This window comes from Lucilia sericata, unplaced genomic scaffold, assembly GCF_015586225.1.
Source record: "Lucilia sericata isolate MDLA Ls3-8-SP2 unplaced genomic scaffold, ASM1558622v1 Contig000009F_arrow, whole genome shotgun sequence".
In the NCBI taxonomy this organism is placed as follows: Eukaryota; Metazoa; Arthropoda; class Insecta; order Diptera; family Calliphoridae; genus Lucilia; species Lucilia sericata.
The window spans coordinates 1552243-1624331 of NW_023994049.1; the positions used below are offsets into that span (position 1 = coordinate 1552243).

Below are 72089 nucleotides of genomic sequence, written 5' to 3' on the forward strand. Positions count from 1 at the left end.
TACAGAAAAACTCTACTAAAATTTATTAAAATGAGTTCTTTACAACAATTTCAAGAAGCGCTGAACCGAATAAACAGCTATAACTTTTTGTATTTCTAAATATATACAGATGAATCTTTCATTCATAAAAACTTAAAAACCATTTCTACTATTTCCAGCCCAATGTCACTATAGTGCAGTGATGCCAGGAGATTTTTTTCAGAAATCCCTACGCTTATGAGAAAAAATCCCTTTTTTCCCTACACCCACTTTTTATTTTCCCTACATTTTTCCCTACACTACATTTTTCCAAGTTTATCTTAAAAAAATACAAAAATAACATAAAAAACTTAAATATTAGCTCCGTTTTATAATATACATATAAATATATGTATTTTTTTTTTAATTTTTAGGAATGAAATTTTTAGAATTTAAATTTTTTTTCTTTTAATTTTACATAATACAAATCTTCCAAGCCTGACTCTTCAGTTAAGATTAAAAAAACAAGACAATTGATAGATTTATGGCAGTATCACGATTCGATGTTAAAAATTTATTTTATGTTTTTTAAGGTTTACTTTCGCGTTTACTTTTGCGTTTTCTTTTTGCGGTTTACTTTTATAAATTTTCAGAACATTAAATCTATATGAAATATTTTAGTATGTCGCATGTTTTGTAGACCTCAGTTCAAGAAACCCGAATTTTGGATTATGCCAGTCTTGTAGCGATATGTAGGTACATATATTGTAGAAATTACAAGCGGAATTTTTACTAACGATACACTTAAAACTGATTTCATTTTTAATTTTAAAGTTTAATACATGAAAGGGTATATTTTTAGTTGTTAAAAACTATGAAATTGAAAAATCCCTACAATTTGACAATAGTAAGAAATCTTTCCCTTTTTCCCTACACGTGAAATTTTTGAAAAAAATCCCTACAAAAAGGGAAAAATCCCTACACTTGGCATCACTGCTATAGTGTAACTTTTATTTTTATTGAAGACTAAACATGTTAAATGGCCCTAAATGGTTTAAGGTTTGTTTCGACGTTTTTTACAGATTTGTTTTTAAATTTAAGAATTTTGTTGGCGCCTTTGTAATCATGAAGAAGAGAAATAAAATGAACAAGAAAATAAAGAAAATATGTAGACTGGAATATCATCATTTATATGTACACTTACATTTTAGTATGTTTCAGTGTTTTAGTTTTTGTTTTTGTTTTTATGGTAGATATTCATTTATATGTTGTATGTTATGTTATGTAGATGGAGTAGTAGAGTAAAATTTATCTTAAGCGCATAAACGCCGGCTCTAATGTGGCTAATTGACTGAAACGTGGAAATGAAATTAAGAAATAAAAGCCAGCTGAAAGATACATGTACAATTACACATACATACATACACTCGTTCAATTATTCATGTAGCAAGTAGAAGAAGAGAAATAAAGAAAATGTAGCAAAGTTTATGAAAAGGTTACATACAAAACAAAAGACTTAAGACACAAGCATAGTTTTAAATGCAAACAAAATTTAAATTTTATCACATTTTCTAAAACTCAAAAAGAAATTGGGGCATATTGATGAGAAATCCTTGCTTACTTACTTATTTAGCAAAAATTGTTAATAAAAATCAAATTATTTTAAATTTTCTTTTGTGAATATCACAAAACATTTTATTTATTTATTGTATAAATAAAGTCTTTGATATTGCATTCTATAATTTTCCATGAAAAAATGACAAATAATTAAAAATTAATTAAATTGAAATGAGAAAAATAAAATATACTAATGCATTAAAGGGAAATTAGTTAAATTATATTTTGTTTGTTTGTATATAATGTCTATGACTATTAAGTAATATTGATTACATATTTGTAGTGTACACATACATACATACATACATACATACATACATACATACATACATATATGTAAGTATGTGTATAGTTTAATTTAATAGTTTTAATGAACTATTTCCACAATAATAAATTTTAAATTAATTACACACTATCTAAGTAATAAGACTAACTAATAAATATGCATAAATTATTTCATCTACTCGCACACTCACACATGTCAGTACGTTTGTATAAATAGATAATTATTATTTAAATTTTTCCCTAGTTATCAGATCTAGAGATGATTGAAAATCGTATACTTTATTTAATTACAATAATTACAATATAATTAACATTTAAAATTAATTTAATTCATTAGTTTACTCCCATTATTAAAATATAGAAAATATTGTTGAATAACTATTGTTAGATTTTTCTTTTACTTTTAGCAATAACTTATTGACATCGATTATAAAGAAGGAATTATATATTGATTAATGAATAATTAAGTACATAAAAGTGGGAAGTCATTAAACAATTAATTTATTTTAAATAAATTAATTATTTTAGTTACACAGCAATTGCCAAAAAAAATTTAGGCTGAATTTTATATGAAGATTTTTATTAGCTGAGAACATCACTGTGGCCATTTTGACGCAGCATTTCCAGTTTAAGTTCATGTTCACGAGCCTTTAGCCGCAATGCAGCAATCGAGGAGGAGCGACGATCTTCAGGTGGCGTTGAGGAACGTATGGCATTTGTGTTTTGAGCGCCTGTCTGATGTTGGGGAGAATGATGGCTCATCGAAGATTGTGGTACGTTAGGTGGTGGTGGTGCTGCCACGGCTGGTGGTATTGATTGATGAGCTGACATTGGTGACATGCCCAGACCAGGAGAATGTTGTGATTGCGGTGGTACTGTTGGTCCTGTTTGTGAGGTTACCGAAGAAGGGGAAGTGGGTGGTGATGCTATCAAATGATTCGGCGAGTGCAAATCGGGTGATCCAATATGCATGGGAGGTTTAACTTGCATCGGTGGTGGTCTTGGTACTGCGGTCATATTGGCCAATAGCGATTGGAATGAAGTCGAAGGTGAATACATGGAAGCCATTCCCGGTGGCAGCATATGTGGTGGTGCTCTATAAGGAGTAAAATTTATCTTTTTATGTTAGTAACAATATTCCAATTGTATTTCGTTAGTGTTAAATCTTACCTTTGAAATTGATTAAAATAACCCGTCGGCAACATGGGTGCTCCCGCCAAGTGGGGATAACGAAATGCTGCTATGTTTGGACCATCGAAGGGTTTGCGTAGATTTGCGAAACCCAAATGTGTAAAAGGATTTGGGGGCAATGTTGAACCAACAACCGTTTGCATAGAACCTGGTCCACTAGGTAAATATGGGTTATAGGGATGCGACTGGGGTCCTACTTTTTCCTGTTTACGCCATTTGGCACGACGATTTTGAAACCACACCTTGAAGAAATTAAAATTCATTTATAAATATTATGAAAAAATAGTTTTTCTATCTGTTACTGTTAATTACGAATTAAAAATTGATTATGGAAAAACAACCACAAACATTTTTGTTCATTAAAACTAAACAAAAAACTAATTTAATTTGTTATTAAATTGTAATTTAATTATTTTCCATGAATTTAATTAACTTTATTCATGTATTGCGGTCTGGCGTTGTTTGTTTGGTTGCCTTTATAAATTTTTTCGTTTTTCATTTCATGTTGTTGCAAAAAAAGGGTTTGCAATTTTGAAATTTGTTCATGAATGAAATTTTTTGTTATCTAATAATGTTACAATTAACTTTACAAAAACGAATATACATATCAGCAAATCTTTTAGAAAATAAACTTTTTATGTTAATGCTCAAATGTATTTATCTTAAAGATAAGAAGAAATTAAATGGTCGTATTCCTTTAAGAGGGTTAAGAACTAGTTTTAACTTGTGGGGAAAATTTTCCAATTTCTTGTTCAATCATGACAAACTGTGTTATAGGAAACCCTAATCAATTATATTTTATATTTTCTTTATTTTAGTTCTTGTGTTCATTCGTTTGTTAAATATTGTAAATTGTTATTGTTGGAATTTTTTATACTTTATATGTACTTCAGGTTTTAACTAATTAATGTTGAATTTGATTTAAAACCGTATCAAATGTTAATAAATGCATTGATTAAGTTAATTATTTCAAATAAATGATTGCTTTTGTTGATTTTTTAATGTTGAAAACGACAGATGTAAGTGTTAAATTTAGTGTTATGTTTTTTTTTTAACGATTTCAATCAATACAAAATTATACATATTAAAGGTCAATATACATATCATCACCTGAAACGCAAACGGCCCTAACTAATCAAAAATTCAAAATCGATTTTATTGCTGATTCTAATAATTGGACTCCTACGACCAACATTATCGATTTTATTGACAAAAAACAAAAGGCCCTGTCTACAAAAACATTTGAATATTGAAGGTAAAAAGTCTAATACGCGTTGATAGAAACAAACTTTTCAATTTAAATAGTTTTTTGCTTCTCCTGTAAAATTTTAAAAATGTTAGATAGGGCCGTTTGCGTTTTAGGTGACGATATATAAAATAAATACCCCAGAATTTTGAGCAATTTTTGTTCTTTACCACCCTCGCAAATGAACTGCATAAAATTATGTAGAAATTTATTTGAACAGCACTGAAATGTTTATCCGATACTGTTTTATTTTGCTAGCAAAAAGTCTAAGACTTGAAATATAATAATAATTTAAAACTTCGAAAAATTTTGATTACAATTAACCAATCTGCAATATAATTACGGAATATTAAAAAAAATACTGTGGTTTAGTTTTCTATACCCTACACCACCATAGTGGGGACGTTTGTGCTGATGTTGAAATGCCTAAAAATATTGATCCTAAAATCACCTTAAAGTATGTATACCAGAATCGTTTTCTGAGTCGATAGATGTCCGTCCGTCTTTGTATCCATGTAAGCCTTGTGCGCACTTTACAACATAATTTTAAGAAATTTGGAACATACTCTTCTCTTGACGCAACGCCTACTAAAAATGGTTGAAATTGACTAATTATTTGACATAGTCCCCATTCAACCATATCCCCGAGTATATTAATTTGTTAAGATATTCTTCTCGCAAATATGGAAATGTTTTTTATGCAAAGAATTAATTGTAGTTGATCCGGAAAGAAATCTAATTCAAAAATGTATATAAATGTAATTTAAGAGGAAGTTTGCATGAGTGCTTCGATAATCTGTAGTATTTTAATATTATAGGAGGACACGCCCACTACTGCCCATTTACGTTCTAAATATGTAGTTAAATGTATAGTAGTGTTACTCATTTTAAGATAATATTTCTTAAAGTTTTTCATTTATACAAAATTATATTTTTTCTTTATGTGGCACACCCATTAATCTTGGTCGTCCCGTATTTTTCGAAATATTTGTGTTGATAGTATTGTTATTCGTAGATTGAAGGATTATAATTTTCCAAATACACGAAATTTCATTTTTACTTGATATGGGAGGTATCACGACAACAATTGTTGGTCCGCCCACTTTTCCATACGAATGTCAGAGTTTTTCTTACAATATTTAAGAACTCTGGGCATTATGCCAAAATAATTAACAATTTTTGTGTAACTGTGTGCTATGGACACTTGTCAATATACTATCATGAAAAAAATTGCTTTGGAAATATAAAAAAAAAAAAACTTTTTTCCAACTAGATTGAGATTTTGGACCACAGTGGGATATATTCCCTCTTAGTCCGAATAAAACTTAAACTTTAATACGCACACAGTTAGCGCTTTTATAAATAAATATAATAATCAGTTTTGCGATAAGTTAAAATCGGTAATTACCGCCATTGTATAAAATATCATCTTATTATCTCTAATAGTTTACGAGATGCCAAATTATATTCATAAATAATCTTGCATTAACATTAAGCAATGTTATAGACAAAATCCTTTCAAACGTTTCATTTTAGAATTAAAATTAAAAATAGACTAATATTAACAGAGACTTACCTGTATTCGTGCTTCAGTTAATCCAATTTTCATGGCCAGTTCCTCTCTGTAATTGAGAAGAAAAAAAGAACAAAATACTATAATTAACATACACCGCTATAATTAATTAATTTATTATTAACTTTATTTATTTTGTTTGTTCATTTGTATTGTATTTGTAATTGCAATCAAAGTTAATTAAATCTAATGGTTTTTTGAACACCATCATTTATTAATGCAACTTCCCCTCTAGCTATAACACTGTTCGTAAGTCTGTCTTTCTAAACAACCACAATAACCCAACCAACATTCACATCTTCCAATACACCACTTTAAAAGTCGTTACAAAAACAAAAATTTAAGTGAAGAGCGTTTGAAATAAAAATGAGAGTGGAATCTGGTTTTAATTTAATTTGTGGCAGCCGGCTAAAATACAGTTATTTATTATTTTATTGTTTTTTTCGCTGTTTAATTTGTTTTTTTTTTTTTTTTTGTTTTCTTCAGAAATAAATTATTTAGTTTGTTTGCATTAAACGTGTTTTATTTATTGTTCAATTCATGGAGATTTGTACGTAATGAAAAAAATAATTGAACAATTGTATGTTTTATTAATTGAACATTAATTAAATCAATAAATCTTTTCACTTCTTGATTCGAGTTTTTTTTTCGAAAATAATTATTTTATCTTTTCTTAGGAAATTCTTTTATATAAAGACAAGGAAATTATTTATTGTTATTAAGATATAAAAGTCAATAAAGGCTGATATTGTTAGTGGGAAAGACTGTGGAAATAGTACAACTAAAGCCTGTTGAGAACTTTGCTAGTTTAAAGTGGTCTTGCGACGACTAGTGTTCTTCAAGGACCAATATTTTTGTTGTGCAACAAATGTATTTATGTATTACACTCACTCTATTATAGTATTTAATGAAAACTAATCAATTTAACTCCAGCTACTAATGCCTTTAGTCCACAAAATACTCCACATATAGAGCGGCAGACAGAAAATTTATTTGGCACGTAATTAAGACTTTAAAAGTTTAAAGGTTTTATTTGTTTTATCCACGTAACGTTAATTGGTACAAATTAACAACGGCCAAACAAATTGTTAGAAAATTGCAAATTTCTTTATTTTATGTGGGAATTAGTTGAGTGCTGTTGTTGCTCTTGTTAATATTGTACGTATTGCAACGACAACAACAAAGACAAAAACAACAACAAACTTGTTTCAAATGACGACGAATGGCGCAAAATAAAAAGGGAAAGTATGTTTGTGTCTTAAGTCTTTTGATTTTCTACAGGCATGAAACCAAAATACAAAAAAAAAAAACAAAGTTATAGTATATGTGAAGAAACTAGTGGTGATAATGGCGATCGTTAAAAACTTGTTAACTTTGAAAATCATTTACGATTTTCTATTAGTTTAAATTGCAATATAAATTTATTTAAAAAATCATAAACTTTTTTTACGATCTTCTACGACAACTAGAGCTAGATTTCAATATTGTCATTGATGACTGACTGACAGACTAAGTGTGCACGTGTGTGTATATGTATTTTTAATTTGTTATTATCGTCTTGATGAAATGAAAATATTATTATGTGATAAAATCAATATCTGTTTCTAATGATGTTTTTATCAACTTTAATCTATTGTTATCGATTTGAAAACTTGTTAACATAAAATCAGTTTAAAACCGTATAAAACACTAAATTAAAACAGACCAAAAACAGAAAACCAAAAACAACAAAACATAAAAATCAAAGAGCATAAAATATTTAAAAACATATTAAAATATTTCAATTTCATGCCATCCAGCCAGTAAAGCTAGCCAGACAGCCAACCTACACACAAAATAAAATTAAAAACACCACCAACAACAACAACAGCAAGATCAACAAGAAGAATTCATTTAAAATAGTCTTTAAAACACCAACAACATCGTAAAAATAACTAAAACAAAGTATTTTTCTTTAATTAATTAAACAAATTCAACGCACCAGCAGGAAGCCAATTTATGTGCTTTTATGTAAATTAACACAATTATCGTTTGTATCTTTGAAAGCAGCACCAGCACCAACAGCAGTCTTCTCTCTTTCACCTCTCACAGTCAATGCAAGATGTGGCTTGGCAATGCCACTCACTACTGATCTCAACATGATGATACTGGGACAAGAGAAATGTAAAGAAAGGGTGGAAAGCAGACCATTTTGTGTTTGGATAAACGAGTGAATGAATTGTAAATTAAAAATGCATATCAAGAGCAGATAACAAGCTACGATAGGATGATAAGACGCGGTGTTTAAAATTATTTTCGAATCTCAAAATCAAAATGAAATTTTCATTATAATGACCGAAGAAAATATACAGATAAATGTGTATGTTTAAACTTGCATTATGTTGCTTTCAATGTCAGGTGTGGGTAAGCGTATAATATTTTCTCTTAATTAGACGATCATTAGAGTATAATTAAATTTGATGTTTTATTAAATAGCCTAATTTCATTTTCTATTACTATGATTGTAAAGGGTGTTGTTTATAGAATTTAAAATACTTTTACAATCCTCGCCGTATATTCAGTGATGCGATTGCTACTTATTGATCTCGATAAAAAATTAGTTTGTTTTACCTTGAAGAGAAAGACGATGTACAGTGGGACATCATGTGGACACGCAGAAAATAAGTGAGAGGTTAATTTATACGATCTTGGAGGTCATTTGATAAGTGCAGTTCTAGAAATCAAGCTAATAGCTTGCGACTTCACCCGGAGGCCTTGCGGCCCATTGAGAATTATCATTCCCTTATATTGAGAGTTCATACATAAGAGAGAGGTTCCTGGGGTCCCCATTAGACCGGCTGGTTCTTCTAATAAATCTGATCATATTTACTAGTGACGCATCTTTGAGACAGTATATAGTAGTTTGTGCTTTTGTAAGGCTGGGCAGTCATATAGAAGGTGTTGTACCGATTCCTCCCCTTCCTCATCCAAACAACTTCTACAGCAGCTAGAATGTCTGTAGTCTAATCATACAGAGCCCAATAATTATATTATATCCTTTGTCAGAGTGGCCAGTGCAGTGTGGATATTATACAAGTGGTGATATTTGACTACCTGAGTACCATCTCACTCAAAGCCAATATATCTATCAATTTCGATAAGTTCACCAGGGGAGTATTAAAATCCCTTTGCGCAAGAGTTAAGTCTAGTGACGATCCTTTGGTTTCGCATTCAGCAGATATTTTATTTCCCCGAATGACTTGGTACCCATCTCAACTCAACTTGATGTTGTGTCAGTTGTGCTAGTGATGTAATACAATTGAGAAGACATTTCGATTAATGCAAGGCCTTCCAAGTAGATATGTATAGTCGAATTTTCGAGATTCAGTTCAGTTCTCGCGGCTGTATCGATGTCATATACATTAATCTGCCTGAAAGACCATGCAGATATCGGGTAGTCGAAGAGACAACAGAAGGTCCAGTTTATCGGAGAAAATTCCCGAGCTCGTGAATCTTTCTGCTTTTGAACCATCAGTGTAGATTAAGATCACGCTGTCCATTAGGACAATGTTCGCGGGCCATTTCTTGTCGGTATTCTGGTCCTAAACTACCTAATAAAATTCAGTGTTGGAACTATGTAGTCCGTTTACTGTCCCATCATGGGACTCCCGTGATTAGATTAGACTGCCTATCTTTTGTAGGAAGATGCCGCGACCAAAACTATAATACTACAGACCGTTCGACTGCTTAAGTCGTAGAGAAGACTTAGCAGAAATGCATTTGATGCAGAATCGTTTCTGGACTGACCAGAGGTGTGGCGATTGCTAGACATGCTAATCACCTTGTTTAGAATAGAAATGTGAGTCTAATCCATTGATTGCCGATTTATTGAATTACTCTGTTTAATTTTTTGTTTTCTTCCAAAAAGCATAAACAAGAGCTGAATATGATAATTCAAATGAGGTAATTCGTACTTGATACTTTTGTGTTGGAAATTCTGCAATTCAGTTCATAATTGGGGATTAATATACGAGGGCGTGGATTATGAATAATAACATAGCTTATGTTGGTGCAAAAAAATATATTTAAAGGAAATCCAAATGTCGATATTTTAGTGATTACGTCATTTTCGCCAAATATTTGATAGGTGTAAATGTAGCATTATTTCCTAAACATACTTTGAAATAATAACAAAATAATTAGAGAATAATTGAAATATATGTTATTCAGAAAATTGTCCTCATAGTGACAAATTACTATGAATGTTTCAACTTGATACAGCATAACTTCTTTGCCAAAAAAATTACCTCTTAATCCCGAGCATTAATAATAATGTTGATTAGTAGAAGCTTCACAATTCTTTGAAATTAATGTTAAATTATATTACCTACCATATAGCATATTTTAAAATATATTTTCTAAAAAAAGTTCTTTAAAATATTTTAAATTTTAAATAATTGATTAACAAACTGTTCAAAACTAACAACATAATTATTACCCACGATCACATAATGTGTCAGTCTCTATCAAATATGAAAGAATTAATTATAGTTTAAGTTCAGAGAGAGAGATTAATGTATTTTCTCTAATGCCTTAAGCATTTCAACTAATTTCACAGTTGAATTTCATTAATATGAATATTAATTCTACAAATATGTATGTTTATATTTCTGAGCCATAAATGAAAGTTGCACTTGAAATATATTAAATATTTTTTTTTTGAATATCGATATCCAGTTGGTTTTGTGAACTCCAACTCGTTAACTCCCCCATGTCATTTAATTAAATTAAAAACGTGACTAGTTTCACAAACTTCCATATGCAGATTGCATATGAATTCTAATATTTTTACTTACATTGCATATTTATATATTCAATTAAATTAAATTCTTATAAAATCATGATCATATAAACCGCAAATTGTTTAAATAAAAAATTACAACCACAAAATATTCTTGGCAAATTCATTTTCTTTAGCTTACAATCAATTAAATTGAATTTTCATTTACAAAGCCAACACATTAAATTACACCTTTTAAAGTCACTTCCAAATAATACAAAAAACACAATTGCCCAGCTCCCTCTCAGTTAGGCTGGCAGCAAGCCAGCTAGTCGGTCGGTAAGTAACCATATTAAAACCACTAATATCCCAATTTCAAGTACTTTTATGCACCTCTAATAACATTAGGCCACCAACCAACCACACACACACACATTCACTCCCAAACTCTCTACACATTTTGGGCCACAAAAGACGCCTTCACTTTGGGTCAGAGTAAAAATTAAATGTTGAAAACGAAAACAAAATAATAATCATATTTTTCCTAGACAGACAACAGCAAATGTTGGCACAACAGTAGTAAGTTAAGTTGAAAGTGGTAGCAGCGGCAACAGATGCAGTAACAGAACAACATTGCAACCAACACAAACTGCAGCCACAACAACGACAACAGCGTCGGCAAATCCAATCACATTGTAAAAATTTATTAAAAATAAATTCAATTATAGAAAACATGGAAATTCATTATAAAAATTATAGTAATTACATTAAAATTATTAAAGACACACACAAACACACACACACACGATCTGTAATATCCGCAGCCATACAGACTGACAGACAAACAACAATTTATAAACATTCATACACGTAAATAAATTGAAAAATAATGAAACGTACTCGCAGCTTTAATATTATTGTTGTTATTGCTAAGCATGTTGCTGTAGATGTTGTTCGAGTATCAACAAAGATCACTTGTTTTGTAAAACGAAGTTGAGCATAAAATTTAACAGATTTTGCTTGGGCTGGCCAAGATTCCATTTCATTTCAATGCAATTCTTTGCTTTTGTTATCTTTATTGCTGTTTTTTGTTTTCGTTGTTTTTAGCCGGTAATCATAATAATAATGCGACGATTTTAATTTAAAAGAAAAAAAGTAATTGAAGTTCAAATGTATCTACGAGCTGTATAGGTCTGGTATTCAGTTTGTTTTAGCCTTGATATGACGTGGAATAAGCCTTAATTATTATGGTTGTTTGCATTTATGTTTGGGTTTAAAATTAATATTCAGCTAATAAAAAAATACATAAATTGGATTATCCGTCTAATTGAATGTCATGCTATTTTTGGTATTAACAATTTTAATTTAATTGAATTAAATTCTTTAAAGTAAATTAGTTGGTAATTTTATAATAAAACATAAAACGAAAGACTTAAGAACCAAACTTTTGATTTGCACAACATGAATGTTAAGAAGATTTATCTTTGCAAAAGACACAAAACAAGTCACTGAACTTGTTTTTCGGAGAAGAGGTCAGTTGTATTTCTTTAAATACTTCTTGATCATAATTTTTTTGAAATCATAAAAAAGGACATCCCTCCTATGAAAAGTACATTTGCATGAAGTAAATTCTACTTATTTTTAGCTTCTTTGGAAGTACTTTTTTTTTGTTGAGTTTATACGGACTTTGATCTAAACTAAATATCTATTTGCATACCTTGTAAATACATCTGGGTAATGGGTGCGCGAAAATGCCTTCTCCAGTTCCTCCAATTGAAAACTAGTGAATGTGGTGCGATAACGGCGCTGCTTTCTTTTCGGCGCATAATCATCCAATTCGCCATCACTGTTTGTATCGGAAATGGGGCTATTGGTGCCACCACTAGCACCAGTTGTCACAATACACGAAATCGAACGGTCAGGAATGGCATCCTGATGAGCTAGTTTGGCTTCTTGTGGTAATTCCTCCAGTTTGACTTCCTCTGATATGCCCATAATCTGTATGGGCCAAAATTTGCCAATGCAATAAAAAATGCAGAAATTTCAACTGAAATGAGATGAGATGAAAAACGCCAAAGAATGTTATAAATTATTTATAATTTTACAAACAATATGATGAGAATACAACAGGTATTTATTATATTTAATTGTTTACATCATTAATACTGATTGACATTGATGAATACTAACGAACTGTGACTACTTCTACTCGTCAGACTTGCAAATATACATCCATACATACATACATATGTATATGTACTAGGGTGATCGATTATTCGACATTTTCCAAAAACCGGTTTTCGAATAGTTCGAATAGTTGACATTTAAAAAAAACCGGTGGATATTTTTCAAATACAGAAAAAACCGGTTAACCGGTTTTTCATTATAAATAAAAAAAATATATTTTAATTTAAAAAACTTAATGTTTATGTTTAAATTTGATTAATAAAACATGGCCCGAAATGATTTTTAACAGTTTAAAAGATTATAACTTTAGATCTAGTCGTCTGATTTACATTATTTCTTTAATATAAAAAAATTAGGAAAAAAGTGGGACACTTCTGTTAAACATAAGGTACTATGTAATCCTAGCTTATTTTAAAAAACCTGTTTAGGAAATTTGCATAGGCATTCCAACACTTCCATAAAATTTCAGCCGTAAATTAATTATTGTAATTGGAATATAATCTTAAGATTGATAAAATTTTATCAAACAGTTATCAATTTTACAAATAAATTTTTTTAATTAATTAGGAAAATCAAACCAAAGGAGCTGTAGAAAAATATACGCTAGTTCCTCGACTCGAATATTTTTAAAATTTAGACGGGCTGTATTATTATTTACTTAAAAATTTCATTTAAATAATCTTTGAATACAAAGCAAATAAAAGTATTCGAAACCGGTTTTTAAAAAGTGAAAAAACCGGGTTATTCGATATTCGAAAAATCAACATTAAGAAAAAACCGACACTGGTAAAGCAGAAAAAACCGGTTTTAAAACCGGTTGAAAAATCGAGTCAATCACCCTAATATGTACTCATATAAAAATACTAATATTTATTAATATACTTATATGTACATACATATATATGTAGGATTGTATGTGTGGAAGTTGGTTTAAACATTATATTCAATATTGTATAACTCACAATTTATGATCATCATTATGAGGTTGACAATAACAATGATAATAATGATTCCAAAGAATTTTTATATATTTATGGTTTGTATATATTTTTTAAAAGAAACAAAAAATAAACACTCTCATCTCACCATGGTCAAAGGAGTATAAAATTTATTTCAGAAAATTTAATTGAGTCTACATTGCATTACAAACCAAATTACTAATATGGCACATTAATGTGAGCAACGAATGGGTCGCTGCTGCAGCATCTCACTCTCATCATCAACAAGGACAAAAAGTCGATGGAAGTCGACACTGGAAACTGTGAGTTACAACTTAATCATCAACTAACAATTAACCATAGAATTTCATTGCTCGTTTCTTAGTGTGTAGAGAGTGGTAAAGGGATTTTTTTTTTGAATTTCCTTAGGCTTATTGCTATTTGTGAACGCGATCGCGATGTTACTGTTGCTGCTGTAGTTGTCAGGTTGAGGTATCAAACAATTTGTTTTAAGGTGTACAACAAACAATATCAATTCACAACTTTAAGTCACGCTTTATTCAAACACCACGCATACATTAGTGCAACTCCTTCATCATACAATGTACTGTCCAGCTAACCATATATACACATGATGATGGACAGAGGAGTAGGTACAGATACATAGACGGATGGTTGGACAGACAGTTTCAGAAATACATACATAAATAATTAAATAAATGAGCAAAACGAATCTTCTGTTCTCAGTCACATTTGGAAGCAATAACAACAACAACAAAAACCACACTATGTATTTACTTCGAGTAGAAATTGTTGACTGGATTTTCATTTCAGATTTTATTAAGTACGAGAATGTTGAAATAAAAATTGCCATGCAATCCCATTTGCTATTCAACACATTATTGAATGCGTGAACAGCATCATTCCAAAAACGTCTCTAAAATGAATTCCATGAAAACTATCCGAAAGGCACACGACCAATCAACACATACAAATAAACTTACAGACACTCTTCCCATACATGCAACAAACTGAATCGAATTTATTGTATAAATAAACAAATGAATTTTTGCATAAATAATGAAGTTGAGACTGGAATCGTTTCGAGTCCTGGAAACTTAATTGATTTTCTTCAATTTTAATACCTACAAGCAATTATGCACCATTAAACAACAGCAACAACAGTAACAACATCACATTAGTTAATGTTATGCCAGGGATGAGGAGCTATTTAATTGAAAGTTTAAACTATTTTTTAATGTTAATTAACGAATAAAAATTTACACCGTTTCACTCTCTCACTCCCATCATCTGCTAAATATTTCTGTCTGTCCGTCTACTCCCTTAAAAAGCGATATATTTAAGAGCCATCATTTCTAGTCGTTGGTCAAAATTGATCATTTAAAATGCACTAAATAAGGAATAAATGCATTTTTCCAATTTATAAATAGCTAATGATATAGGCAGTGATTGGTGTAGCTGTCCATCATACATATAGGGTATCCTTCATAATTATTTTAATTTTAATGCATGGCCAAATAAAGATTGCAAAATAGTAAAGGAATATTCATCAAGCATTTAATAATGATGCTTAAAAATTAAGAAAAAATGTGTTCACATATAAAAAAAAATAAAATTCTAAATACATACATACATATCGTCATATGAAATCCAAAAAGCTCTAAGTTACAAAAAAATCAAAATCGAATTTTTGATTGATTATGATGCACCGTATCAAAATACATGTTCCTGCTAAAATTTACACTCCTACAATTAAAATCAACGTCCCTAGCAAAGAAATTCTAAAAGGTTATGTTCTAAAATTACCTTAAATTCATGAAAATTTTATAGTTCTTTTGAATTTTTAACTTTGAAACTGTGAAATGTTATAAGTTGGCATCAAATAAATCAAAAATGACACTTTTAGCGAATCCTTGTAATTTAGAGATTTTTTAACAGTTTTAGAATTTTTTCAAAGAAAAAATCCAATTTCCGAAAATCTTTATGAAAACAAGCCATATGCCTTCCATGTTTCGGCCTATTTGACCAACAAAAACCGATTTGAATTTAGTTAAAAATGTTAAAACTTTCTGTTTTTTAATGTTACTTACGCCCTTTTGGGTTTCAGAAAAAAACTATTTCTCAAGGGCGTAAGTTTCATATCTCCGTAAGTTAAACAAAAACCGCAATTTTTCTTCAAATAATAATTTGTCAATAAGAAATAAGCTTAATTTGAAAAAATTTTTAACATTTTTGTGGTTTATTTATCATTTTAGACGGTTTTTTTGCTTCTCCTGAAAAATTTGTTCAAATTTTTGGATTTCATATGACGATATGGTGGATTTCATTATTATTATTTATTGTCGTAATTTCTAATATTTCTGAAGAAGGATGGAAATACATTTCTAATTTATAATATAGTCCGTTAGGCAGTTCCTTTTACCTAAAGAGATAGTATTGAAGTTTAAATAATAATAAAACTTCATAATGCCAACTTCTCCAAATATACCACACTTCAATTTCACATAAGAATTTTATTCAAAATAAATAAATCAATAAATTTTTAACTTAGAAGTCCCAGTATACTTTTCAAAAAGATTGACCTGAATCCTAATATAGCCTCAGAATTTCTCCATCACATCAGATTTTTGTGTCCGAAGGATGTAAAAACCCCATTCTTGGCCTCCTTCGAGATGTTATAACAGCGCGAAGACAAATTTATTTAAAAAACTGTTATGTTATCTAAATGTCCAATTTGACTCTGAAATAAAAGTACAACCTCTATTATAGAAGGAGCATGCTTTTCACAAACAATAATATATTTATATACTCTACATCACTATAGTGGGGATGGTATTATACGTTTGTGCTGATGTTTGTAACAAAAATATTGCTCCTATACACCCTAAAGTATCGTCTCAGAATCACTTTCTGAGTCGATTTAGCTATGTCCGTCTGTGTGTCCATGTAAAGCTTGTGTGTACGCTGCCGGTCGCAATTTTAATGATAATTAGATAAAATTTGGCACATACTCTTCCAAAGGACGAAAGCTATTGAAAATACTTAAAATCGGTCCGTTATTCCGCCTACCCCCATACGACGGTACCCTCCGAATAGTGCGTTTGAGCTCATTATCATGTTAAATGTTTTAGTATATCTTCAAAAATCTGCAAAACTTAGTTTTATATTTGTCTAAATGACACTGCCAATTTTCGTAGTGATCGGGCTTCATACAAAGTACCCTACAGAAAATGACTTGAAGGTCAAATGTCACATATAAATACTAATATCACGATGAAATTCTGCAATAATAACATTAATGTAGACTTAAATCCCTTTGTCAATATTTATAAGGATAGGTCCATAATTACACTTGCCCCGGTATAACCCCTCTTTTGGAAAATGATTTATTATTAAAAAATACTCCACATTCTTAACATACTCTCTGGTGTAGGGTATTAAATGTTCGGCTATGCCCGACTATACATTCTTACTTGTTGTATTTATAGTCTTTTCAAACTTTTGGTTAAGGTATCTCGAAAAATGGATAATATATAAAAGAGGTTTTGTTGGCCTGTGTAATTTTCTAGTATGTTTTAGGGTAAAATTAGGTAAAATAAACTTAAATCTAGAATGTGTCCATTATTCGTTTTATGTAGTTTGTTATATTTTAAATTTCCGACATATGCATATGAAATTATGATGTCTAATTTCAATCCTTAATAAATCATCGATAAAGATCTTTATCGACTTTTAACACTGAAAGCACAAAAAAGTGTAGGAAATTGAACTAACAAAATTCAATAAATTATAATTGTGGTAATTATGAACTGAAACAATTAACACCACTGAACCATATAGTACATCACAAAATATTGCTTGAAATCTGAACAAATAAAATTAATTAGTTGAAATAACAACAGAGAACTGATTATATTCTTTTAACATTGAAAGTGTTAAATGAAGGTTCTGTTTACATGCATTCAACTTACTATCATCATTATTCATTCATATGAATAAATAAATGAATGAATTCATGAATACGATGATGACTCGTACTCGTTCTCGTAGCAATGTAAGTCATTAAATCGCAACACGTTCATATGATAATATGCCTGTCAATAGGAACAACATGATAACTGCCAAAGAAGCTACAATATAATTGCCGTTTTCGTTTTTGTTTGTGTTGTTTTTTTACAACATATCGCTTTTTTACGCGATGTTATGGTAAAACATTCATTAATCACTAAAAGATATCAAAAGAAACTAAAAAAAAAAACAAAAACAAACAAATAAACAAAATTTAACACCAACCTTAACGGACAGACAGATGAAACACCACAACAACAGAACATCTTTAAGATACGGATATAAAACCAATCGGATAAATTCAAAAATGCGTGTAAATCTGTGTGTGTATTAAAAAACATACAATTTATCTGGAGCATGTTTTGTGGCATTCAACAATATGTAAGTGTATCATATCACAAGGTACGTGGTGTATATTGCAACACTACTTACTTACTCACTCTCTCACTTACTCACTGATGACTGACTGCAACACCATGTTGTATGGTAGTATCTTCATTAATAACTGACTATAATTTATACAACATCCAAATCCACAACCACAACAACAACAAAACGAAAAACTTTAACAACAAAACTTCATCTTAATATCGAATCAATAATCGTATAAATAAAATAAAATAAAGAAAAGAAAATGTAACATGATCGCTGTACGATCAAATTCGTTGATACGAGAGTAAATTTAACATTTCTATTAAGATTACAAGATGCAAATATATTTGCGTACGAATATTTTACTCCATGTAAATGTGCAAGAATCCATGCAAATGTGTGTGTGTGAATGTGATGCAATTGTTAGTTATAGCATATGTTGCATCATCGCTATTTAATACAGCCAACTGATATTGCCAACCAACTGCCACAGATATTTTACCACAATCACCTTAACAAATATACATACATACATATGTATGTATATAAATGGTCGTTTTGGCAAAAGAGAAGAAACAAGATGTTATGACCTCCTTAAGAGGAAATCAATGTTTCTTCTCCTCTTTCTGCATTCACTCACACTCTCACAATAGTTGGAATGAATCGGTGAGAGTGTATTTCGGTGGCAATATTAACAGGAAACTGCTAATAAGTTCATGAACTATTAAGATTTTAATTTACGTCAAGTGTGAAATAGCAACATGAAGAACATGAATTGCTTGAAATGTGTGTTAATAATGCAAGACACACAGTAAATATTTCAAACGCAACTGTTTAAAAATTATAGCACAAATCGTGTGGAAAATTTTGAAAATAATTTGTGTTTGACTAGCACTCAGAGGTTAACCCCTAGCCATGCAGTGCATTGCGTTGAAATTACGAAGATAGGTAGTGGGAGGGAGGATAGAGGAAGAAATAATTGTGGACATTCGACAGTGAAAATCACCCAACATTTCAAAGGTGCTCCAGATAATCAATAGAGTTGGAAACCTTACTGCCTTATCTTATCAAACACCTTGGAAATATCTAGAGCCACCACTTTAGGTTAGGTTATGTTGGTAGGAGTATGTATCTACATCAATTCCAGAAATATGTATATACCTAGGCCACTATCGATTAAAGTTATTAAATTCGCTAGTTTTCAAAGTGGCTTGGTACCCATATGATATTAACGTTACCTCTGGGAGAGTATACGTGTAGCAACGGAATCCTACAGGTATTTGCTCTAATGTTCCGCTTGACCATTAGGGATCAGTGTTTCAAAGTCCCCGACATGTGTCTGGTATGCGATCGGACATGTCCATTTATTGCGTATAGCCTTCCAATGTGTCCAGTATACAGCCACCACTTTGCTAAAATTGTAAATCTAACGATAATAATTTCCAAAAGGTTTCCCGTAATTGTTGGATTCGAAAATTTTATAAATATGAAGTTATCCACACTTTCCTTGGGAAATTGTCCAATATATTGCCTCTCAATTTTTAGGAATTGGCTTTACATTAGCAACCTTCCAGCTTGACGGCATGTTATAAAATGATGAAATCGTAAGCTAGTGAAAGAGCTAGCACCGAAGGGCACTGCTTTAAGACCAGTAGTGGAATGCTTCTGGGAGACTTATAGAACCGTTAAATTTCTTTTAGTTTGCGCAGCTACTAATTAATTATATTCCGATCGTGTGTTGCTTCCGGTTAGCATTATTAATGGGGTCGGAATTGTAGAACTGGCATTATTCTTTACTCTTTTGACGAGCCACTTGAAGGTGTTTTCTGCCCCGGGGAGCAGTAAGAACCTTAGTACAAAGACCCATTTTCAGTTTCGACATTTTTTTAATATCTCCAAATACGAAATGCTTCCTCTCTCTTTGAAACGTTACGAAGTCTCGATGGCGATAACATTGAGAATGACTCAACTAATTATTGGAAAAATACTCTTAATTAAAATGTTAGGTTGCGAATTTGTGCATTTTTCTTGAACTAAGAACATCTCAGATTAAGGATAGACTCAGTTCAACATATTTAAAATATGTTTTCATTCTAGATTTAAGTGCAATAAACTTAAATATAAAACGCGATTTTTCTTTTTGTGTAAAACAAAATGAGATATAGAAAACCAAAGAACTATGTATAATACATTGTATATTAGAGACAGTGTGTATGTGGAATAGTAATTGATTCTATCATTCGGAATGAAATCTCTGCTATATTTTTAAACTTATCTATTTAACAGTGTGTAAATTGACCAAAAAGAGAATAGAAAAATATATCGTTAATTTAATATGGAAATGTTTTACTTTTTGTGATACAATATTTTTTTTTTTTTTTTTCTTTTGTTTACTTTAAGATTTTTTTATGTACACAAGTAAAATATCACCCAAAATTGAGTTATAAAGTAATAAACGCCAAATAAAACTTCCCATGGTGTTTGGTTGCAACAAGTGATGATTATTGGTTGTTGGCTGATATTTCAACCTTTAATTTTTATGTTAACAAACTAAACAGCATGCAAAAGCATTCGAGCAAGTGTGTAATGCAGACAGATCGATCGATTGGACACGTACAAATTCATTAACTGCTGCTGTATGTGATTAAAGATCAAATAATCGTGTATAATTTTAATAAGATTACAAGGGAATAATTTAAACTACAACGTACTGGTATGGTATTCTTTAACACTTCTTTATAATATTCTTTTGCTTAAAGAAGAAAATCTATATTATTTAGTTTGAAGAATTATAGTTGCTGGATTATATTTATTTTTAAATAAGATTTTTTTAAATAAGAAAATTAGTTAGAATTATTGTCTTCGAATTGATTTAAATTTATAAAAGCTTTATAAAACTAATTTTCACACAAAATTGTTTCTTTAAATCTTTAATGCTTATAAATAAGGTCCCTAAATTTTAAATTTTTCTAAAAGGGAAAAAAACTGGGTACATGTTCTGGTGTGTTAAAAAATGCAATTAAAAATAATAATATAGCATTTGGAAATTAAAATAATAAATTTATAAAAATAATGTTTAACTTTAATAAAAAAAACACTTGCAGCTTGTATTTATTTAAACATAAAATTAATTTCAATACCAATTTAATGACTTAATAATTATCGTAATGTAAAATTTATTTAATTATGTATTTCTTTTTTTACATCTTGTTTTCATCAATTGGTCATCTGGTATTTTGCCGGCTTGTAATACATGAAACAAATAATTCCCACAATAATTTTTGCATCGAGTTGCATATTTCTTCTTGTTTTGTTAGTTTTTTTTCTTTCGTTAAGTTAAAAATATCAAAGGAAAGAAAACACAGAATGGATGATGACGATAAAACAACAATCCAACAAATAAACATAAACATTTAATTACCGATCATCATTCCAAGAAATATTTGTGGCTAATAAAGTTATATGACTAAATATAGTAAAAAATAAATTTATTAATAAGTGCATAACTTTGAAAGTTTTATTGCTGGCGTTGTTGTTGTTGACGTTGACTGCTGTTTAATGTTCATGTTAATGTTGTTAATGTTGTTGTCATTGTTGCAGTAGTTGTAGTTGTTTATTTAATATTGAGTTGTTTGTTGCACATGCCTCGTAGCATTCACGTTTAGTAAGTTTAATTGATGAAATTCTCCCATGTAGCAATTATTTAGTTGCATGCAACAAACTTAAACAAACTATGCCACAAATACTACTAATTATTAAATATAGTTAATAAATGTTAACATTCATACATTCAACATCAGCCACTACTTCAAAAACAAACAGCAATAAAATATGTATGTTCGTACATACATGTCTCACTCCATGAGTTTTAAATGTGAGTGTTAGTATGAGTGATACGATTTATTTAACATTCAGAGTATTTAAGGAATGTAATGTAACGCAACGTTGTCAACAATACATAGTGTTGTCGTACGTATGTATATACTTTGACAATGGATGGATTGAAAGATTATAAACAGTTTTGTGTCAATTTGGTACCAGGCGTGTATATTTCTTTTTCCCTCTGTGCATGCACTTAAGTGGTGTCCTACTGGAGTTGGTGCTCAAATTGTTCCAAAAATATTTCATGTGCCTATGGACATCGAAGGGCTTTACGTGAACACCAGCCTTGAAAGCCTAATTTCACGGTGGAGTGTTTTTACACACTGGTGGAAATTTTTGTACATGGTTCTGGAGGCCCATGTACAAGCACTTTGCTTAAGTACTCGAGTTATCTAATCTCTGACCATTGCCGCACCATTGCTTAACTTCCGAAATGCAAAAACATCATTTCCGTGTACAACCACATAGATGGGATGGCCGCTGTTGATTCGGCAACAGCACCTAGAGGCGTAATCGGTATTGAAGACCGAAATACGAATCCTTCAAATAAGCCGAGGTCTTGTTCTTACTCACAGAGAACACACTGTGGTAAATCTTGTAAGAACAGGAAAAACCCTGAACCTACCCTCTCCAATAACAAGAATAGAAAATTTTATGGTATCAATCACACTTCTCATTCATTCTAGATATACGAATTGATTTACACCAACTCATTTTCAACGCTTAGTCCCAAAGTCACTATTCTGCGGGGTATCTGCTGTCTCAGCAACAGCACCGAACTTATCCCGAATTATGACTTTACCGTTCATCAGCCTTTAACCAACATTATCTTCCTGCGAGTTTGGGTTTAAACCACAGCCACCACGTGCCTTTCCAATAACCAGGACAAATACCGGTTCCCGTGGTACCAGATTATAAGGATCCCTAGTTCGACCCCAGGTCAAATCGTTCCAAGGAAAGGCTGAGAATACATTTGACACCACTAGTTTTTAGTCCCGTCAGACAAGAGGCATTGGTAGCACCTATTTCCCTCCAGATTGCAATAACACCAAGATGGGGAAGTTAGTTATGGTAACATGCAGTTTCTTTGAACAATATTAATCTTTGGTTATGATTTAAGAAATACGCATTCTTTTCCTTTATAGACTTGCCCACATTGGGCATTTTGCAAAAATCGTTTTGGTCATATTAATATCGATATATGATAATACAATTCACGGTAAGTATACTAGTAATTTAGAAAGTTAAACTCCAGAATTCACTTTAAATTAACGACACAGATATATGTTGGTGGTTGTATAAAAAATTCGGTCGAAATCACCCTGAAAGATTAATTCATTCTTTTAAAAAACTGCTTTTTATAAGATAAAACGAGATGAAATAAAACAGCAGGAATCACTGAAATTAAACAACAACAAAAAACAGACAAAAATGTGATTGTGTCAATTAGACACAATGACAGATCGGCAAAGAGTCAGCAAAATAAGAAAAAAACTCGTGCATTTCAACTGGCAAGAAAAGAAATACAGAAATACCGGTCAGGTATTTGTTGATTTTGATGTTGACATTTGAGTGCTTCACTTCAAAACTTTTGCCGCCACATTATTTTATAATTGTTGCGTGCATTAAGCAGCAAATTAACACAATAATGTCAAACGCACGAGAATGTCAGGTACACTGTCACTTAACTAAAGCTACACAGATACAAACACACCTTTATACATATTGCTGCAAATAGTGCCAAAATTAAAAGAAAGAAACACATTTATTTCTCTGGCCTGAACGAACAATACAATTTTGGCTGGAATTTTTTAGTATTTTTGTTTTTTTCACTTTTGCCATAATTATAAATTGCAACAATAATTGGCGCCAAAATATGAAATCAACTACGGAATCATACTCAAACATACAATAATGATTCATTCGACTAATAAATATTTATAAGAAAGAATACAATTTTCTGTTGTCTTTTTAATAGAATTTCTCTAAATTCTGTTTGGAATTTTAGTTTTTGTTGTTGTCTTCTTGAAATATTTGAAATTCTAAATTTCATGATAAAAATGATTGTTATTATTATTACTAAATTAGAGTAATTATAAAAAAATGTTACTCGATCATAATAACTCATGTATTTCTTCGCTTTAGATTCTGACTACCACAGCAGCTACATGAACGAGTCGAATGGAGAGTGAATGAACGAACGAACGGTTGTGAAACATGATTATAAATAAGATTTGAACGTTTTCCAAATTAATATTGTCACTTGGACATGCGAAGAATTTGTTAACATAATATATCTGTCATAAAACATCATAACATCATTTTATATTAAATGACAACTTATAAGTTAATAACTGCAACAACAACAACAACAGCAATCACAAATAAAAAATACAGAATTATGAATGTTGAGTTATTAACTGATTATACACGATCAACATCAAAACCACCATCAACATCATTATCATCATCACCAACGTCACAATCATCATGTGAGACAACATGATTCAAAGACCATGTCGTTTTATTGCCAACAAACTTTGTCAGCTGCAATCGTAACACAAATACTGGTTGGTACCTTAAATTCGTATTTACAATCCGAAAATACTATGTATCTACATTTAGTGGAGAGCGTTGTCTCAGGGAATACAGAGATATGTATGTGGGATTGTATATGTTTTAGTAATGTCTGTGTGTGTGTTTATGCAACAACACCCTGATGTCTGGATGATGAAAGTTTAGTGTTGTTATTGAAAATATCTAAATCACTTCATTCGATTCAATTTTGCAAAGAATTTGGGCTGAGACTTTCATTATATATATATTGTTATCAGAAAGTATAATAAGATCTTTTTTGACCAAATATTCCCTGAGGTTAGTATGATGGTACATATTCTGAGTAGACATACAAGATTACGAGCAAAGCTATACAAAATTGGAGAAGACAGTGAAACTCCGGAGCACTTTCTTTGCCATTGTCAGGATTTTGTAGAATTAAGATCCAAATATCTTGGAAGTGATATTATTTTGCTGATATAACATTCCTTACGAACATTGATTGGAAAATTCTTAGGTATTACATCCCGGAAACTGAGTTTCTGAACATGAGGCAATAATATATTCAGTGAATACTAAATATGTAAGGTTTTTTGCCATTGTCAGGATTTTGTAGAATTAAGATCCAAATATCTTGGAAGTGATATTATTTTGCTGATATAACATGCCTTACGAACATTGATTGGAAAATTCTTAGGTATTACGTCCCGGAAACTGAGTTTCTGAACATGAGGCAATAATATATTCAGTGAATACTAAATATGTAAGATTTTTGTTTTTACCGAAAAACATTTTCAATGAAAAGGAGCTAACAACAGGCCCGAGAGGCCTAAGTATATTTCTTCGGATTTGATTTAGTATATATCCTCATATCAACCAAAACTAACCTTCCATTTTTGGTAAGGTACGAATACTAGGAGCAATAACATATAATTAAGAGGGCAACATCTGGTATATATACAAAATTTTGATATGACTTTTCAAATTAAAAATATAACTAGACTGAACACTTTGTTCTTCAGGAGATTGGCTCGGGAATTTCTTGATCCATCGGAATACAAAGTCAAAGTGGACCACGAGTAATCTATATTTTTAAATCATATATTATTTTGACACAGATATATACAAATATACATTTTTTATTCGAAATTTACAATATAGGTAAGACAAGGACATTTAAACAACCGATCTTTGGCGCACTAAATTCCAATTATGTTATCAGCCGTTTTAACGATATCAATTGGCAGCTGTGTTTTCACATATCTAGACTTAATTTTGTATAGTGCCGTAGAATAACAAATTAGGCCAATAATCCAGAAATATTCTTCAAAATATTCGTAAGATATTATACTGAAAGGATAGCTCTTCATATATTACTGCGGTAATAATTCCTTAATATACATATAGCAAACTTTGTAAGATTGTCTCGAATAAAAACAAAAACAGTTTTATTCGAAATTTGTTTTTCAAGTAACCAATGTTCATTGAACACAATTTTGTAAAACAGAAGTTCCTTTTTTTATTTGTTCGGTAAAGTGAACAAACAATAATTTTATTGTTCTCCTGATCTTTATCAAATAAAGATGCTGCTGACATTGTTATGTTGTGTCGTTTTGATGTTAAAGTTGCTTTCAAAAGATCCAGTTGATGAAACTTCTTTTTTTTTTAAATGCGGCAAAAATATTTGCAGCTTTTTTAATTGAAACGACAACAAATCGAATGGGAGCATACAAACGATATAATAATAAACGGAGACACCAAACACTCTGCAACAAGTCAGTCGTCAGTCTTTTTGTTAAGTTTATGTTTGCAAGAAGAAAAAACTTTCGAATCCACCAACATACTTGTACTAAAATCAATTATGAACACAAATTTGCCATTTAAACATTTTATAAACATGGTATTTGGACAATTCTGACATATTTTGCGTTCCAATATAATGTCACACGCATGACAAACGAACAAAAAAACTGCTGCCGCGCAGTGGACGGGAGTAGTCCTCACTCAGCATTTGAATGATGACAACAAGACGTTTGTTTGTGTCATGAAACCATATCAGACTTGCAGTTGCTTTTTAAGAATTATATCGTTGACTTTTGGTATTGTTCTTTTTTTTTGGGCGTAGAGTGTCAGACTCCAAGTCTGACTGACATTTAAACTTGATGACGATGCTATTGATGACAATGATGAAGATGACGGTGATGTTTTCGATGTTGGTTTGATGCTGGTAAAGATAAAAATGATTATAGTTTTAAAATTGATTTGATTATTGTTGGCAATTTTCACTTGTTTAGCAGTTATGCGTTCGGTATGATTGTCATGTGGAATTTATGTGTTTTTGGGGAGTTCTTGCCAATTGCTTGCCGTGGGCACGGTACAATTTTTTTCTTCCCTTTTGTCATTATTTTTGTTTGTTTTGCGTTCACATTTAAGAAGTTAAGGAAAACAGAGCAACGTTAAAAAATATTGTTATTTTTGTGACATTAATTATATAATTAGATTTGATGACATGTTTGTGATCATTTCAAATTTACGAGTATGATTTTTTTAATGTAATAAAAATTTTTATTGTTTTAAAAGATCTCAAAATGTGAATAAATATAATCTGGTTCTGGGTTCATGAATTTTTAGGCGGTAAGTGTGGGTTTCTAAAAATTTGTAGGGGATCCAAAGTGCAAACGGTGGTTATAGTGTAACCTTATCCCTTTTTTTAAATATCTCACTACATTAGGGTTCTAAAATCTCCACGGATAATGTGCTAAAAAGATCGCGATATAGAGAGTCAGACAACTTCTTGCATGATATAGAAAAAAATAGATTTACTTTAAGTCGCTGGATTTAAACTCCAAGAATCATTACCATTGAAGTATGAGTGCATGTTGGCTTTATTCAAAATTTATTTATGACAAAGACAGGCAAGAACTCTATAGATCATCACATCGGATCAGAACAACTGAGCCCCAAAAGGGTGTTATCTTAATTACAGCATCAAGCTTACTTTATGAATGGTTGATAAAGGATGGCCCAGATGATATGTTTTAGTTACTAGAAGAGTTTCGATAAAATTTCTTATGAATGTAAGACCTACTGTTTTAAAAAATATATCACCACTGGATCTAATAATATTTTTTTGTAATGCCGTATGTATCTCAAGATTTTTATAATAGTTAAGCATAGATACAAATTTTTAAGTGTTACCCAAAACCTATGCAACTAACCTACCTTTCCATAGGACGGTAGTATTTTTAATATCTCTATTTTCTTTCGCCTCATTTTAAATAATATACTTAACTCTATACACAATACGTTGCAACTAACTAGTATGATTAAATATACTACATACAATATCTTTAATATCTGAGCCGATGTATCACTGGTCTTATCAAACGTTAAGCAGAATGATAAAAATAAAATATAAATTTCAATACATAAATTTTAAAAAGATATAAAAATAATGACAAATAATCTAAAGTACGAATTAAATACATTTAAGATATGAAATGATCTTTACAAATACATATACATATGTAAGTATTTGTTAAATATTAGTGTCAGACATTTTAATATCTTACATTAAATGATCATTGTTCATGAATTAATCAAGACTCGTTGTTGTTTTTGCCATTTATTTTGTTTCGTATTCTTAGATATTTAAAATGTCATTAAAATGAAATGATCATGAACTATCAGTGAATTCTTGACTGATCAATAAAGTGTGACTGATGTGGTTAAGCTTAATGTAAAACCATAAATAAAAGAAACGAAAAAAAAATAAAATAAAAACTACATACATTTTTACATACCAAAGCCACAATGGATTTCAATTTCTACATTATTAATCTATGTATGTATATGTACGTGTTCATGAGTGTGTGTATATTTGCACATTGTATGAACAAAGTGCTTCTGTTTAAATTTTTATCATAAAATTTGTCTGCTAAAACGGGGTCTCTTGCTAAAAAATTGTCTATTCTTTTGAGTTTTAGTTGCGTTGAGTTTTTGACCGTACCGTCGTTGTCGTCGCGACGTGTACCCTTTCCTTTTATTTTATCAGACTGCAGTTTGTTTTTTTCTTTTTTTTTTTGCTTAAACCCGGCTGGTTGTTTACACAACATGCTGCAAATACAACAGGCCTCGTCAAATGGCTGCAGTCAGTGGTAAGAGAAGTGATCGTACCAAAAAATAATGAAAAAAGCTGGAACATGAACACAAAAACATGAATATGAATGTGTTCGTCAACACCATTAAATGTTGCAGTAACAGCAGAAATCCATCGCCTTTTACGATGTGAACAGCTGTGTGTGTGTTTGATATTTTTTATTCCCAGTCCATGTCCTGAGGAGCAACGACACATGTAGTCAGTTTGTTGAAGCTACTGATGATTTTAAACGGTTTTTATACTATCCACCACCACTCATTGTGAGTGTGAGTAGGTGACTTACTATAAATTTTTCCTTACGTATGTAACACACTTTAGAAATCTATGATCAATTTTGATTTGATTATCAGCTAAGCCGATTAATCAAAATATTTTTCAACGTATGGAATCTCAAGAGAAAAATTAACATAAAACAAGTTCTTCCTATAACTCTTTCATTTGAGATAGGCAATGTACTTAGTTCTACTTATGGCGATGACATAGAAGATAGGGAATTATTGACCTATCTGATATATGCAAAACTGTGGTATTTAGACACATTTGAACAATATTTTTTCCAAATATTAATCAATAAATATAATCTTTTTAGATTTAAAGTCCCTATTTTTTTCTCTCTAATAAGTTTCTCTCTCTTTGTAAATCTGTTCAGTATTATAAAGTATATAATGACGAATGTTCAGACAAAATGCTAGTCAACACTCATATGTGGATTGATCTTATATACATTAGGATAGCTCAACAAAATATATAAATGTTTTCAAATCACTGTTGACATAAAATCTTTGTTTAACTATATTTTATAGATCTTGTTTTGTCAGTTTTCAAGGGTTAATATGGAACAGTTTTCGTAGTTAGGATACGATATATTGGATTTAAGCCTACGTGATAACAAGGCAATATTTTGTTAGGAAGGTTTTGAAGTACTTTACGTGAACGGTAGTCTTTTTCATCCCTTTGTGTATCTTACACTCCTGTGGCAATTTTTGTACATGGTTCAGCTGGTCGGTCCATGTACATGCACTTTGCTCAAGAACTCGAGCTATCTACTCTTTGACCATTGCTGCCTCATTTGCTTAACTTAAGAAATGAAAAATCATTACTTCCGTTTACAACCACGCAGATGTAGACCGAAACACAAATCCATCAAATAAGCCGTGGATTTGTTCTTACTCACAGAGAATACACTGTGGTAAATCCGGTATGAACCAACCCGGACAACGAAGGAAAATTCAATTCTATCGCTTGTATAAGATACTTTACCATTTATTCATCACCATTTGACCCAGATCACTTCTCATTCATCCGATATACTCACACACTACGCGTGGATAAGGCCCGCAAACCCCTACATCCATTCCCTATCATATACACTTGACACCAACTCATTTCTAACGCTTAGTCCCACAGTCACTCCTCTATGGGGAATCTGTGGTTCGGCGACAGCTGCGTACTTATACAGAATTATAGACTTTATCGTGTATCAGTCTTTTAAATAACCGAAGGAACCTCTCCAATAGCTGGGAAAAGACAAAGTCTGAAACTCTGCCCTGTGCGCTACCGGTTGCCGTGGTACCAGATTATGTGGTTCAAATAATCTCTTAATCAAGAGAGTACATAGTATTAAATACATAATATTTTTCAAAAACATTAACTTAATCATTTGCATTTTAAGTCATTATTTTAACACGATGATGTCAATGGGCATGTACTTAACGAATTGACTAAATAGAAAAAGTAGTCAATGTACATCTTACTAAACTATTTTACCAAATCGTATGAAAACTTATTAAACTTCATTAGCTTCGTCAGGATGATGACTAATAAATAACCAAGTATTTATGTATATAACACATTATTAATAAGATGTTATATGAGTACTTCTATGTAATCAGGACGATGTGTAGTAGTAATTGAGTAGAATATTAATAAATAAGGAAATAAAATTTTATGGTATTACCAAGGCTAAATTCTTATTCGGTATTACTAAGACTTTTTTGTTTTGTTACGATGTAATGCAGGTAATTCCGAATCGATTTTAATTACAATATTCTCCAAAAGGGGAGATATTGGAAATATTTAAATAATAGTAATAAGACCTCCCTAATATTCATCCATATGTTTGTACTTACAGCAAACCTTCTATCCAAGTGGTCAGCTGCATTAAACATGCCTTGACCACATTTGTACATGAACCTACATACATATGTATGTATGTATATGTACAATGTCTGTCTCGGGTGTGTATGTAGTGGTTCTTGTTGTAGGGATCTCGAATAATGGAAGGAAGTAAGTAAGTCAGTAAGTAGCCTTTTGTATGGGTTGAAATGAGAGATAATCGTAATGGTTAAAGTGGCGTCTAGTGGTGTCGTAACATCACATTAATTACATGTGCTTATAATATTAGACGAGTTGATTTCTCCTGTTGTTCTTGTTGTTTTTGTACTGTTGCAGTAGTGTATGTTGTTGTTATTGTTGTTTTAGATGTTTTTGTTGTTCTTGTTTTCATAATAAACAACATGCAAGAGCTTGCCAGAAATTGATAAAAAGAAAAATTACATGAATTTCAATTAAAAATTTTAATTGAAATTTTGTTTAATACCAAAAAAAAAGAAAAGAAAAACACAACAAAGAAAATTAATGTTAAAATAAATTACATACAATTTTTCACTTATGTTAATACTTTTACATAAAAATAATTAAAATTACATTTAAAATTGTGGAAATTTGATGCAATCTAGGATAAACACATATCGAAAGTTTTATAAAAAATAAACTTATTGAAAATTACCTACTATTTCCGATTACATATTAACAGTTTCCGGCGGTATTGTTGTTAAGGTGGCATCTTTTAAATTAGATAATTATTGTTATTATATGTATGTATGTACTAATTTCAATTAACCACGTGAGTTTGCATGATTGAAAACGAACTGCATGGACAATTTAAGAGTAACCACTATATACTTGGTAATGACTTGTACTTACGCAGCAACTTACTTTTTAATGGATACTACATACCGTTTTTATTACTGTTTAGTGCTCTAATAATACGCATACATATACATATATATAGAATTTCCAGTATTCTAATGAGCAATATATTGAAGTCATTTGTGTATTAAGTCGATGAAAAACAAATTTCTTAAATAAGATCATGTCAAAACATTTTTTTCGAAAATCCATAAAGTAAATCTAATTACCCCTACGCAGTGACAATGACACACAGACACATTATTCTCTTGCATCTGAAAGACAACAAAATTGTCTTCATTTTTAAATTTGTTGCTGATAGCAGTGCCGCCACTGTTAAAAATTCAAATCCAACTCAAATTTAAATTAACAAAAAAAAAAAAAAACAGCAGCAACAACAACAAAGAATTCAACCTGAGAAAACAGGTGAGTGAGACATGTTGTATGTGTGTACAACAACAACCACTATCAATTATTATTGTTGTTGTTCTCTATATTTGAACTAAAAAAAGAGAAACAAAAACACTTTTTGTATTTTGGATACCGAATTCATGACTCACATTTATTGTTCGATTGTGTTGGATACAAAACTGTTTTTTGTGCGTTTGTTTTGCTTTCTTGTTGTTGCTGTAGCAGTGAATTTACTGGATGGATAATCATATTGTATGTCTGTCCAGCCATCCATCCGTCTGTCTGCATCAATGTTGAAACATTTCTTTCTTCTTTTAATGTGTGTTCTGTTGTTATTGTTGTTTGCTGTTGTCACCAGCCAACACTAATAAATTATTAATGGTTTTATCACTTGATTCTTTACTTAATACAAATATTGTATACATTTCCTAAACGTTCATGTCAACCAACTTCGTAATACATACAAATAACAGAAAAATGGCTTAAAAAATAAAAACAAAAATCCGATACTCATACGTACGACTGATTTTTTTTTTGTTTTTTGGTACGTCAGCACAGTACAATACAGGAAACTTTAACACCGGTGAGGTCGAATCTTTGATAAGAGATTGATGAGGAGTAAACAAGAAATACAAAAAACTGAACCAAAAAAACACACAAAACAACAATAACAAGACCAAAAAATGACTTGTGGATAATTTGTCCTGACTGAATGACTCTGTTTTGACTGCCTCATCTTGCATGCCACAAAACAAACATAATACAACAATGAATTATTTAAGCTGCCGTTTTTTATGTTATGTGGGCTTTTCCAGAGATCCTAAAGAATATTTTCGTTTAGAAGATTAATAAATTAAATTGATTTTTAGTTATATAATTATATATGTATTTTCTTTAAATAAAATATATATTGTTAGATCTACAATGTCTTTTACACAGACGGGTATACCTACATATATATGTAGCTAAATCGACGAAGAACTTCATAAGGACCAAATAAATATATATTTTGTTTGGTCTCTGAATGAAGTGACAAACCACCACTGAGTAGGAGAGTATTATAATGTATCTATAAGCCTAGGAAAAAATCGATTATTTTCACAGTTATTTAGCCCTAGAATATACTTAGACTGTTGTCTACCAGTTTATTATTTTGACAAATGATTTTACCTCTAAATAGTTTCCTTTGCAATTGATACTCTGAAATCATTATATTTTTCTTAATTCCATTTCCATAATGTGGAGAAAGAATACTCTTTCATTTTTAAACATTGACAAATATAGATTGACTAGATTGAAGCTTATCGAGACTGATGAGAAAGAATGACAAATAACCTACAAAACAATGAATGCATTTTCAAAGGCCTACTTTGGGGTCCAAGGCTCTCGAAACGTCACTTCTAGCCTCACGAGAACAAATGCCAACCTCTGGGTCGGTTTCCACAATGATCAGAACACAATATAGCAAGAGGCAAGTTTGGAGGTTTACCTTCTTTACACAATTAACAGAAGATAGCTGCCTTGTCACCAAACTAGGCTACATTAGGCCAATCTGCTATTCAAACTTAATGTAACTATGATTACAAACTTGAGAACATAAAGAAAAAACACTCTGATGACGACCCTCGCACTCCCCCGAATAAGATTTGCCAAATGGAATTTTAACTCTCTCTACCAAGTGGGAAATTGGCACAGTTAACGACAGAATATAATAGACTTAACATATCTGTTATCGGTATTAGCAAAATGAGATGGAATGGTATTGGCGACTTTACGGCCTCTCAGGGAGACCGAATTTTATATTATAGCCAAGATGACGTAGGTTATTTCTCGGTTAGAAACTACGAAAATCCTTTATAAGTTGGTCCGCTGTATCCGAACGCATTGTCTCAGCTAGTCTCAACTCTAATATTGAAAGAATATCAAGTGTTCAGATCTACACTACCACGGAAGTTTCTGAGCTCTATGCTAAAGGGCCCTTCACACGGTCACACTTTACGTACGAAAAGTCTAATGAAAAAGTAAAATGAAATTCCATCCGTATGACAAAAAAGAGAATAAAAGTCGTATGATTTATATTTTTTGTGTTTACACGATTGGTATAAAACAATAACAAAGTAAGATGGAACAGCTGTTTCACTTTTTTTGTATGTGTTTACATAAAAATACATCCCTGATCTAATGCGACTTGCTTGTTTTTTGAATCATTTCAAAAAATGAAGAAAGCCATACGACTGTCAAATTTTCCATCCGTATTTTCTCTCAATGTGTGATGGTTTCATTACATATTGCGTTTAGACGATCCCATCCGTTCTCTTCTACACAAAATTTTGACAGATCATATTATTTGTGTGCTTGTGTGAAGGGGGCTTAAGGAACATTTTTACGACGAACTAAACCGAACGCTAAATGGCGATATTATAATACAAATGGGAAACCTGAACACACGTAATGGAAATATGAATAATGGATTTGAAGATATTATAGAGAAACTCAAATGGCAAATTGTTTCTCGGAATATGCGCAGATCTTACTATACGAGGTTCATATTTTCCATATAAGCTGCACCACAAATTAACATGCAAAATGTTAAATATACAGGGTAAAATAGACCGCTTCTGTATCTGAATCTTGAAAAAGTGCGGATATTGCTTCCGAGCACTACCTCGTAGTAGTTGAACTCAAACACTGAGAAGACATATTATGCGAGAACATGAACCGGAAATCCAGCCTCGACCTTTTAATATATCTAGATTAAAGTCCGATATGGTTAAGAGCAGATATTTTACAGACATCAATTCCACTTACAATGGTGTACAACCAGGTCAGGACAACTTTAACGCTGGAAAATCGAAAAGGTTCATAGCGATACTGCGACAAAAGTCATTGGACATGCTAAAAGGGAAACCAAAGAGTGTTTGGAACCTGGTTAAGGACATAAGGGAGAGTTGATAACTTCTCCTTATACAAGAGAACATCATTCAGTCAAAATACTCAGGCGAACAGGGTTAAAAGGAAGCTAGAAACGATAAACGTGACTATGAAAACAATCTAGCATACCAAATCAGTAGCCAATATGAGAAATATAAAAGTTTTTTACACGATCAGAAAACTTTCGGGAAAAAATAAATTATTCCCATTACTCCCATAAAGGACAGCTCCGCTACAATTCTTACACTATTGAGGATCAACAGAAACATTTTCATGAAGTGCTGAACTATGAAAACAACTCTGAGGACAACATATCTACATACACCGGAACACCATCGGAAATATTAATACTTGTCAGCCAAACTTTGACGAAATCATCGACGCCATCAAGAGATTTATGTTCACTAATCTAAGAAGACCTCATCAATACCAAAAACACAGCCTGCGATTTGTTCCAACCTCACAAGTGAAACATTGGTAGTTGCTAAAGTTCCTGGTGCTATCGCTGTAAGAAATTAAAACCATCAACCAGTTTAATATCAGCATCTGAGCTACTTCTGCATTTGGTTAATAGATATTAAGATTTTTTCGAAATGGCAGCGTGGGACCCCACAACGATAAAAATCGACTATCTGGACTTAACTTTTTCCACGGTGTGAACCCTAACCTTTCTTAAAAACTGTATCCGAGGAGTTGGCAAGGATCTCTGGACCTAATAACCTTCGAAAGAAAGGGAGAGTGGGTGGCTACCCCAATTTTGGAGTATTGAGCAATACTTACATCCTATATCAGAATTGGTTCCGACCAAAAAAGTGTTAAATCAACTAAGCTATTAATGCGAAGCAGTAGCATTTCACGGTGAAGGGAGTAATCCACGTAACTTCAAAACATGCTGTTAAATTAAATTGTCAACGAATGTACAATTTAGTGATGAAACTCTTTCGCAAAAAGATATCCATATTCCTCTGGTTATGATTAACTGTCTTCACTTATTGTATAGCTTCTTCTGATCCAACCCCAATATATGTATTTGTTGCATGAGTTAATGTTATTAGGGATTCCTCAAATCCTTAACGAATTCATTCCCTTAGAGTAAGTAGTTCAGTTGTTGTTATTTATTTTTACTACCAATCTCCATTACAGTCAAATCTCATCATACAATGTATTATTGTTGTTTGTTTTCGTTGCTGTTTTATTTATTTGTATTTTGTTGTTCCTTTCCATTCCATCTTTACAATTTCGAGTCCACCACCGTGATTCTTTGGCTAATTGACTAGTATTGGCGTATAATTGATACCCTCGAGGCGCCTGCGGTATGTCGTTGTTTTATGACTGAATTTTATTATTTTCTGTTCTCCTCTTTTTCTTCTTTTGCCTTTTGGTTACAACAATCGTGGGTAAAGTGTTAGGGACTGAGAGTGTGTGTGATGGGAAATGAGAACAACAAAAAGTGCTTGTATGTGAGTGGACAGGGTGATCTTTGTTGGAGTGTGTGAGTTTATTTTTGATTTCTTTTTTAACTCTCCGTATTTGTTTTTTTATTCATCATCTTTTAAATTCATTTCGAACATTATCAATCATCTGTTTGTTTGATCACCACTAAACCACTTACTAATTTTACATACAAAAACAACAACAGGAAGAAGACAACCATAAAAAAACTAACACCATAACAGGTAAATTTTACTTGATGTATTTAATTTATTTATTTGTTGGCGCATTACACCACTTTAATATGGTTGTTGCTGTTGTCGTTGTTGTTTTATTGTTGTATTTTTGGGCTTTAATGGACAAATAACGCGTGCTCATTGTGTGTTCTTGTTCTCTTTTTTTTATTATTTACATATATTTTTCATTCTTCATTAATTTTGTTTGTATTGATCAATAAAATACATAACACGATTAACAAAAAAAACCAACAAAAATATATTTTTTCTCGTTTAGTGATTCATTATGTTTTTAATTTTTATTATTTCACTTCATTTCAATATTTTATATTTAATTTCTTTGTGTAAAATCAATTCAACAATCATGTTTTTGTCTTGGGGTAATTAATAAATTAATCGAAAGTCATATTAATCAACGAATTTGCTGGATATAAACTTAATCACATGCATACATACACAAAAAACAGTGAATTCTGAATATAACGAATGTGCGGGGATTTTGCAATTTTCCGTTATAACGAATAGTTAGAGGCGGTCCAGAGTTATCAAATTTGCTTATTTTCGATCCGATTTAAAATTTTACTACTTATATAAGAAATTTAAAACCCCTTTTTTGACCCCTGATTTGAGACCGGTGGACTTAATCGTTTAGAAATTGCAGATTCATTCTCCAAGCTTCGTATTGCATATTTATTAGAGTGTCCTCAGGAACTGCGTTTTTAAGAATCCCATGTAGGAATACCTCTCAATCGGGTTTGAAAGGAATAATATTCCTTTCAAATTGTCGTAATTTTTAATTTATACAGAAAAATATTTAAGAAATTGTTTGGCATTTGGTTTGGTCCATTTCAGAATTTGTATACCCTAACACACAAAAATATTGGTCTTACTCCGACAAGCTATCCGTCCGTCAGTCCATATAAACCTTGTGCGCAAGCTGCAGGCCACAATTTTCAAAATATTTTCATAAAATTTCGACCATGAGTGTTTTTGGGTACAAGGATGATGGCTATTGAAAATGGTTGAAATCGGTCCATTATTTCACTTAGCCCCAACCAACCTGATCTTCCGATTTGGGGTTTTTAACTCATAACTACATCAAATATATTACTATCTTTCCAAAAAATTAGCACAACTAAGTTTTATATAGGCATACAACCACTTTAATATCTTAAACCAAAAATGTACTATTAAGACTATAAGGCTTATTTCGAAAAGATTTCTGAAACTTTTTATGTTGTACTTGGATCAAAGTTTATGATCAAAGTATATAATAACATTTGGCCAGAATACCTTTAGAATCCGGCGTAGACAACGATTAATAAAAAAATTATTTATTGGCCAGAGGTAATAACAAGCTGAATGTGATGATTCGTTTCTGTACAAGACAACTTATTTTAGGCAGCTGTTGAATATTGAATGTTTAATTAAATATAAATTATATAATTTTTATGTAGGTTACTGCTTTAGAAAAAAACTTAAGTGTTGCAGTAATTTAAATATTATATAAATTTCACAAGACTATAATTTTTATACCCTACACCACTTTAGTGGGGAGGGTATATTGGGTTTGTGCTGATGTTTGTAATATACAAAAATATACCCACCTTAAAGTATACCAATCGGCTTAGAATCGTTTTCTGAAAATTCCTTGAATGTCCAAAATTAACTTATAAACGCAAATATCGCGATGAAATTCAGCACAAATAAATATTATATAAATATAAATATATTCACAAAACTATATCGGGCTTGGTCCATATTTGCCCCTAGCCCCCATATAAAGCCTCTTTCAGAAAATTAGTTTTTCATCCATAAATTGCTTAAATGTATCGGAACAATGAATTATTATGAAAAATAAATCACATTTAATATTCATAACTTTTGTAGAGTATCATATGTTTGGTCACGCACGACTATACTTTCCTACTTGTTTATATTTTGACCGTTTACATAAATTTCTTTAAGTGTATTATCTATGTTCTTTTTTCCAATTTTTGGTAGTAATATCAGTCGTAGTATGTACTTATAATACATTCAGATATTTTTTGTTATTTTTGTCAAATTTAACAAACTGCTATATACATACATATAAATAAATACGAACTAATTTAGTTATTTTTCAAGTTTTGATATGACTTAAAACACATGATTTGATTTATAATGACTGGGCTATTTGTCGCACTTGTACTATATAGTACATACATACATGTGTCCATTTACTTGTAGTATTTTGGTCAATATTCTTGTTGTTTTTGTTAGAGTTTGAATTTTTTAATTTTATTTATATTTGTCGTACAATTGATAATTAATTTCAATTTATATTGGGTGCTTAATTAAAGGAAATGAAATTATTTTGTTTTGAAATTAAAAAAAAAACAGAAGCGAAATAAAAGAAATATCGTCACGAAAATAGTAATCTTAGATCTTGATACGCTTTTGTAACCTTTATTTATTTAGTACCTACTAAACAAGTTAAACAAATAGAAAAATATAAATAGAAAGAGATAATTTTTAATTTATAATCGAGCAATCAACTAAATAAATATTTGTATGTTTAAGTATTTGTTGGACACGTTTTAAACACGTCCATTATTATTAGCGTTATTGTTTTTGTTTTTTATTATATTTTAACAAAAATTCCAAAAAAATAAATATGTAGTAAAAAGTACTGATTGATATTTAATAACTAATTGATTTATGACACCAATTCAATAATAAACGAAATGATTTTAATTATTTAATTACACACATAAAAACAAAAACGAAAATGGATTTATTACCTTCAATTTTATAAGAATTCTAAAAATACTAAAGGGGGGTATTGAGGTTTCTGATTAAATTATTGATTAATTAATTGAGGTTTCTAATTAAATCAATGATTAAATAATAGGATAATAAAATATTTAACTAGATTAATATACACGTTTTCATTTTTATTATCTAAATATATTGATAACAAAATATGTATGTATGTGGTTTAGCCATGTTTAGAGATTAAAGTTCTGGTACCCTAATCACTATGAACATCATGACATATTGATAGCCACTATAGTGATAGTTTCAAACTACTTACAGTTTGAATTTTGAAAATAATTAAGTGACATTTAGTATCATAATTTTTAAAGTCGTAAATCTTTTATTAATAACAGTGTGTAAAAGTGTGTAAAATTCGATAATTCATATAAACACTAATCGCATCATTTCTCATACTGGTCTAGTACATAAAGGAGTCGGGCATGCTTGACTCTATTTTTTCTCACTTGTGTCTAAAGATATTGAATTCCTACACAGAATGAATTATCACATTCTAAATTTAACTTAATTTTACTCATCTTTAGCCTAAAATTTAAGAACAATTTTATTACTTAAAACAAGTAAGAAATTATAATCGGGCGAGGCCGATCATATAATACCCTACACCAGCTATGAGTATAAAAAGTGATTTGGTTTTTGTTATAAAGCATTTAAGTTGAATTGTACCTCAGATATACTTAAGTCATTTTATGTTGAAAAACAAATTTTCTGAAATAGGCTTTTTATGTATGCGGCTTCGGGAAAATATGAACGGATCTTCATTAAATTTAGTAGGTGGATTTACGGTTACATAAAATGTATTTATGCTGAATTTCATTGCGACGTTACTCTTTTTAAGCAAATTATGGACATTTTACTCATATTTTGAAGGGAAATTTGTAAAGGCGCTAGGGTCAAAGGAGGCCCTATCAATACAAAATTCTTCCGGGCTATCAAGGCTAGTATAGAACTTGATTGTGCAGCTTTTTGTTGAGATACGAGTATATTAAACATAACAAGTAAGAAATAATAGTTGGACGAGACCGACCATATAATACCCTACACCAGTTCTAAAAGTAAAATGTGGTTTAGTTTTCATAATAAAGGATTTAAGTTGAATTGTACCTTGCCTCAGATATATTTAAGCTATAAATAATTTTGTGGACATTTAAATAAATTTGTGGACATATAAATAAATTTTGAAGGGGGCTTTGTATATGGGCTAGGGTCAAATGATGTCCTCATTATAAAATTCATTAGGGTCATCAAGGCCAGTATAGAACATAATTATGAACTTAAAGGGCCTATTCGGGAAGATCAGTTATATGAGGGCTAGGTGAAATAATGAACTGATTTTAAGCATGTTCAATAGTGTTTGTCTCTGGTACAATAGAAGATCATGTGCTAAATTTCATTGATTACAAGATTTACAAGCCCTATTCGGGGGTTCAGTTGTATGGGAGCTTCGTCCCTGGGATAATAGAAGGTTATGCACCTAATTTCATTGAATTATCTACAAAATTGCGACCAGTAGTTTGATTACAAGGTTTACATGGACGGACGGACATAGCTAAATCGACTCAGAAAAAGATTCTAAGCCGATTGGTATATTTTAAGGTGGGTATAGAACAAATATTATTGTGCGTAACAAACATCAGCACAAACCCAATATACCCTCCCCACTAAAGTGGTGTAGGGTATAACAATTACTCATTCTAAAAATAATTGTACATCGGGATTTATTAAACAAATCGATGGCAAAAATCTCTTTTGGGATTATTTCGATATTTTCTATCATTTTTCCAATCTTATTTTTAACTCGAATCAAGTATGCACTGAAGCTTAAATCATGAATCAAACCGAAATTTCTCAAAACCGTACATAACGTACTTCTGAAACCGCTTCGGATTGATTTAAGAAATTTATTCAATTCTTTTTTGAGTGTATATGTTTCGGCATGCTTTTACATGCTGTACGGAATGTCAGAAAATGTAGGGTATTATAAAATTATTTTTTACTAGGTTTCTAAGCGGGTAAATTGATGGATTATAAAACGAATATTTTAATATAAAAGTTTAAGTAAATGTATTCAAATTTTTAACTGACGAAAGACTCAATGTCATTTCAATATTTTCATCATATTGTTTTCTGATAGAATATTTTTCACGTCAACTATTTCTAACCTTAAAATTTAAACTTAAAATTAACTAGTAAGAGTGCTATATTCGGCTGTTCCGAATCTTATATGCCCACCATCAAATCATGTGTCATTTATTTACTGGATTTTTTCCAAACTGATTTATCATATATAGGTAAATAGTAATACATATAGTCAGGGTGATGGTAGTACTTATTTTATCATATTTAATAATTTTTATACCCTCCACCACCATCAGTGGTGATAGAGGGTATATATAAGTTTGTCGTTCCGTGTGTAACACCAAGAAATAAGATAAATCATACTGTCAACGTAGATCTCAGTCGGTCCACAATTGGTCATAGCTCCCATATAAGTCACTTCCGAAAACCACCTAAACGCAAATATTTCATTGATGAATAAAGCTATTGTGATAAAATTCGAGTTAAATATGTTTTGTGTACATACAAATCAATCTACCAAATTTTTTACGGATCGGTCCATTATTGGTCATAGCTCCCATATAAGGCCCACTTCCGAAAATCATTTAAAAGCTCATATTTCATTGTCAAATAAAGCTATCTTGATAAAATTCGACACAAATATGTTTAGTCTAAATATGAATCACTCTACGAAATTTTTTTTGGGATAGGCCCATAATTGGTCATAGCTCACATATAAAGTCCACTTCCGAAAATCACTTCAACGCATATATTTCTTTAAATTCTCAAACTATAAGGATAAAATTCGACTTGAATATATTTTGTGTACATATAAATCATTCTACCACTTTTTTCCCGGATCGGTCCATTATTGGTCATAGCTCCCATATAAGTCCCACTTCCGAAAATCACTTAAACGCACATATTTAATTGTCAAATAAAGTTAAATTGATAAAATTCGACACAAATATGTTTTGTCTTTATATGAATCACTCTACGAAATTTTTTCCGGATAGGCTCCACTTACGAAAATCAGTTAAACGCATATATTTCTTTGAATAATAAAGCTATCGGGATAAAGTACGACTTGAATATGTTTTGTGAGCATATAAATCATTCTACCAAATTTTTTCCGGATTAGTCCATATATGGTAATAGCTCTTATATAAGTTCCACTTCAAAAAAATCACTTAAATAAAGATATCTTATCAAATAAAGATATCTTGATAAAATTCGACACAAATATGTTTTGCGTAATGCCATATCTCCTATACATATAAAGTTCACTTCCAAAACGCACATATTTCATTAATTAATAAATCTATTGTAGTAAAATTCGACTTGAATTCTTTATTTTCTTTTTTTTTTGGCATATAAATCACTATACGAATTTTTTTCTTATCCGTCGATAATTGGTCTCAACTCCCATATAAGGACCATTTCCGAAAATAACTCAAATTCACATTTACAATCAAAGTTATCGAGATAAAATTCGGCATAAATGTATATATAAATCATTCTACGGAATTTTTTTCCGGATCGGTCCATAAGTTGTCTTAGCTTCCATATAAGGTATCGATACCCTATATTCAAAAAGTGCTAAATCAATAAAGTCTAGTTTTCAGGAAAGCAAAAAAACTATTTAATTCGTGAAATATTGCACTAAAAGACAATATATCTTCCATAATACGTTTTTAACATCCTTACTAATTCTTACCTATGAAAAAATTTTAATATTTTGCACATTTTAGCGACTTATTTAAGATAGCACTTTTTGGTCGACAAAAAAAAACAAATATTTGTTCTAAGTTAGCATATTTTGTTCAAAGAATAGAACAAAAATTTCTTCTAATAATATGCGTTATTTTATAATTTTATGAAATGTGTTTTTTTAAAGGGATATAAGTCAAACCAGTAAGTCCAATAAAATGCATTTACACCATTTAAGTAGAATAATTCATGGCATATCTGCTTGTTTACTATTCCTTATTGTCAGTACAAATATTTTAAATTATGAAAGGTTTTTGAATATAAAAAGTACCAATATTTTTTGAATAATAGAATATTATAGATCTTAGTGTTATAAACGATTTCTGAAATAACATTTTTTTCGGAAAAACATTATTTAAAGTCTAAAACTGGTTTTATATACAAATATATAAATGATCATATCTTAAAAACTATACATTCAATTTATTAATCTTCACCTGTTTTGTGTTCAGCATGTTCATCTTGTTAATATACAAAATAAATTTTAAATAAATTTAAAGTTTTAAAAAATGTTGTAAAATTTGTATGGAAGTTAGCACTTATTTTCTTCAATAAAAATTTAACTTTGAGATAGCATATTAACAAAAATTGTTGTTAAAAGTGCAAAAATTACTTTTTTGGTGTCAAATTTATACCAGACGTGGATCATGCATTGAGGAATCCTTTCGCATCAAAAACTCACTTTGCCCAAAATTGAGTTCGCACTTTTTGAATATAGGGTCACGGTATACTTCTGAAAATCACTTAATACCACTTAATTCGTTATTAAATGATTATATATCCGGATAGAATTCAAAATGAGTATGTTCTGTGTATAGATAAATCATTCTATTAAAATGTTTTCGAACTGGCCGGCCAGTGCCTATTAATATAAATTTTTCTGCACCTAATTAAAATTAGTTTGACATTTGCATAAATGCTAGTACCCTCAATACGGAAACAAACATTTTGCCAAGTTATCTAAAGATTAGATAGTTAAATGGGTTTTAATAAAAAGTAGCTTGCTGGAGGGTTTTAAGATTCGGCATAGCCGAATATAGCACTCTAACTTGTTTTTAATGATTTGATTTCCTGTAAATTTACTTATGGTCAATTTTGGACCGATCCTCCTAAGGTTTTGGTTTCAATAAAACTTGTTACGTCGAATATTAATACTTTCTAAGCCTTGTATGAAGGCCTTGATCCAATATGGACCGATGCTCATAATATTTGACAGTAAGATTTTATATAATACAAAACTAGTTCATGACGAATTTTATCGCTATAGTGGTATATTTAAGTCACTTATGGCTGTTAATGTCATTCTATGAGAAAGGCCATTTATAGGGGATAAGGTCAATTATGGACCGATCCTCAAAAAACAATTAGAATTATGTCCCTATAAAACTTGTTTATGTTGAATTTCATTGCTTTACTATAATTTTGAAGAAGTTCTTTATGTCGAATTTCGTTGTAATTCTTTTCATGTTGAAGCAAGTTATGAGCGTTAATATGGTGGGTAGAATCAATTATGGACCGAGCCTCTTCCTATTTGGCAGAGATATGTGTTTTAGTTTCTATAGAACATATTTATGTCAATTTCGTTGATATACTGGAATTTTGAAGCAAATTATGATTTTTTTATAAATTTTCTGAGGGGAACCTTATATGGGGGGTAGGGTCAATTATGGGCCGATCTTATTAAATTTGGTAGAGATTTTAGTTCCTCTAAAACTTATTTACGTCGAATTTCTTTGCTTAACTATCATTTAGAAGCAAGTTATGAGCTTTAAAGTAATTTTCTGAGAGGAACCTTAAATGGGGGGTAGTGCCGATTATGTGCCGATTCTCATAACATTTGATAGGGAGATTTTGGTTCATATAAATATTGGTTTTAAACCCAGCCCACAGTGCTGGCACCATTTTAGTAAAAGATTTAGCGCATGTTCCAAAACATCTGAGAGGATACTTGACTACCACCTGCTTATGCCACATTTGTGCAGCTCATTTTATCCATTGTCTTACGCAAAATAGTACTACTCCTTGTGGATACGTTATATCTATATTTTCTAATCTTCATGTCACGATATCTAGAAAACATGATGTAAATCCTGAGGCCACAATCGGTTTTAACTCTGCTCAGTCCTTTACAAAGGTATATTTAGGTATCTGGGTTTCGACTTTTTTTTAAATTCTGTTGGCCTCCGTTATCTGTGTCCATATAATTAAGTACGAATTCATGATTCGGCATAGCCCAACTTCTCAGGCCATATACAGGATTTCTCATAATATATTCATTTACGCATCGTTCTGTAACTATAAGTGAGTATTCGATAGTGGCGGGTGTTTAACAAGAAAGTAAAATAGTCATTCTTAGCTCTCATGAGGACTTACAAAGCACAATTTAGACAATATAGAGGTCCTATGATATAATTTGTATATGCATGACTGGAGCACCATGGTATCGGAGATATAGAAGTCTCCTTCGTTAAATAACTCGCATATAATATTACTTAGTGAATATCAAGTTCGAGCAATATCATTCGAGACAGTAATTTCCATTGGTAATAACTGTTCTTCCTTTTGCAGGTCATTTTGTTGTTAACATTTCGAACGTGCTAGACTTAAATTTGTTCAATTTTGCATTCGCTTAAAACACAGAAATTCAAATTTCGAATCGGATTTCCTCACAATTCTCTAGCAGATTCTATTGAATCTTGCATTTTATCTATTAGTTAAATACTGTTATATCTACTGTTTCTACACCCCTTCCATTTTTTTAAAAAGTTGAAAAATATAAAATATTTAAATACCACAATTCAAGTTAAATGCGTTTCGATGTTGTTCTGATATATTTTTTACAGATTCAATATCATTAGAGACCATCTCACAAATATTAGTAATATTTTTTTACTACTTATGTATCATTTGACTCATAATTGGTAGTAAGTATGTTTTATGCTACTTTGTATTCAGTTACAAATATTTTTAAAAACTTCAGAGGTAAAAACAAACAACCATGTTAGAACTACATGAACATGGAGATAAATGAATGGAAATTATAGATATCATGGGAAATACAACAGAAAAGTTTGAGGAACCTCATTCAATTCCATTCAAAATGAGAGGAGAAAAGAAAAACTAACATTCAAGTACAAGACAAATTTAATTGAAATTAAACATTTCGATCGAATGTGAGCCAATCTATTTTTACCGATGACTTGTTTTATTTGTTGTAATATTTTTGTGGTGTTGTTGTTATTGTATCTAAAGTTGTCTCGATACGAGTACATATCTATGAATTTGGTAATAAATATATGTTTAATTGATTGTTTTGATTTGATGTTTTATTTTATTTGTTTTGGATGTAAATAGAATTTTAATTTTAATGTTCTATTGTTTTTGTTATTATATTGTTGTATCAGTATTTTTTTATCTGATCTTTGTACTTTTTTCTCTTGTTTATTGAGGTGACAATTTTTTATTTGTTTGAAAGTGATTCCATAACAAAAGCTCATAATTACCCATCACAATATGTATCTAATGGACGTTATAGTTCGTATATCTATGCCTGTGTGTTTGATGTTTGTATCTTGTAATATTTAATGTATCAGAATAATATTACATACAATGTAATGTATTCTAAAGATACTAAATAATTACAAACAATAATGGTTTGTTAAATTAAACAAAAACAATTCAAAACAAACTTCTATTTAAACACATGAATTCAGTTTTATCAATTTCGATAAAAAAAAGCCTTAAAAATATAACGTTAGAAGGAATAACTAACTTATACCACCAGCAAACTTAATTCTATTAAATGTTTCTCGATTGTTTTTTTATTTTTAGATATATGTATGTATGTATGTATGTATGTATGTATGTATGTATGTATGTATGTATGTATGTATAACTATGTATTCGTATGACATTCCCTAATTAATATTTGTATGTTTTCGCTACCTTTTGATGATTGATGAAAACGTGTACCCACCAGAAATAGATAAACATAACCATACTACCAAAAAGAAAATATAAATGATTGGTTCGATGGATGAAAAGACAAATCAACAATCATGTTTCCTACTCCGATGTACCTGAGTATATCATGTTCTCAAAACAAAAACTAATTAAGCATGTATTTAATTAACAAAAAGAACAAACATACATATTTCAAATATGCATGAAGTAGAACAACAATCTGACAAATTATAAATTTCAAAATCTTATTTTTGACAATCTAAAAATATTTTTTTGGTTTCGATTACCATCAATACTTATTGATGAACGTTTTCAACAAAACTTGAAAGAAAGAAAAAATATTCCTGTACATTTAAATAAAATTAGATTTGAATTTATAATAAATTCAAATAAAATTTATGTTAATCACTTGAACATGATTTATTACTAAAAGAGCTTAAATATTGTATTTATTATTATCATTATGATCGTCATTGTATTGTTGTTATTAAATATGATTTTCGAAATAACGTCGGTAAATTTGTTTTATTTTGTGGGAAATTTTCAAATTTATTATATCAATACGAATATTAGTGTTTCAATGTATGATATTATATGAAACTACTATTTAAGAGATTAAAATTATTATACATATGTATGTATGTATTTTAAATATTTGTTTTATATCTTTTATCATTAGTTTTTATCATTATTAATTTCCAATCATCAGAACCTCTAAAGATACATTGAAGTTGGCTAAAGTTTTAAAATGAACTTTTTTTAGTATTTCAAATTGTCATTTTTGATCATTTTTTAAAGAGAATGATTCGGTTTGGTGGGGATCGGTTCTCGTTCTAACACTTCATATAAAGGGTATTTCGCAATATACCACGGGGTGGCATTTTGTCGCATTTACTCTGGGTAACCATGATTAATAACAACCTAAGACTTAGATCTGTCTGCTATGGGGCTAAAGAGGCCCTGAATATTGCCTTAAGCTAGGCTCAACCGAGAGGCCTGAAATATGTCTCTTCACCAAGACGAAAGAAAGAAAATACCGGTTACTGAAAGAGGTTACTACTTAGGTATAATCCATGACCGAAAATTTAAATGAAGATACCACATAGGATAGGATCAACAGGGCGCTATGTTGGAGAACCATAGGCACAAAATAGGGCCTTATTTCTACTATTACCCATTGCCTTTATAAAAGTGTTATTCTAACAATTCTAACTTCTGTTTTAATAATATATTGGACATCTTTTGATAAAAACTGTAATATCAAACTACTACAGGGTATTCAGCGTACATCTTGGGTGGGTATATGTGGGATCACGAGCACTACGTCAAACAAAGCTCTGATATATATTTCTTACATTAAAACATATAAGATATGAGGTGGCACTTACAGCCGAGCGGCTCTTAACTTTAGACGAACTAAAAACGGTTATAGGCATACCAGACACATAATATGTCGCGAACTTTGAAACACTAATCCCAGATAGTATATTATGGTCAACATTAGAGCAAATAATCGTAGTAATTCGATGCTACACGGATGGCTCCAAACTGGGGGACAAAACGGGCCGGATTTCTATATTGAAGGCATCACTAGCTTTTAGGCAGAAATCCGAGCAATAACGGAATGTGTAAATTGGATTAGAATAAATATGGAGGCAGATGGCGATATCAGGTGGTAAGAAATCTAAGACCGTATTATACTGTATGAAAGCTTTGACCGATTACTCCTCCATAGATGAGCTTTCCATCATATCGTATCAGGCCACTCGGGAGTAGTCGGTAACGAAAGAGCGAATGTACTTGCTTTAAAGGGAAAGGCAACTCGAGGTAATTAACCTGACGAGCGCAACGAATTAACCTGACGAAACAACGAGTGGTGAACGAAAAATATTGGCGGAATAATACAATAATGTCACTTTTAATAATGAAAGGGTGGGTTCTTTGGGATAACCTATAGAATAGGAGGCCGAGAATACTCCTCAAAATGTGCGGTTTCAGACGAATGTAGAGCCTGTAGAAAGGATAGCACTTTATTATCATTGCTAGGCTTTAATCAAAATTATTCCGAATATAACGTACCTCATGGACACTGATTCTTAAGAATTGCCTCCAGGAAACTGACATTCTAATAGAGGTTTTTGTTTTTGCCAACAAACATTTCCATGAATATGAGCGCACAACTTCGGGCGTAGTGGCCTTTGTTTGTTTATTTCTTCGGATGTGATGTCCTTCTATCAACCTAACCTAAGGCATCTCCAAACTGATTAAGTTTCAACCTTCAACCTTTGTGATTTCTGTTACTAAAGTTAAATTTAAATCGTATTTGTCTAACTAAACTAATATCTGTTGCTGCAGCAAAAAATCCATTCTATTAACAATAACTGTATTCTCTGTATGATAGTCAAGAATATCTGTATGATAATCAAGAATTATACTAAGTTTAAAAGAATGAGATGAGAATGTCAAACAAGTTTGAACTAGATCCACATTGGATCCGAAATGTCAAGATTATTGTATTTGTTTCAATCGAATACAAAATGTAAATGAAATGTAAAAAATCAAATGTTGATTTGATATTGACAAATGTAGTCGATAAATACGTTAATGGAGATTACTGTCCGTGATTCTTTAAATGTATTTAAATACATATTTACAAAACTGTAATTCTGTCTAATTTACAAACTTTTATTTTTTCGTACGAATAAATTATCCGCTGTATGTAGATAATTAGATAAATATAATCTCTTGGTTTACGTCCTTTATTTTCTATATTGGTCCAACTTACCACTTTAATGTGAATGATATCCAATAAGAATGTTGCTAGTTGTTCACCACAATTTAAATAAAATTATGAAAAAATATCCACAAAATTATATTTCACCGTCGGGGTTTAAAATATATATATATTGTTTTTTTATTGTATATTAGACAAATTTTATAATTTTTTACTAATATTTTTAACACTATATACTGTTTAATATATTTTAATATTTCTTAATAATTTTTCCATTTTTATATTATATTGGACCACACTTTTGAGTTTCATTTAACAATCACTTGATAATTTAGCAGGCAATAAAAAAATCACCCACGGATAAGTTTACGTAACTTAAGTAATATTCGAATTACTTGTTTTTTTTTTTAATTTTTTCCGTTTTCAACCGATTTATTTGTATAATTACATACCAACAACAACAAGCTGATTTTTTTAGTTCGTTAATGGGTTAAGAAAAAAGTCACACAAAGAGTTTTTAACGAGACCTAACATTGACACATTGATTCGGACGTTACGAAAGAATTATTGTACACGACCGCGCTGTATTAAAGCCGCTAATAAACTACAGAAGTTGTTTTGTTTAGCCAACGGTGTGAGTTGTCTACCGGTGAAAATATTCATTCATTAAAACAATCAGGTGGGCTCAAATACCGGTTATAGGTTTTGGCCACATGGTCACTCAAATAAACTTCACCTGTCACACTCTTCACTCCCATTTACAAGTACTGCTGCGGAAGTAGTGAAATATTGAGTTGACTCGCTTTATCATGTTAGCATTCGTTCTCTCCCTCTCATTTGTACGAGTGTGTATATGAGTGATAAAACTGATCGTTTAACCAACGAAAGATCTTTAAATCTTTGCGACAGGTGTGCGTGAGTGCGTGCAAGTCTTACGAACAAGTGATAAAATTCAGAAAAGTAACAAAACACTCACATATCTCTCTCTGAGTAACACAAAATATTGTTTTGTATTATGAAATTTGTACTGTGGATGTGATTTCATTTGAACAAGTTTTATTAGCTCCGCCTTTTACTGCTGATAGTTCCATTAATGGGGGTTGGGATTTTTAATGCAATATGGCAGCCACCACCAATTGCAGAGCTGTGTTAATTGAATTCAATTCGATTTCTCTTTGTTTTGTACTCACAACACAGCAAATAAGTATGGCGTCTTGAAAATCACTCAGTTGAGGAGCAGCCGTTTAACGCCAGTTCGGGTTGGTAGTTGTTGTTAATTTTAAAAGTAATAAAAGCAAAGAACCAATACAATAAAAAATAAACACAAAACAAATAAGGCAAAGAGGCCTGTTATTGTTGATTTATGTTACAAGTGGGTAATTGAATAATGTTTTGAGTGGGGGACAATAAATTTCATTAGTGGAAGTTCGCACGTAAATTTGCTGCTTGTTAAGCGAAAAAAATGGTACATAGAGGGGCATATGTTTAAAGGTGAAATACGGAAATTATGGAATTATGTATTGTTTTTGCAATTTGTCATATAACCCCCGTATTCATAAAAATATATTTATCGTTTATTTGAGGTTATCCATAAAAAATTTGTACAATAAACCATTAACAACTTTATTAAGTATTTATGAATATGGTTTTCAATTTTTTTACATAAGATTTTTTTAGAAGAAATTAAAAATATTTCTTCAAGAATATTTGCACAACTCATCAACGACGTTTTCCATTTTGGTGTTTTATACAAAAGTATGTATTATTATTAAATTCTAAAACTAACCCATTACGTCCCTATTTCTGTTGAAAGCACGGAGGTGAAAAAATATAAATTCTCTCTATTGATAGAGTTTGTTTGGGGTTAATAATGGGCGATATCAGATAATGATTTCACTCAGCCCCTATGTTTTTTGAGTTATTTATTTGGAATCAAGAGAAGAAAATCAATTGTTTTTTAAATTAAGAAACAAAAGTATTGCATTGCCCTTAAACATTGATTCATCACTATAAATATTTGTACATTACATATTTACTTAAATTAATGCATAAACGTTATTTTTTGTTTATGTGTTAAACGTCTGACTTGTACAGTTTTTTGCCATGTGAAAATAAAGTTTTTGTCCGTGGTTTTGTTTTATTTGTATTTTATTTAATTTTCAATATTGTTAATAAACTCACAGTACATAAGCATTTTAATATGTAGTTATACATACATATGTATATACAATTATACATAGTATGCACAACTTTTTTACATTGACTGCATTCATTAAACCTGCCCTTAATCTGAAAAGCTAGGCATTGAAAGGTGAAAAGTAACACAGGTCTATTAAATTTAAAAACAAAGAAACCAAAGATATAAAGTACACTTTTCTGAAGTATTAAAATGCGCAAAGTTCAAATCTGACTTCTGAATTCCTCTATCACATTCGAGATATCTCAGGCTAAAGTAAAAACCCAGTCAAACTCAAAGTTTTAATTGTTATGTCTTCTGAAAGTCCTAACTATTGGCATTGTAAGGAATGTTTAACCTCTGTTATGATTTGTTTATTATTTAAGTTTGGAAAATACATAGGTTAAGTTGAATGAAGGTCAAAATCTGAGCAGACTGACCGTCAGATCCGAAGAAAGACACCTTTCTGTCTGTTGAGCGCTCATTTACATGAAAAGTGTTGTTATTTGTCCTGCACGTAGTTCCTTAAAATTTTCCATTCAATGTTCCAAAGAGATGGATTATCTAGAATAGGATCGCCCCAAAATAATTAGATATAATTTCAACAAAAGCTTAGCAATGACAATGAAAGTTTCTTTGATTTGCACATTAGTCGAAAAACGGTATAAATGATAAGACACAATTTGTCGTCTAACTGACAGAGTTAGGTATGAAATACCTCCTAGCCAGTAAGAACAACCTAGTTTTGACTCCGGTGAGAAACATCGGAGATACAGAGTGATCAAATGCATGGACGTGTTCTGAAAGGAGGAAATTCAGGTGAGACCTCGGGCACGTATCTGGTTACCAAAAATTACCACTGAACAACACCAGATGTTGGAATGCCTGAAACGTCAGAATTCAAACAACCACATGGACAACTGGTCCCTCATTCGTGCAGAACAAGGCGACGGCCACACTTTGCTTATCCTTGCTATCACAGAGTCGGGCGCTGTTGAGCTCGACAAAGCGGGATACATACTCTTTTCGTGGTCATGGACGCAAAATTGAAGGTGTTCAGAGCTATCTAAGCTACGTAAAAAAAGACGTAAAACCTTTAACACAAGCTAAAATAATAAATCGCTGAATCCATACCATAATAAATTAAAAACATATATGAATTTCGTGGGTGATTGATAGATTATCCTCATTGAAGTCAACAGCACCAGCTCTTTGTAAACTAGTCGTTGAAAAGTACATCAGCACCTGGTTAGTAATTATGTTGAAATATATAATTGTGACAGCAAGTACTGGAAACGGCGTTAAGTTCAAGCAAGTAGAACGAGGCACACCACAGGGTGGTGTAATCTCTCCACTACTTTGGCTCATTGTTTTTAACTGGATTCTTATTGAACTGGACTATAGACGGATAAAAGGTGTTGCTTACAGGGACGATGTTGTGAAACTGGTACTAGGAATGTTTCTAGATGTGAATTGTGCTCTTGTAGTAAGTTCAAGAACTGCGAAATTCCATTCTCAAACTATGCTAAATATCTAGGAATTGTCCTAGACTCCAAATTATCATGGAAACAACACTTATCTTTATCTTATGTTTGGAATGAAATAGGAACTTAGTCCCAACATAGTTAAATGGATGTGCACAGTTATAGTACGTCTGTGCTATAGACCTGTTGAAATTTATTATAGACCAACTATATAAAGTTCATAGATCAGCATGCATTCGAATAATGGATGCTCTAGGAACTAGTCCTTCAGAAGCTCTGAACACTATATTGCACATTCTACATCTGCCTGCAGGCTTAACTGATCCGGAAGTTGGATATCAGGAAGATATGGACATGATAAGATCATAAGCCTTCTTTCTGCCTCCAATCTTGAACCAACCCCAGACACGGACATTAATAGGGTTTTCAGGAACGAGTGGTGTAGCGTTAACCTACCGAGCCAGATTCTTTACATATGGTTCTTAAATTAATTGTGGTGTTAGTTCTTTTGTGAAGAAGCTGGAATAAGTATTTATATCTCACTGTCTTCTCAACAACTGTAATATTTTTCAGGTTGAAATATATGCGATAATGTCTGCCTGCACGGTACTTGCGCATTGGGACTCTTATTGAAATGAACTAGCCAGAACGAGATCTGCTCTGAATAACACCAACGCCGTTTCAGTAGCAACTCCATTAGGTTTAATAACTTAGGCACATGTAGAAGGGCCATACCATTGAGGTCTTATCTCAATGAGAAACGTACAAAAAATCGTATAACCGAAATATGCAGGATATACTGAGGCTGATATCAGTAATAACTGGACACTAGGCGCTAGGCAGACATGGAAGTCGGCTTAGGCTCCCCAATGAATACTGTCGCAGTTACAAAGACAGGGAAAAATGATGAGACGGTCTTCCATCTGCTCTACGAATGCCCTGCTCTAGTCGCTAAGAGATGCAGTTTCCTCGGCAGTTGCTTCGTACCTTGGTGAGATATCTAGGTGTAATCTTAATGACCTCCTGAGCTTTTTACAGGCTTAACCTAATATTATACAATATTACTTTACTTGAATGTTCGCACGCAGTGAACTATCACGATAATTAACCAACACCGAAATACTTATTATTAGTTGTAGACCCACATAAATTCATACATACATAAATTTTGGGTCCTTATTCGATTCTAAAATTATCTACAAATATTCTCTATTGATAAATTTTGTTTAATATTGAGTACCTATTATAATTTCACGATTTAACCTTGTTACGAATATTCGTTCGCCTCCGATATACATATATATATGTACATATTTTACGATCAGGTCTAATATACATGTTTGTATTTTTGATGAGCTGTAAGCTTTTTTTGCTGGCAAGGCATTTATGTTCATTTATTCTTCCATCATTATTTATTAAACTTATTTGTTTCTTTTTTCCTGAACGTCGCGCCTATTACATTTACATTTATAGCTTTTTTTTTACTTTTTATACCCCCCACCACCATCAGTGGTGATAGAGGGTATATATAACTTTGTCATTCCGTGTGTAACACCAAGAAATATTCATCTGAGACCCAACAAAGTATATATATTCTGGGTCCTTATCAAATTCTGAGTCGATTTAGCTATGTCCGTCTGTCCGTCTGTCCGTCTGTCTGTGTAAAACACGCTCACGATAAAACGAAGCAATAGAGCTTAACCAAATTCACCCAAAATGTTCTTCATTTTCCTAAGTTGTTTGGTATTGCAAATGGGCAAAATCGGTTCACACCGGGAAAAGTTATGAATCAAAATTTAAAACAACCTCGGAAAAAAATAAGCATTTTTTACACATTCTGATGTAATTTTCTCGAAAACTATGCAAGATAATTCCATGGAATTCACCATACATTCGTTTCTGCACAAGATCTTGAACCATGCTGAAAATTGCCAGAATCGGTCCACAATTTCATATACCTCCCATACAAAAGTACATATTCCCGGAAAATGGGTTTTTTGTTAATAACTTCCGCCACAATGTCGATATCTTCACAAAATTTTACAAATTAAAATCTTATGTCAATAGAATTCTTTCAGAGGAAAAAATTTATGGATCGGTCCATAATTGGACATAGCTCCCATACAAGGTCCCCTCCCGAAAAGCACTTAAACGCGCATAACTCATTACTAAATTAAGATATCCATATAAAATTTGGTATAAGTATTGCCCATATGCATAGAAATATTACTGAGAAAGTTTTTTCCGATCGGTCCATAATTGGTCATAGCTCCCATACAAGGTCCCCTCCCGAAAATCACTTAAACGCGCATACCTCAGTACTAAATTAAGATATCCATATAAAATTTGGTATAAGTATTGCCCATATGCATAAAAATATTACTAAGAAATTTTTTTCCGATCGGTCCATAATTGGTCATAGCTCCCATACAAGGTCCCCTCCCGAAAATAACTTAAACGCGCATAACTCAGTACTAAATTAAGATATACATATAAAATTTGGTATAAGTATTGCCCATATGCATAGAAATATTACTGTGAAATTTTTTTCCGATCGGTCCATAATTGGTCATAGCTCCCATACAAGGTCCCCTCTCGAAAATCACTTAAACGCGCATAACACATTACTAAATTAAGATATCCATATAAGGTTTGGTACAAGTATTACTCATATGCACAGAAATAATACTGTGAAATTTTTTTCCGATCGGTCCATAATTGGACATAGCTCCCATACAAGGTCCCCTCCCGAAAATCACTTAAACGCGCATAACTCATTACTTAATTAAGATATCCATATGAAATTTGGTATAAGTATTGCCCATATGCATAGAAATATTACTGAAAATTTTTTTCCGATCGGTCCATAATTGGTCATAGCTCCCATATAAGGTCCCCTCCCGAAAATCACTCAAACGCGCATAACTCATTACTTAATTAAGATATCAATATAAAATTTGGCACAAGTATTACTCATATGCACAGAAATATTACTGTGAAAATTTTTTTTCGATCGCTCCATAATTGGTCATAGCTCCCATACAAGGTCCCCTCCCGAAAATCACTTAAACGCGCATAACTCATTACTTAATTAAGATACCCATATGGTACAAATATTATTCATATGCACAGAAATATTACAGATAATTTTTTTTCCGATCGGTCCATAAGTGGTCATAGCTCCCATATAAGGTCCCCTCCCGAAAATCACTTAAACGCACAGAACTCATTACTAAATTAAGATAACCATATAAAGTTTGGCAGAAATATTGCTCATATACAGAGAAATATTACTGTTAAATTGTTTTCCTATCGATCCATAATTGATCATAGCTCCCATACAAGGTTCCTTTCAGAAAAACACTTAAAGGCACATAACTCATTACCAAATAATGATATAAATAAATACTATTTTTGTTCATAAATACTATTTTGTAATGCAAAAAGCACTTAATGCTATTTAAAAAATTTTTCACGATCGGTCTATATTTGGTCATATCTCTCATACTAGGTCCTGCCCCTAAAAGCGCTTTAACCGTATTTAACTATTTGCATTATCAATTTGTGTAGAACAAAATTATATATATGTACATATGTATTTTGAAAATCCTTAAATCTTTCACACACATGCATACATGCAAGCAAATACGAGATATCGCTAAAGCATATCTTAGGGCGCTATAAAAATTTAAATGAAAGTGGCGTTTCTAATGTTCAATAAATCTTGGAATTGTAGTAGATTTAAGCTGTTTAAATCTTGGGATTTTTCTATTTAAGACATGAGAAAACTTATTTCTACAAATATTTTATTAATTAGAAATGTATTAAAACAAAAGTTGCTGGTGGAGGGTATTTAAGATTCGGCTCAGCCGAATATAGCACTCTAACTTGTTTAAATGTAACATTTAATGAGTTTCTTGTTACAGCGACACTTTGTTGATTGATGTCAGAAGTTGTCGCTGTTTTATTTTGTTCTTTTTGTATAATAAATGTAAATTGAATTATATTTTTTTATTCGAATATAATTAAATACTTTTAAAAGGTAAGTATTTTACTGTAAAATACTAATTCGTTATTAAGTTTAAATATACATCTAATAAATATTATGTTTGTTTGAATTGAATTTTTTATAAACAATTTTAAAATTTCATAGAATTATTTACAACAATCATTGCGAAAATTTCAATATTATTAAGCCTTTTTCCTTCGAGAAGGGTAGTCATCTTGACGCAATGCGAAGGCTTAAGTTTGATGACCCATGCAGGCCGTACTGGATAGGGTCACCCATACCAGAGGGGCTCATGGCGAGCACTTACTAAGAACTTTATCTGGTGTCTACACGACATCCAGACTGGTTAGCGAATATCGTGTATCTCTTGTCAAGATGGCGAACCATTCGTGTCTGGAACTACTCTGGGTCACTCTAATATTCCCGGAAATAGAAAAGCGGACGAACTAGCAAAAACTGGTTCCCGCCTTCACATAAGGTATACTGACACATTAGTTGGTATCCCGCTTTCATGCTGTAAAGCCTTTATTCAGCATGAACTTTATGCTAATACCAGATGGTCATCACTGACCCACTGCTCAACATCAATAATGACTTGGCCTCTCTATGATGAGCGAAGGTCTTTTTGTTTGGTGGGGCTTTCCGGGATGAGACTGCGTATACTGATAGCCATCCTAACAGGGCACTGTACTATAAGTGCGCATTAGGGTGATCGACTCGATTTTTCAACCGGTTTTAAAACCGGTTTTTTCTGCTTTACCAGTGTCGGTTTTTTCTTAATGTTGATTTTTCGAATATCGAATAACCCGGTTTTTTCACTTTTTAAAAACCGGTTTCGAATACTTTTATTTGCTTTGTATTCAAAGATTATTTAAATGAAATTTTTAAGTAAATAATAATAATATTCGAGTCGAGGAACTAGCGTATATTTTTCTACAGCTCCTTTGGTTAAACTTTTTTGATTTTCCTAATTAATTAAAAAAAATTTATTCATAAAATTGATAACTGTTTGATAAAATTTTATCAATCTTAAGATTATATTCCAATTACAATAATTAATTTACGGCTGAAATTTTATGGAAGTGTTGGAATGCCTATGCAAATTTCCTAAACAGGGCTTTTAAAATAAGCTAGGATTACATGTTTAACAGAAGTGTCCCACTTTTTTCCTAATTTTTTTATATTAAAGAAATAATGTAAATCAGACGACTAAATCTAAATTTATAATCTTTTAAACTGTTAAAAATCATTTTGGGCCATGTTTTATTAATCAAATTTAAACATAAACATTAAGTTTTTCAAATTAAAATATATTTTTTTATTTATGATGAAAAACCGGTTAACCGGTTTTTTCTGAATATGAAAAATATCAACCGGTTTTTTTTAAATGTCAACTATTCGAAAACCGGTTTTTGGAAAATGTCGAATAATCGATCACTCTAGTGCGCATACAAGGAGACTAAATCTTCCATACAATGACTATTGCAGGAGTTGTCAAAGTGAGGGTAAAGATTAAACCGTAGAACACTTCCTCAGCCCTGCACTGGCAAATATCAGTACTGAGTTTCTAGGCAGTCCAACATTGCATGAACCTGCGGCTCTATCTAATATAGACATATATAGGATAGAATCGTTTATTCGTGCCTTTGGCTGGTTTAATACCAGATCAATCAAGGACATGTAATGTCCCATAGTTTGGTTTTCTTTTCGCAGGATCCGTTACAGGGTATCACAACGAGACTACTAGGACCCAAGTGAGTCGCTCAAATGGCCGACTGCCTCAATAACCTAACCTAACCCTTTTCCGAATTTGAGCTTAGACGCAAAGATCTTTAAAGCATATGTATAATACGTGTTTAATAAATAACCCAAATCCTATAAATGAATATAAATCGTGTTAAAATAGTTTAAAGCGAACAAGTAAAATTTGCAAGAAAAATAAAAATAGATTTTTGATTAATGTTTATTGCGAATGAGTTTCACATTGCATTTTGTAAATAAGTATTTGAAAAGTGATGTTTATCTTTTGAATATTATAATTAACAAAAAAAATGTGTACCCAGAGGCAAAACCCTAAAATTTCTGACACATGTAAAGTTGGCTAAAATTAAGATAACTCTTATACTATAAATATTCAAAAACATAAATAAAAGCGGAGGAGTGACCACCAAAGAAATTAAAACATAAACATAAATCTTGTACAACTATATGTAAAAAAACAAATAAGAAATTAAGTATGGCATGACCGACTACATTACGCCCTACAGCTTTACTCAAATTAAGGCAACCTTTCCGGTAAGATCTGTATCAAAATTCAAGAGATAATAATATAAAAAATAGTAATTTTGTAAATGCTGAGAAGCATTTTTAAAGGTAAATATTTCTTTAACGATATTGATCGTTTTAATCATTGACTTAATTGATTTTCTAAACAAATTTCAATCAAACTTATTTATGTCGAATTTCATCACTATATGTACTCGTATTTTAAGCCAATAATGAGCGTCATTTTCTGAAGGGGGGAAGGGTCAATTATGAACCGATCAACATAAAATTTGGTAGGGAGATTTAGGATCATATGAAACTTATTTGTGTTGAATTTCATTGCTATACTCGTACTTTTAAAACAGATATGCCCTATATAGAGAATATTTGTGGAAAATTTCAATCCTCTAGCTCATTCCGTTCGGACTCCATCGTGCTTTCAACAGACAGACGGACAGGCATAGCTAGATAGTCTTAGAATTTAATAAGGATCCTGAATATATATACTTTTATGGGTCTATAACCAATATTTCGATGAGTTACAAACGGATTGACAAAATCAATATACCCCCCATATTTTTTGATGGTGGGTATAAAAAACGTTGTCGATTTAAATCTTAAATTTACTTAAGTTAACATAAAGTTTAGATTTCGACAACGAATTGTTGCAATATTGACAAAGTTGCGTGGTCTTCATTACATGTTGTTGTTGTATGTATGTATATTCTTGACAATGAATTTTATTGAAAAATGTTGTGTCAATTTGGTACCAGTGTATATTTTTTTCCTCTGTGTACTTGTTATAAATTACAGTGAATTACAGATACAATTTAATATGAATTATTCATGAAAACACTTAAAAAATTTTAGCATTTTTTTGGCATTTTAAAATCAATTTAGCATATTTTCTAGCATTATTTCGGATGGGATTTAGCCGCAACATTTTTTAAAACCTGGTCACACTGCATATTGCATTTAGACTATACCATCCACTCTCTTCTACATCATATTTTGACAGATCATATTACTTGTGGTATAATGTAAAAGGTGCTTGAGTGCCATTATAGCAATGCGGAGTATAATGACATGACAAAACATAGTTTTAATTAATTAATAGAGATGAAATCAAAAACACACAGATAATAAAATTAACATACATTTCGTAACAAAAACATTTGTGTGAGTGTGTCTTTTTTAAAATTGATAAATGGAAATCTAATCTCAAAAATATTTTTTAACAATATTTATTTAATAAATATTTGATTGGTAATTAAAGATTGTATCTATGTAGTACACAGAGAATACAAACACTTACACAAATAAATCGATCATTAAAGATTACACTCTGAAAAATAAAATACACCTATCCCTCGTTTGCACGTCCACGGGAAATCGTGAAATCTATCTATGTATCTATCTATATCTATCTATCTATCTATTTATCTATCTATCTATCTATCTATCTATCTATCTATCTATCTATCTATCTATCTATCTATCTATCTATCTATCTATCTATCTATCTATCTATCTATCTATCTATCGATCTATCTATCTATCTATCTATCTATCTATCTATCTATCTATCTATCTATCTATCTATCTATCTATTTATCTATCTATCTATCTATCTATCTATCTATCTATCTATCTATCTATCTATCTATCTATCTATCTATCTATCTATCTATCTATCTATCTATCTATCTATCTATCTATCTATCTATCTATCTATCTAAATTTCACACGAACAACGTTGACATCCATGTAATAAATAATAATAAATAGTACAAAAATTGACTTATTTGCAATGGAGCACCTCCCATATGTACTAAATACAAAAATTCGTATATCTGGGGAACCACTAGCTCTAGAACATTTAAGTTCAAGTGAATATAAACTTTGAAGAAAACCATCCGGTATCTCCCATACTGATTAAAAACAAAAATTCGTATACTGCGAAACTATTAGAGCTAGAACTCTCAATTTTTTCACGACCAACTTTGAAATCTATAAACACAAAAACTCTTATATCTGAGAAACCATTCGAGATAGAATCCTCAAATTTGCACGGTCAACATTGAAATCTTATGAACATTTGGAAATAATGAGTGAGCCTGCAAAATAGGACTTTCCACATTCCATATGAAAACCACTAAAGCCTACAGCAGGTAGGAGAACTTAAAATTCTTGTTTCTATTTTTAAGTCTGAATAAAATAAATTACATATATAAATAAATCAATTGTGTTTTCTTTGATTGCATTGTGATCGCTTGTTAACGACTGGATACAACAACGTTTATCATATTTTTTGTTGTTTTGATTTTATTTACTATCACAGCTTTTTTTGATTAATCAAATCGATTTTTTAGAAATGCTTGTAAATGAGCTCTAAAGAGGTATTCGGGGGTCCGATTGTTTGCCAGTTAGTTGAAATAATGGACATTTTCCATAGCCTTCGTCTTTGGTCTAATAGAAGATCATATGCATTCGAAAACGCGAAAGTTTATTTTATTATTCGTTTATACTATTGTGGTTTACATCTTATAATGAATATTGACCTTCCGAAAAAACTGTATCTGGTAAAATTTAATAAATAACCTATTTACAAAACCAGCATTTAATTATTTAATTACATCAAATAAAATTCTTATCAATACCCACAATTTTATTTCCAGTTTCAAAATACAAAGACGTCACTAAATTTATCATGTTCAATTACAGTCTAGAAGTCTTACTATTACAACTTTGTCATCATAAACACTTCAGTACAACTTTTACTTTATACACACACGAATGATTTACCAATTGGTATCGTATCACCTGTGAGTGAGTACAACTCCAACAAAGAGGTGCTGGAGGTATAAATGTATGAATTACACAAGCAAACGTAAGAAGTAAGTAATCATATGAACACGGTTAATTGTGCAAATGGTCACATTAATGAATTTCGTTTTATTTAATTGCGCAATTAAATTCGATCATCAAATTTTGTTCGTTACTTCTCTCATAGATATAAAAATGAAATGGTTTAACATTTCCTCTGACATCTGTCCGTTAGGAAATACCTAACACACTCATACGGACATACATACTTACTTACTACTTATGTACTCACTTGCATTGATGTGAATTCCATTTGAAGAACCGGAAATTCAATTGTAGCTATCCATTGTAATTACAGTGTGTGTCCAGTATACAGGTTTTGTTGGTTGGTCCTAATGTTTGCGCATGTGCAAATACTCATTTCAAATTATCAACAGCAAATGCCAGACTCTGTCTAAACAAACAGGAGTTGGTGTACGTCAGGTCGTATTGACTGACAAGAGAAGAGAATGCCGTTGTACACACACCTTTTGATTACTTGCTCTAGAAAGTAGTTTTATTACTCTTCTAGAGGGCGAATGTGAGTGAGAAAGTGAAAAAATTTAATTTTAACACTTAATATATCTTGAATGAGGAAACGTTGAGTCAATAAATCTGATTAACAAATAATTAAAAGTTGAAAATATGTAGGAAAAGTACCCCATCAAAACCTTGGTAATGACTTGTACTTACACAACAACATACTTTTCAATAACTACTATATACCGCCTGCGTTATTTTTAAGTACACTTATAATGAATTACATATAGCCGGATACGTAAGTACTTTATTTTGAGTTTTTCCATTGTATTTGCACATTTTATGTGTGAAAACCATTATTTGACGAACAATACAATAACTAAGCAGTGGTGTTGTGAATGCGACAGCGACCTAACGATCAAGAGGGCCAAGTTCGTTTTCTGTCAGCATTTTTTTGTTCGTAACACAAAACAACTTTTGAAGTCCCTATTTGTAAGTGCTTATTTAAGTACTTGCCTCCAATGTCATCTCCTTGTCAAAATAATGTGTAGAATAATCAATAATTAGTGAAACGCGGCTTTTTAACTGATTACTTTTCAATATAAGTTTTTGCTGAGACAATACCAAAGCAGAAGTTATTTACAACTTTAGAAAATCCGGTTGATGAAATATACTCATTCCGATAACTTTTGCAAGACAGGAACTCTGAATCTCTTTAACTACGTGAATATGTCTTTCATGTATAGTCTAGACCCTAAGTGACTTGGTCAAAGAAAATGAGAAAATCTCAATAAAGAAGGCATTTGAATTTAGAGAATCTATTTTTTGGTTATATTTTTGAAGATTTTGAAAAATTACTTTATATAAAACCTTTTTAGAATATAATATTCCAGGTAATAGGAAAGATACATCTGAAGTTTTAGTAAAATCGAATAATTTTAACCCATAAACTGTGAGGGCCAAACTCAAGCTATGCAATATTAGGTTAGGTTAGGTAAACAATGCACATACCTTGCATTTGATTACCTGCTTTTGATTCACCGACACTACCACCAACGTCGGATCTGATGAAACTGCCACAAAAAAAAATATGAAAATTGTAATAGGTTGTGAAGCCAATTCCCACCAGGGGACAAGACCTTATGGATTTCTTTAATACTAATGACTTGATACTTTTCATTGTCGAAATAAAGAGGATATAGACGCCAATGTAGAAACGTTCACAAGTACCCTGGTTGAATCGTTCGAGTATAGCTCCCCTGGGTAACTGGGAAGATCCGGAACCTTGGAAAGACTCTTCGCAAAATATTTAACCGGGCATGGCGTAAAAAGACCGCAGTGAACTGGGATGCGTATCGTAATAACCTTGGCGAAATAAGAAAATCGTCCGAAAAGCCAAACGATAAAATTAAAAAAAATACTATCCAAAACTCATGTCCAACCGGAATCTATGATCTATGACACGGGCAGGAGGCTGGGGGATATGGAGGAAACAATGAAACTCCTAATGGACTGTCAATTCCTACCCGGTATATCGAATAACATAGATGAATCGGTATAGGAGGAAGGGGAGGCTAACACGGAAATAGTTATTACATCTGACATGGTTAAAAGGGCAATCAAGAGCTTTGCTCCCTATAAAGCTGCAGGGCCGGATTGAATTTTCCCGGAACTTTTGCAGATGAAGACGGGACTGGTTCCCGTACATCTGTCACAGATATTTATGTATTCATGCTTGAATTTAACATATACCCCAGTTAAATGGCAGGATACAAGAGAAACCTAGCTATGAGATACCTAAGTCCTATCGACCGATAAGTCTTACGTCCTTCCTACTAAAGGCCATCACTAATCAACAATAAGACAACAATTTGCGCTCAACCGAGAGGCCTCACTGTTAACCCGGCGAAGACGGAAAGGCTCTGAAAACGGTGCTAGATATTCCACCCCTTGAAACATATTAAAGATATAAGGCGGCGCTTACAGCCGAACGGCTCTTTACTTTAGGCGAACTGTCAAAAAGCGGTTATAGGACATATTTATGATGACACCGAAAAAATCGACATTAACCCCTAAACGTAAATATATTTTTATAATTATATAAAATGTCCGTAATATATGAACTAAATATTCAATGCCATTTTACGAAAAAATTTTGTGTGATCGAGATATCAGATTCGGTTTCAGCAGCTAAAAATATTTTAAAATCAGTCGAATTGGTTTCTAACATTTTTACACACCTTCATTTCATTGGTCTGTGTAATTAATTCCAAAATTAAGATAACTCAAACTACTCTTCAACAAAGACCAGGGAAAACTCCAAAGAAATCAACCCAAAGTCCGAATTTATTATCAGAAAGTTTTATGTCCCACTACTTAAACAACATCCTTTGTACAATTTTTAAATTTTTAAACATAAATTTTCCGAATTAAAAAACAACTCTGTTAATAAAAATTTTCCTTTTCAAACGTGACAGAGTGTAATACATATTTCGGCTTTTATTTAATTTTGTTTGTTGACCTTTTTTCAGTAATGCATAAGTGCAAAAGGAATAGTTTGTTTTCGTTTAAATTTCATTTTTGATGAAGCGTGAAATTGGCTCGTTTTAAATTCGTTTTTATTTATTAGTTCACTGGTTACGGTGTGAATTGTTATGGTCGAATGTAACCAGATACGAATTTATAAACTCATGTAAAATATAGCAAACAAGCAATATTTATAATGTAGGGGTTCAATTTACAGGTTACAAATTTAATTTCCTATTAACACTTCAATAATTGATCAAATACTATTTAAAACACATTGTTTGGAATTGTTCATCTACATATAATAAAAATAAGGAAGTAATAGTTAGTCTACCATATCAAAGTGGAATGTTTTGCATTTGTATTTTATGGGTTTATTTTGAATATTTATTAGTTTTATAAATTTTGCCATTTACTTCTGACATTATTTAAGACGACTTTGGTTGCTTTCATAAATGCCGATTCCCCTATATCATATCTGTCGACTGATTCGTATAATTATAATTGTTTTACTGACATAATCCTCGTCACATACTACAAGTTCATTATTATTATTGCTACAAAATTTACAATATCCAAAACTCTCATCCATACCTCCTTACATACGTACAATCTAATAAATATAACGAAATGCCCATACTCTGCTTTATGCACATTCATACACACATATGAAGTTTTATTAAGGTAGGTACACGTTGTTATAAAATCATAATTTCAGTATATAAATGATCGTAAAAGGATGGCACTTGCCATGGATTTGGTAATGAAAACAAGAATAGAAACTAAGAAACTCATTTTACAGTATAATGTTGCCAGACCAATAATTTCTACATTTAGGAATTTCTTACATGTATTATTTTAAAACAAACACCAAAAGTGCATCGTATACAGGAATCTGAAATTGTCGGGATCTGTGAAACATTGACCCCAGCTTTTATTACACGGATGGGGCTAAACCAAAACCGAAATATACTACAGTCTTCGTAATAGCAACACTAGCTTCCGTACAATCAACAGAGGTTAAAATATATTTACATAGCCAGAAAACATGGGTACCGGTACACACGGAGAACAGAGCAAAACCGTTTGCCTCAACAACATTAAAAATATAATCGAGAGAATCCCATACGGTCACTTGGAATTATGCAACGTTGGGTGGACCACAAAAATTCTGTCAGGATACCTTTACGAGAGCAGGACGAGAAGCCTCCTCAGACTGAATAAGGGCATACAGCTTAACGGACGCAAATATACAAAACTGGACTAACGGATTCAGACGAAGAGGTCTATTAAACGCAGAAACACTTCTTCTAGCAAGGCTGTCGAAATTAGATCCATGCATCCCGCCAAAACACTGTTTAGAAAATTTGAATCAAATACGTCCAGGAAAGTGAGTTTCTAAACATTGGACGATAATTGCTTTCGTAGATCGCTATATTAAGTTTTTCCATTTTTTTTTATAAAATAAGCACACAACAGGCGCGACAGAGACCTACTATTATATTTTCAGATCTGATGTAATACACATCTTCCTTCCAACCCAACATAACCACCTTAGTCTTTTTCAAATTTCTGTAGAATTAATGGAAAATTTTGATTCCTTGTGTTCCCAGGAAGCTGGCTATTATTTTGTTTGATGAAAATTTTAAAATACGTTTGAATGTGATCTTCGTAGAAAGTCTACCACATATTTGCTGAAAAATACTGAATGTTATTGAGTTTGATGCTGCAAAATACATATATTTTCCAGAGAACAGATTTAAGTTGAGTTAGACCTGTCTGCAGATTTTTCAGCTGTTATCGTTACTATTTTGGGAACAAAAGATTAACTAAATACTCCGGAAGAGGTAGATCTCCACAATAATATTGCGCTCCCGATAACAGCAGTTGTACTATTAGGTTAGGTTACGTGGGTTTCTCGCAAGTTATAGAGTTTACTCGGGGGCCTTGTGGCCCATTGTAATAATCTTAGAATTACCATTCCCTTATGTTGAGAGTTTACTCATAAAGGAGAATGGTTTCGCTCCCTAATTTCGTTGACTATGTGGTTCCTGCGGTCCCCGTGAGATCAAGCCGATATTTCTAATAAAACCGATAATATTTACTAGTGACGCATCTCTGAGACAATCCAGATCGTGGAAAAAAGCTCTACCAAGATAAAGTGATCTGTGTTCTTTTAAGGCTGGGCACTCACATTGAAGGTGTTGTACCGACTCTTCTTCTTCATCATCCAAACAACTTCTACTGTAGCTATAACGTGGGCAGCCCATACGTTCCGACATATGTCCAATCATACAGTGTCCATTAATTATTCCCGTGAGAAGCCTAATCCAGTTCTTACTAGACGACAAGAGATTCTTATCCAAAGCAGTGTGGATATTCTACAATTGGTGATATTTGACCATTTGAGTTCCGTCTCACTCAAAGCCCAGATTGAGATCACTTTGGTATCTACTAAACAAGAACCCCGTAGGGTCTTATGACCGCGGTGTGCATCCAGTGAACAATGTATGGCTTAAGACCTCATCTTTTCCAAAGGTTTTTTTACATATAGAAGGCACGTATTGCCTTCTTCATTCGACTCAGCATTATTCTTCCACGAGAGTGTAATATTACGCCAAGATACTTTCTTGGCGTCGCTTGAGGTATTCAGAATGGTACTATCTAATCGTGGAGGTCTGAATTCTGAAATTTTGTAAATTGTGGTGAAAATAACCAGTTCGGTTTTGGCAGAATTGACAGCCATACCGTTTTCCCTAGCCCATGGTAGCAGAACGCAGAGGGCTGGTTCCATGAGTTCACTTATTGTGAACTCATATAAGCATATTCTACTGATTACTATTAAGATTTAATACTCGAGAGTGTAAAAAGGGATTCTTGATTGACTCTTATTAGTATTAATGAAATCAGTAATAAAATGTTAATAAAGCTCAGGTGCATCCTCGATCAAAGTATGGTTAACAATTTTCGTGTGATTGCTTTAATCCCCTCCTCTGGCAACTTTGTATGATTATGTTCAAATTCAATTTTTGATGCTGTTGTTCGGCCTTTAATAGTTTTTCGTAGCTGCAACAGCAGCAGAAGACATGGTTTTATTTATAATTTATTAATTAAAGGTCGGCTTTTGTTTGTTGTTGATTTTAATTGCCTTTCGGCATTTGTTATTATTAACCACATGGCATCACGATTATTTGTTTTTATTGTTTCTTCTTCTCCTTTTTTGGTTTATCCTGTGTCAATGTATTTTCAAAGGAGTGTGTGTGTTTTTTGAGAGTAGTAAAGATCGTCTGTTCGTTTGTCTGATTAGAGTGGTCATTTGCCGTCCCCTCATTCATAATCTACAATTCGAAATTCTTCAGCGAAAATATTGTGTTGTTTAGCCCTTGAGAAGAAATAAAGAAACATGTGTTGCTTTCTATCATCTCCTTAACTCCCTGTGTGTGCGTTTCTGTGTGTTTTTTAAATATTTCCTGTCTTGCAATAATATCCTTTCGTAATAAAATATACACACATAGACAAGAACACTCGGTCATTTACAAACAAATAAATTAAACGTTTTGATTAAAATAAATTAGGATTATTTTTGTTGTTGTTTCTGTTGTTTTTTATTTTATTCATTTACGATGATTGTTTTACCAGCCGATAATTCTATTTTTTTATTAGTCACCATTAATTGCTTTGAAATTTATGGGCTGTTATCTGTTAACTTGACCATGTTAAAACAAATGGTTTATTAGTGGATTTGCCTGCCTCAAACAAACAGTCCGTAAATGGAAATATTTGAAAATTTCAAATTATAGTTTTTATTATGCTTATGTATGTATGAGGAACATTTATCGACTACTATGAGCATGAAATTATGCTTTATTACCAGTTGATATTAAATATATAATAACAACAGACTCATTGAGATGTAATCTCTAAATTCCAGTTTTAATTTTCATTATTACTTAACCAGTTTTAAACGCTTGGAAATCTAGATAAAGATTGTCATCGACAAATTGTTTTTCATCTTCTTTTTCAATTAACATTTTTGTTTTACTCTGGCAACCGTATTATTAATTGAACAATTAATATTTGTACAGGGTTTGAATAACAAACCATATACTCTTTAGCCATGTCCCTTTAACGCGTGCTTTTGGATGTAATCAACAGCAAAATGCAGCAATTATTTCTCATCAATTTGTGGTCTTCCTGATGTTCTTGTTATGTTTAAAGGGTTCTCTGCTTCGCGAAATATGTATCTTGCAGTGGTGTTGTATTAACAGAGTTTTAGACGTTTTCTGGATGAATCTTACCTTGCAATCAAACCCATAAAAGAAATTTTAAAGATAATTCGATGAAATTTGACACATCCCGATTGCTCCAATGATGAAGCCTATTGAATTTAAGATGTATAGATCTATGATAGTACTCATGCATCCGGAGCCTCTAGTGTCTATACTAAACTTAACTATATATAATAGATAAATGTGTGACTACTACAAATACATAATTATGATAGGATTGGACTAACTTTTTGTACATCCAGTAGATCAAACGTTGTTTAAATTCCCTGCAAATTCCCATAAGTTACAAACATTAATGGCAGCATAAATCTTTTTAAATCATTCCTTGGTTTCAGTATCCATTTTAGTTAATAAACGAATATTACTAAGAAGTATACTATTTTCATCCCTACTATTTGAAATTGAAAAATCATTAAGGTATTTTTCATCATAACCATAAAAAATAAACCAGTGGCGCTTCTGAAAAACTCATTATTGCATTTAACTTATATTTTTAGTAACCTGTAGGTAAATTAAATTTAGCTTCCAATGTTTAACGAGTTTACAACCGCTGGTTCTTCAACGTGTTGCTAAAAAAATCTTACAGAGAAAAGCAGAAGTTGTGGTAATTATACAAACTTCCATTGTTTTTGCCACCAGTTTTGGGTAGAAATTACATTCAATGTCTCATTAAACATTTTAACCGCCTTTAAAAGTAATATACAATGTATACAAAGGTACGTGTGAATGTGTTGGTCTGCAAACGTATTGCAGAGTTTATTAAATTAATCACGGTAATTCATCTTTGCTCATCAACAATGTTAAGGTCATACCAAGTAAAGTCAGTCGTACACTCCAAGCCAAAAAAGAGAAAAGCCAAATAGAAAACCTTTAGTGTTACCAGATGAAAAAAAAATTTTAATATTACATTTTTACCAGGCAATATATATAGGTTTATATTTATTACAGATGAATGTTAATTACCGGTAGGACGGACCTTTTCTGAGAGAAAAATTTATAACAAACATAAGGGTTTTAATGTTAATAATTGGTCTTTACCACTTACATGTTGGTATTGGTAGGAGTAATTGGAAATAATGAAAATAAACCTATAATTTCTAAACCCTTTTATTGAAAATATGGCTAGAAAAGAATCAAACAAAACAATCCCAAAATCTCTATATATTTGAAATTTTATTCAAATCGGAAGAACTAATTTCTTTCCTTTTTTAGATATTTCCCCATTGAGTGACATTGCTGGTAAGTACCTACCAAAAACGACACAATAATTTAATTACTAATTGTTTTGCTAGATAAATATATCGACATCGGGTCGAGGTTTCATTCACGTACAAAATGTTTAATTTTGCTGATACAAGATCTATTCTGAAAATCAATACATTATTTTGTAACCTTAGCTTGTTTTACCAAAATTTATAAAGATCGGTCCCTAATTGATCATAGCCCATTAGAAATCCTTCTTGAGTTTACAAATCTATAAAAACTTTTAAAATCTTTTTGACTTAATTTGACGTACATATATTTAGGTTCTTTAACTGAATCTGATATCAGTTTTTCTTAACTTTTTCTTATAAACATTTTCCATTATTTCATAATTTGAATTTGACCTTCACATTTTATGGGTTATTCGATTTTACTAAAACTTCGGATATGTATTTCTTATTGATCCTACCTTTTATATTCTGGAAAGGTTTTATATAAATTGCAAAGCCTTAATGCTTAATTTCCAAAAATACATCAGGTATTGACCAGAATTTTTCACTATTTTATGTTATTTATTCTCCATAAATCACACAGAGATCTTCTAAAAATTTTAAAATTCGCTTAACAATTTGTTTAAAAGTTTGAAATTGGAGTTTTGA

At 31.3% G+C, this 72089-nt stretch overlaps 1 protein-coding gene across 1 annotated transcript; it reads right to left on the bottom strand.

The window, feature by feature from the left end:
• Positions 1-1618: 1618 nt before the first annotated feature.
• LOC119603471 (homeobox protein aristaless) lies at positions 1619-50732 on the bottom strand. Its single transcript, XM_037955510.1, has 5 exons — positions 50185-50732; positions 12347-12676; positions 5874-5919; positions 3031-3293; positions 1619-2956 (listed from the first exon to the last, which is right to left on the bottom strand). The coding sequence occupies exons 2-5, from the start codon at positions 12622-12624 to the stop codon at positions 2443-2445; spliced, it is 1101 nt and encodes a 366-aa protein (XP_037811438.1). The 5' UTR covers positions 12625-12676; positions 50185-50732; the 3' UTR covers positions 1619-2442.
• Positions 50733-72089: the final 21357 nt, after the last annotated feature.

What these genes read in the sequence shown, in the direction of transcription:
- LOC119603471 (XM_037955510.1), bottom strand. Translation starts at nt 12,624, where the DNA reads ATGGGCATATCAGAGGAAGTCAAACTGGAGGAATTACCACAAGAAGCC. An exon ending in TACCCAGATGTATTTACAAG is followed by an intron (nt 5,920 to 12,346) that starts GTATGCAAATAG and finishes TCTCAATTACAG; the next exon opens with AGAGGAACTGGCCATGAAAA. An exon ending in TATTTTAATCAATTTCAAAG is followed by an intron (nt 2,957 to 3,030) that starts GTAAGATTTAAC and finishes TACTCCTTATAG; the next exon opens with AGCACCACCACATATGCTGC.